The sequence below is a fragment of the Arvicanthis niloticus genome, chromosome 10 (genome assembly GCF_011762505.2).
Source record: "Arvicanthis niloticus isolate mArvNil1 chromosome 10, mArvNil1.pat.X, whole genome shotgun sequence".
In the NCBI taxonomy this organism is placed as follows: domain Eukaryota; kingdom Metazoa; phylum Chordata; class Mammalia; order Rodentia; family Muridae; genus Arvicanthis; species Arvicanthis niloticus.
This window is the reverse complement of record NC_047667.1, coordinates 24,968,824-25,039,901: the sequence shown is the minus strand read 5'-3', so window position 1 is coordinate 25,039,901 and position 71,078 is coordinate 24,968,824. Positions and strand designations below refer to the sequence as shown.

The 71,078-nt window shown below is 48.3% G+C and overlaps 1 protein-coding gene across 3 annotated transcripts; it reads left to right on the top strand.

Annotated features, from left to right (window-relative positions):
* The first annotated feature begins 22,270 nt into the window (after positions 1–22,270).
* Pkp1 (plakophilin 1) lies at positions 22,271–69,326 on the top strand. 3 transcript variants are annotated; one of them, XM_076941258.1, is made up of 14 exons: positions 22,271–22,740; positions 32,329–32,435; positions 50,854–51,251; positions 54,048–54,192; positions 55,941–56,148; positions 56,914–57,091; positions 58,360–58,474; positions 60,037–60,192; positions 60,854–61,030; positions 62,474–62,627; positions 62,881–63,067; positions 63,590–63,677; positions 65,037–65,143; positions 67,137–69,326. In XM_076941258.1, exons 1-13 carry the CDS (start codon positions 22,533–22,535, stop codon positions 65,109–65,111), a joined length of 2,196 nt encoding a protein of 731 aa, XP_076797373.1. In that variant the 5' UTR covers positions 22,271–22,532; the 3' UTR covers positions 65,112–65,143; positions 67,137–69,326. The 3 variants fall into 3 exon arrangements, with proteins under 3 accessions (XP_076797373.1, XP_034369296.1, XP_034369295.1); XM_034513405.2 differs by having other exon boundaries at positions 22,272–22,734; positions 67,150–69,326; XM_034513404.2 differs by having other exon boundaries at positions 22,272–22,740; positions 67,150–69,326.
* Positions 69,327–71,078: the final 1,752 nt, after the last annotated feature.

Genomic DNA, 71,078 nt, shown 5'->3' with positions numbered 1-71,078 from the left:
AAGAGAGTGACATATGAACACACAAAGATGGCTCCTGGAGGTCCAGCCTAGTCTCTCTCCTTTTATTATTGCGCTGTCCCTAGTGCCAGGAAAGGACTCTGACTTTGCTGAGATGACAATTTTCAGATTCCCACTGGGAACTGTGTTTGGCTTTTAGTGATGAAGGGTCTGGACCCCCTGCTCATCTTTGCAATATTGCTGGTCCTGCCCAAATCACCGAGCAACCCAGGAGCTGGGAACCCCTGTGAGTCCTTCTGCACCTTCCCTGGTGGGTCTTGATATGAAAGTGGGTAGTGTTGACCTCCATTTAGGAGCTGGGGACCCCATGAGCTCCTTCATCTCTTTGACAGTGGGCTATATCATGTAGGTGTATCATATAGGCTGTATCATGATGGCCTCCTTGCAGGAACTGGGTAGGCTGGGCTCCATACTGTTACAGGACAACTCACGGGGGGGGGGTGGCGGGGAGGGGAAGATGGCAGGGCCATCTATGCCTCATCACAGCATTTATGAGAGGTTGGGGGGGGAGCAGAAGATGGGCTTGGCCCAGGGAGAACAGAGTAGGGGCAATCTCACCTGTTCCAGATAACACAGGTGTGGTGTGCTTGTTTGCTATTGGCTGTATCTAATTAGACCTACCTGAAACCTGGCATCCCCCAGGGAGGTGTCACCCAAGAGGCCTCATATGACATGGCCAGGAAGGACTACCCCTTGCCCAGAAGGAGGCCAGACCAGGGTCTTACAGGACCTGGACTTCCCGGAAAAATGTACCAGATGTATGGCATATACACTGTTGGCCCTCCCCTCCCATGGCCTGGGGAGGTTCCATAATGGGGGCTGGTATGTATTCCCAGGTATGAGTTGCTGTTCCTCTGGCAGTAGCACCCACACTACCCCCCCACACACACACACACATACACATTGCCTGCGTCAGGGGAGCTGTCGGCGCTTGCACTGGGCTTCCCAAGCGATGAGACACGGCTCCCAGCCTGCCTCCCCAAGCCGCTGGTGGCTTCCATCCTGTCATCTGGGGTAGCTACAGCTCCCTTTGTGCTCCCAGATCCTTTCTCTGCAACTGGCACATGACAGCTCTCAACTTTCCCTGTGAGCAATGGATCCAGGACCTGTCCCTCTGTTGAAGGGCAGGGGTGCAGTGGTGGGGTCCTGAGAGATGAAGCTGCAGGCAAAGGAATTCTCTCTCTGTCTCCCTGAGAGCTCTAGAACGCAGACAAAAAGGGACAGGGGACAAGAATAAGATTAGATAGAACCAGCTAGGAGACAGTGATTTGTGAAGATTCTGTCGAAAATGTGAACATTCAGAAGGGTGTGACTTGGCTTCTGGACAGGACTTCCATCTTGTCCCTTCCAGGGCTCCCAGCTGGGGCAGGGAACCGCACCCATCTCTGCATACAGCTGCTATCCTCTCTCCTCAGGCTTTTATAGAGGAGGTATGTATGTGCCTGGTGGTCCCAATTATAACTTCCCTCCTTCTGAGTCTGCCTCCTTTCAACAAAGTTGTAAAGCCACAAAGATACTTCCTTCCTATAGCAAAGTGCACAGGCTGGTGAGTTTTGACAAATGTACAAAAACCAAAACAAGGCAGGTCCCCACCACATGTCTCTCTGGTATAGTAACTTGTAGCCAGGGCCTGTGTGGTAACCACCTTTGTGTCCTTCCAACATCTGATATGGGGTATCAGTATACAGAAAAGCTTTCCTCCTGGAGCATAGGCTAGACCACTCCCATGGCCGCGGTGCTTCTTTTTGGGTCTGTGCACTTTGCTAAGTGTACAGACTCCAGGGAGGCAAGGGGCTGAGTGTTCTGTCTTCTGCACTGGATGCTGACAGCCAAGGCTGAAGTCTGAGTCCTACATGGGGAGTGGGGAAGCTCCATCACCCGAGTGTGAGCAGTCCTCTATTCCTGGATTGCTAGTTAACAGCGAGCTAACCTCAGCTAACTTCCTCATTAGGTTCTGAATCTCAGTCTCACCAAGATTTGGAGCAAGAGATTCATTTCTCCAGTCAGAGGATAAGGAGGTTAAAAAAAGTGATATATATGAATACATTTATGAATATACATGTGAATATATGTAGAGAGAAACAAGCCTCGATTTTCATTCTTTTCAAAAACCTTCATGTTTATTTTGTGTTTCGATTCTATGCTTGTACCTTTGATAATTTCGCATATTTTCTTTTGATTCTCCATAAGGAAAGCCCATTGATCCTGTCACAGACATGTTAAATACATACACGGCCCTACCTTGAACCCTGCCGGTGGTATGACTCTTTTGTTTTAAATAATCTCATAAGGACTCTATGTCTCTGCAAGACTTTCACACGCATCCCAGCCTTCTTTGTCTAAAGGTAAACAATTCTCCTGCCATGGATCATGGGAAGCCTGGATTTGGAGGAGGCTGCAGTGTAGGGAAGTCGACAACCGTTTGTCAAATGCTGCACCATTCTGACCCTGAACACTGTCTTCAAAAAGGAAAAGGAAGTGGCTTTCATCTTCTGTTTTTTTTTTTTTTTCCTTTTCAAACAATATTCATACCTAAACAAAGCAGAAAAAGGTAGATCCACTCAGGTGGACTCCGGCTTGAGAAGCTCATAGTTCCGCTGTCCGGGAGCACCCTCCTCAGCTCCTGTAGCTCTAGATGGCTTCGGCGCCACCCTTGACACACACATTACAAACCACCCTTGCTGAAAGCATGAAACATGGTGGCTAGGCTCTTCCTTGAAGAGCAGTCAAGAGGGAGGAGACCAAGTCTTCAGTGATTGCCTACAAGGTGTCAGGAGTCTTTGGATTCATTAATCCTCATGACCGTCTGTGAGCACGCGTCCCCACAGAGTTTCATAGAGGGGGAGTTGTGCCTACAGGACAAGGAGGAATGCACCCTGAATGACATGGCTGCCAGTGACAGAAACCCAGGCCCCCAGGAATGTGTGCTCACTATGAGGAGTCTAACAGAGAGGAAAAGCCGATTCAGCTGGCCACGACTGTGGCGTCAGGAAACTGATGTCACTGAACAGTCACTCAGCAAGCATTCCAGACATGAAGTGGGATGGTGGTGTCATGGCAACATGGAGTAGACTACGACCAGTGACATCAGGAGGCCTAACTACTGCCCTTTCTCCTCCCCAGGACAACACCATGTGGGGACTTCCCATCCTTTAGGAAGGCTGTGGGAAGGCAGGCAGGTTTGCTGTCTAGGGGAGGGAAACTGGAGGCCCAACCTTATATCACTGTGGTGGGTGGCTAGATTCCTGAGTAGAATCCAATGGCCTCACAGAAGCCACCTGGAGATACCTGGGGCAAAGGGAGATGCTCGTGGCACTGGAGACTGGGTTTCACATGCCATATTCTATGTGGGTGGCTCTACTCTCATCTGTTTATATTTTAGGGTTCCTGGGCAAGGAAAGATAAAGAACTCCTTGGGCTCTCTGGGGTCTCTAGACCTCAGGCTCTTCCAGACTCATGTGAAGCCTCATGCACATCCACTAAGATGGTTCCCTCTGAACAGCAAGCTTGTAAAACCAGGGATTGTCCTCCACTATGACAAATGTCTACCTACCATGCCTTCTAGGGCCTTTCACCGGGCTACCATTCTCCATACATGTCAAGAGGAGTTGTGGGGAGAGTGATTGGCTTGTTTCTGTGTTCCTAGATCTTCCAGAGACAGAGTTGGGGGGGTGTTGCAATCTTGTCTCTGGCCTCCTTAGTCACTTCCCTGCCCAGGTAAGAGAGCCTGCTGAGAACGCAGCTGTTGTAAAGGAGACCTGAAACTGGCCTTCCTACCACTGTCTAGCCTAGAGCTGCACCTGAATGTGGCAAGCAGGAGCTGAGAGCAGAGGGCAGAGGTGAAAGTAAGAATGGCTCATCTGGGGGACCAGAGAGAAGTGGGGTGTTGACAGCAAGTGGCCTCCTGCCCTTGTGGAGGTGAGCAAGGAGAGCCCATAGTTATGAATGGACTAATTCATTAGTTAGTAATTAATTAATTTCCCATTGTGCTTCTTTGATTCGCACTGATCTCCCTTTGATTCCTTTGCATTAAAAATTTGTGCTGTGGGCTGGAGGGATGGCTCAGTGGGTTTTTTTTTTGTTTGTTTGTTTGTTTGTTTTGTTTTGTTTTGTTTTTTCGAGACAGGGTTTCTCTGTGTAGCTCTGGCTGTCCTGGAACTCACTCTGTAGACCAGGCTGGCTTTGAACTCAGAAATCCGCCACCACCACCCGGCGACTCAGTGGTTAAGAGCACTGGCTGCTCTTCCAGAGATTGTGAGTTCAATTCCCAGCAACCACAACCATATATAATGGGGTCTGATGCCCTCTTCTGGCACATGCAGATAGAGCACTCAAATATATATATATATATATATATATATGTATGTATGTGTACATATATGTGTGTGTATAATTTTCTTAATGTTTTTCTTAATCATATATATCATATATATATGATTTTTCTTAATGTTTAAAAAAATGTGCTATACAATACTAGACATAGCTAAAGGGCCTGTATTTCAAACACTTTATAGGATGAAAATGACATAAAAATGTTACAATAATTTTATATGAAGTATATATTGAAATATTATCAAATATTATTTTGATATATTGACTTAAATTAAAAAATTAATTAATTTTTGCATGGCATTACTGGAAAATTTCAAATTGCATGCATGGTCCACATTCTATTTCTTTTGGACTGCTTACAAGCACAGTCAGACAGCCAGAGACAAAGAAGTCGGGCTGAACTCACAGCTAGTCACAACCGGTCAAAGCCAGTGAAGAACTGAGCCCAGAGAAGAAGGTTGGCTATGCCAGCCCCTCGATGCACTCAGTCTGAGGAGCGTCAGGAATCAGAAGGAAATAGCAAATGCAATAATCAGAAAGGAGGCCTCTGGTGCACCTCACCGTAGCTCCACCTTGTCTCAACTCCATGACAGACATGTGGGAGACATAATCTTACTTCTATTTTATGTTGGAGAAAACTGAGGCTCTCGGAGATTGACACAACCACCTGGGTCACAGGAAGTAGTAAGTGGCAAAGCAATGCTGTAGATCACACCTCAATTCTTCACCCCCAGCTTATCCTATGAGGTCGGTTCAGAGCTTTTGGGGTGGAAGTGCGATTTGGGACTTCTGTCTCTGAAGAGAAAAGAGAGTAGCTTTGCTGCTCAAAGTAGATGGGAAGTCCCTCTGCCTGTCCTGGTATAGAATCCTGCCATTTGTGCTGGGAATTGCTGAATGGCTTTTCTACGATTGTGTAGGTAGGACTGGAGTTCAAAACAAAAGCCTTGGGTTGTGGGTCCTGAGGCCTTGGGCTCTGGGGAAGATGAGGAACACTGAGGCCATTTTATTGCCACTTGCTATGTAATTAATGACTTAATGACCTTTTGGAAGGCACAAGGAGCAGGAGAGACATTTATGACCTCGAGAGCATGACCCCAGTTGAGAGCTGAGTCTCCATGCCCTGCAGGTCCAGTGGGTAGAGTCATCCCATGGCCTCTGCCTGTTGCTGAAGCCTCAGTCCTTATCTCTCCTCTCTTAGTCCACGAAAGACTGCAGTCAAAACCAGGGGTGGCTCACGGTTGCTGGAAGCTGGTCCCCACTGCCCAGACCTATGGGAAGGGCCATGCAGTGTCACAGGGGAGAGTGGATACTACATGTTCTCACTGATCCTATCCCTCCCTGGTCTCCACACTATGGACTAGTTCTGAAGCTGTCCTCTGTTGTCCCCCCACACAGTTACAGGGTTCTACCTCTGAGGCTTTGCCATGTTCCCCTCTCCCTTTAGCTGGGGTTCACCTCTCCTCAGAGCTCTGGCTGATTATTGATTTAGACAGTAGGTCCACACACTGCCTGTTGCTTTCTCTGATGTATTCAAGTTCCCAAGATACTTTATGCTTCTATCTAGAAAGTTCTTTATCTTCTTTTTCTCTCTGGCATACACACACACACACACACACACACACACACACACACACACACACATATATATATATATATATCAATGAAATAGAATCCATGCTCCATCCATAGATCTAGAAAGGGTGAAGAGGAAACAAAAAAAAATAAGAAAACAGGTAGCATCTGGCAAAAGAGATATCCTCCACCAAACTGGTCTGTTCCACCAGGCCCAGTCCAAACCCCACATGCTCCAAAAGCCTCCCACCCATTCTGCCTTCAGAGGGTCAAGAGGGCTCAGTAGAGAGTCTGTATGTCTGCCCCACTCCTTAATTTCACCTAGTCTCTTTTTAGGCAGTGACTTTGGCAGTTTGTGTCAAAAAATGGTACATGTTTATTGTAATCATTCAAACAATTCCAATATCTTCCAGGAAAGTAATAAATCACCCCAAACCCCATAGGTCAGAATTAACAATATGAATATTAACTGAAGATCATTTCTCCAAATATTCAGGTAGAATGGTGGACATATAAATAATCTTATAATTTTGTGATAATATAATACACTTTAAACAACATGAAAGTATTATTTATTTGCACCCCTACATAAGGGCAGGAAAAAAATTGAAAGCATTCTTCAACCTTTGATAAATGCCTCATAACAACAAGAGATATTTGTTCCTGTAAGACATTTGACTAAAAAATTTTTATTCTAAGAAATTATATTTTTTAACATGCTTTTATTTTCAGTGGTCTGGCGGATGACCTAGGATAAAGAGGAAACAACTGTCTTCTCCCACTTCTTCCCAGCTCTCCTTCTCTCACGTCCTGATTTTCTTCTCAGAAGTTTCTCTCTCTTATACCCTCTGTAAAGCTGTGTGCTTACGTGGAGGTGAAACACGATGCCAGCCTTTTTTCTCTGACGTCTCTATTCTGGACATCCATGATCAAATCTTTTAGAACTCATGAACCAGCACCTTGTGCATGCTCCACCACTGAGACCCAACCCATCCCATCCGGTGTGTTTTAAGGTGGGCGCCTCACTCCTGAGGGTCTGTTGACTTCACATAGAAACACTACTGACCTGAAGTAGCTTTCTTCCATTCTGCTTTGGGGGACATTGTTGTCTTTTGGCATGGAATGAGGGTAAGTCTGGGTTGAACCTAGGTGTTTCCTCTTGTAACCATGTGGCTTTCTGGCTGGACACCTGAGAGATTCTTTATGCTTTAAAGTTCAAGAACTCAGATCAGGGCTGCTGGTGAGATGGCTCAGTGGTTGAGAGTACCAACTGCTCTTCAGGAGGTCATGAGTTCAAATCCCAGCAACAACAGTGTGCTCTGCTGTAACCTGTATGCCTGTCTCTGCACACTTGGCTCTTTGTTAACTACACCCTGAATACCTTTTCTGATTCATCTGCATGTCTTTAGGAATAGTAACTATTCTAATATCACCAGGTCTTCATTCACTTCTGTCCTCCAAACCTACTATGTTCTCTCCAGTTGGTTTTAGTGTCTGCCTCTTTTTCTCTGCAATGATAATGGCCCCAGGCTTTCTGTTATGTCATTCTGTTCTAGGCCTCGGGTGTCATTTCTAAACCTTGGTGGACATGTAACTTATATATCTAATTATTAGATTCATAATTACACTTGGTTCTTCATTTGTTTTCCTAAACCTGTAACCTGTCTTTGTCTCCTTCACTTTTGTGATGATCTAGTCTTCAAAGTCAAAACGCATGAACCCTCCTTGAAATACGAGATGCTGGGGAGAAAGCTGTCTCTGGCTTTGCTGGCTTCTGCTTGTGCCTCTCCCCCACCCGCAGTGGGTCCTTCTTCCCCGGCTCTTCACGCCATGCTCCGTCCTTGCTCCCTCCCCACCCCACCGTGTGTTTTTACAGTTGCTGTACCATTTCTTTTCATATTGCTTATGCTAACATGAGCAGCTCTGTCCACACCCTCCATTTGCTTTGATATAAAGCAGATGAATCACATCTGTCTTGTATTGTTCCCTGGATTGCCTCATGCCTGTAAACCTTGCCTCATGCCTGAGGCCTCCTCAGAAACAAGGCTGTGCTTTACTCTTGCCCAGCTTGAGTGCCTCTCCCTGGCACATGCTGGGGGCAGGCACATAAAACTGATGATGTCTGAGTGTGGATGGAGGTGGGTGGGAATTGGAGCAGTGCTAGCTCCTTCTTGGACCTTAAAGGCTTTTGTTTTGTTTAAATGTAAATACAGAGGACTCTGAACGGTTCTGAGATCTTACTGAGGAAAACTCAAATCGATTTAGAAAACAACTTTGTCAAGGGAAAAGGATGGTGTCTAGCACAGAGTAGGTCTACCATTTGTGGTGGAACAACCTAGAAAACATTCCACTGACAAAATATGGCACGCAGAGCTTTGCAGAGCAAGCTGCACCCAGAGAGGATGAATGGTCTCCACTGCCCCTGCCCTATGGCATGGCAGCATTAGTCTGTTAGGGACAGGCAGACTCTTGTAATTCAGTAAGTCATCAGCCTTGAAAGATAGAAATTGAGAAAGCATTGCCAGTATCACAGGGGGGGAAACGCCATTGCGAGGAATGCCAGAGGGATCTGGGAATATGCCCAAAAGAACTGAAATCAGAAACTTGACCAGTCATTTGTGTACCCAAGTTGACAGCAGCATTCTTTGCAGTAACCAAGGGATAGAAACAACCCAAGTGCCTGTGACAGATGAGTAGACAAGGTGTGGTGTATGCACTCAGTGGAATATTACTCCGAAAGGACAGAGATCCTGGCACATGATATAACATGAACAGAGTGTGACAGCATTTTATGTTAAGTGAAATAAGCCATGCTAAGGGAGCAGATGCTGTGCGAGTCTAATATTCCAGGTTCCTCGTGTAGCCAGATCTCAGTAACACAAAGCTGAGGGGATTGGACTGGAGAGATGGCTCTGCTGTTTAGAGCTCATGCAGAGGACTGGGGTTTGGTTCTCAGCACTCATTAGTGGCTTACAGCCACCTGTAACTCCATTTCCTATGAGGTCAGCACCCTCTTTGACCTCCATGGGCTCCTGCACTACAGGGTGCACATATATACACTCAGGCACATACACACATAAAACGAACAAATGAATAAAATTTAAATTAACAAAAGATATGTTAGGTTGCAGTTGCCAGGGGCTGAGGGAAGGGGACATGGATGTTCCAGTATGAGATGGACAAATAGTTCTGGAGATGAGGGATGGTTTGTGCAGTTATGGATGCATCCATGGTATTCTTCAAAATGGTTTGGGTGGAATATTTTGCCAAGGTAGGAAAGTATTCAAAACACTAAATGGACTTGAAATTTTTATGTTCTTGAGCCTCAGAGCAGACCGGGTAGGTAGACTCTTGAAATGTGTCCCCTTCAGGAGTGGGTTGCTGAGGACAGAACTTAGAGCCTTAAGCTTGTTCATCAAACACTGTAGGCCTGAGTTATAGCCCCTGAAATGTACCTCAGGGGAAAGGTCCTGATAGATTGTTTTTATGTTATCTAGCCTGGAACTTATGGAGAGATAACAACAATTGAAAAGTAACCATCAACTGGGGCGAAGACATTTGTGCAAACAATACGAAGCTATACCTAAGAGCCTTCTGGAAACTTGTACCATTATCACCTATGTGCTAGTCCCAGGATAAAAGTTTGGCAACTTGCCCTTTCTAGTAACCTAGATGACTGCCCCAGCAGCAGCAGCAGTAGCAGCAGCAGCAGCAGCAGCAGCAGCAGCAGCAGCAGCAGCAACAGCAACAGCAGCAGCAACAGCAGCAGCAGCAGCAGCAGAAGGGCAATAGAGGAAAGATTCTTCCACTCACCCTTGCCACTACCCAGAGCTGTTTTCAGAGTTAGAGGATCTCACGGTGGGAAATGCCAACCCTGCCTCTGACTCCTTTCATTGCCATAGAATTCCCTCATACCTGGGCCTCCCATGTCTGGGTCTCAACATGACTCACTGTCAACAGATATTTCAACCACAGGGAAGTGTCCATCGGAAGCACTGGGGAAAGGATGGGCACTGGCTGATGGCCAGAGGGACCATGCACCATCCTGAGAGCCAGATGGATGGAGTCATCCAGTAAATGGAGATACTGTCATTACTGGTTCCATTCCTCATAGACCAAGCTCCTCCTTTGCTAAAAAGGATAAGCTTGTGTTTTCTACCATGAGTCCTAAGCGGGAGGATGCTGCCAGCTCACCTGAGTGGCTAGTCCAGAATGGGGCTCGAAGTCTGGGAAATTCATTTCACCTTTCTCCTCATCCTCTCTCTCCTTCTCACTCTAAAATGGATTCATGAATCCTTGATGCAAGTCAACATGTCAAATGGGCTGCCATGTGCAGGTGAATAAGGGGGGTGGGGTGATCGAGGTGGGCTGGAAACCTAAAGAACCCAGGGCACTTTTGAGGCCTGGGTGCATGTTTCTCTGCATGGCACTTTACACACTCTGCCCATAATTCACTTCAAAATGCCCCATATCTATGCCTTTGTACCTATTCTTTCTGCCTAGGAAAGAAAGAACTAGAAAACAGAACAGCTGGGACAGGAACCAGTTCTCCTCACTCCAAGTCCTAGCGTGTCTCTCTCCCCAAGCTTGCTTTGAGTTTTCTGGACAATACATCTGATGGCTTTCAAATCTCTTCTGTGTCATCCAGAATTTTTTTCCTTCCTTTCTCTGAAGCTCTTCTGTGATTAGACTAAGCTGGGAGGTATATCCTCCAGGAAAGGGTGTTAAAGAAGGACGAGGAAGAGACTGGGAGCTGACAGAAAGAGTTAGATACAACTCAAGCATTCTGCGACCTAGAAACAGGCCAGGGAGGGTTAGAGACGAGGATGAAGCTGGCCCCCTCAAGGCTAGGAAGGATGGAGAGAGTTGGCCAGAGACCTCAGTACAGGAGCCCCGATCTTCACCTCTCACAGTGCAGAAAACCAAAAGCCCCTAGAAAGAAGAGGAGATAGCCACTGTCTCTAAGAACCACCACATCCCTCAGCAAAGTACTCTAAAAATAGGGCAAAAATACCCCTCCTCCCCCAACACCACTCTCCCATGAGTGTTCATCTGGGCAGAAGGAAGGAGGGCAGAGTACCCATCGGCTGGGCAGGAACAGTCCTGAACTGGTTACTCACACAGTGACTTAGAATGGTTCCAAACCAGACTGTTACAAATAATCCCTTACTTACTTTAAACAGGAAAGTTTGGTTTTTTTGCCCATCGTCATCATCAACAGAACTATGAATAATATGGTAATTTGCCCTTCCCTGCCCATTTAAGGATATTATATAAAATCTGCACATCAGCAAACCTGAACCTTCCTATCTGGAAACTAAGACATACTAATCACACCCAAAGTCTCCCAGCCTACTGTGGGGCATGGTGGATCTGGAGACTTGGACAGACCGTGCACTGGGGTCTACACACTGGCTTTACATCTCTAGAAGCTTGGGTCCTACAGCAGGCTGCTGTTCCATGGCCATGTAAATGAGTAATGCTATCCTACTGTCTGACCAATGATGACAGGATAATTAGCACAAACAACAATTAGGGTAATTGTTCTGTTTAGACATAACCAGACTTCACTGCTACGGGTTGGGAGAGAGTCGGTCCCTAAGTCCTTTCCACAGGGCTATGCACTGTGGCTTTTGGCTGTCCACAGAATCTTCCTGCAAATGGCTCGAGCTAGGGGAGATGGTTCAGAAGGGAGAAGCCACTGCTTGGAGGACAGCCTTAGATGCATCTCCCAGGCTAAGAGTGGGTGGGAGGCTGGGCCATGTGGGGAATCCCACAAGCTTATCATCACCATGGAAACTGTCAGTCATTTGTGCCAAACCTCAAACACTTCAAACAGCAGGTGGTTTCCCAGGGGAAAAGAAGAAGTGTAGATCCCCCAGACTCCCTGCCAGCCACACTCCTAACTGTGTTAGCAGCAGAGGCCACAGATTCTCCAGCAGCTGCAGAAGTATAGTCAAGGGGACTGGACAGAAAAACGGGAGGTCTAATCTCTAGGACTGTAGGAACATAGGAAATACTGGGGCCCCATGGGAGCTCCGCCTTAGGGCCCAAGTAGATGAAGTTCAGTTGTGGGGAGCAAGGGAAGATGCAGGTGGATGCTTCGGGTCCTGGAAACTGTTCCATCCTCCATCTTAGATAGTGGCTCTAGGGAGAACCTATGTTTGTTATCATACACAGAATCTCCTGCATCTAGAATTCAACGGTCTTATCTTACTCTCCCAAAAGGCCAGTGAGCTTGATATACTCCCCCATCCCCCACCCCATTCCACAGGCCTGTGGAGTGAAATGCTCACCGAGGAGTCCTTAGCTGGTGAGAGGTGTTATGGCTTGACCTTGAGGCGAGCCCTCTGGTTTCGAGCACAAAGTCTTAATCATATTATGGGAGCTCTTTTGTGTTTGTAAAAGGCCTTGAAGCTTATAAAGTCCTCTTGCACGTGTTAGCCTATTTGTTGTTTTCAGCTGGTATCCTGGGGACAGCAGTGACAATGAGTTGATGGCATTTTACAGATGTGATTAGCTAACTTGCTCTAAGTGTGCAACCCTCAGCATGCATGGCCTACCCCTGGGAGCTTGTTAGAAATGCAGAGCCTCAGGCCCCGCCCCATACCTGCTGCATCATAGTCTGTGTTTTAACAAGATTCCTCAGGGATTAGATGCACCTTAAGATCTAAGAACTACTGACTTAGGGCATCTACTCCCACCTGCTCCTTTTTATAAGCAAGCAAACCGAAACTCAGACAAGGCTATCGACTTGTCCAAAGACACACAGCAGATTGGTAGCCGAGCCAAGTCCAGAACTCTGCATCGTATAAGATCAAATGAAGACAAGTGGCTGTGTAGAGCAATGCTTCCTACCTCATTGAGTTGAACAGGCTGGCTGGACCCCATTCTGGTCATCTCTAAGAAGATACCAATCCAGAAAAAAAAAACACACACACACACAAACAAAAGATGCTTTCTGCTATATGCCGGACAAGCAGGAGGGGCAGACAGGCAGGCCTTCAGAACCACATGCACTAATGAATAACTGGATCAGGCCCTATGCTGGCTCTGTCCTTGGACAGGACCTCAGTCTCCCCATTATAAAGTAACAAGTGGTCTCCCCAGAGACTAACTGCGTCTGAGCTCTCAATAAAAGGCCCATAGAAAGACAAAGTCCTATTATGTTTTGTGTTGTGTTTAATTGTGGCTGTGTTGCTTTGACTGCCTGCAGACATCCCATTAAGTAGGAAAGTATGAAAATGATGGGCCGCCAGGCTGAGAGACTGGCAGTTATTAGAGGCTAGGCCCCTCTGACTTCCTGGCAGAGAGGTGTAACCGGCTTCATAAATTCCTCCTGGCAGAGAAGTGACGTCTCTATGGCAGCTTTGGTTTGCTGAGAGCCACTGGGCATCATTCTTCTCTCAGCACCAAGTGAAACCAAGCATCAAGGCCGGGGAGAGGAGGCAGGGAGTACGTGGTTGGCTTCCTGGTGCTGGGCAAGAGCTGGTCTCTATACTGTGCCATTGCTGAGGGATGGTGTCATTCTGGCACCTTCCATCCCTAGTCATGGGTCCCCATCCCCATCAAGATGCATGCCAAGTGAGTTTGTTGCTGAGAGAGGCTAGTAGCTTATGCTGTCCACGAGGGAGTTTCGGGTTCAACATCAGTATCAGTTCCTCGTGCTCCGGCTCCTGTGACCTCATATCTTAGGATAGTAGAAAATTATTCTCTCCCACTCCTGGATACCATAAGCCTGGAATCAAGGAGTTGGCCTTGCAGGCTCCATCTGCAGGTCTGTTTCATTTTTCCTACAGTCTCCAGTGGCTTTTGCATCCCTTCCATGTGGCAGCTGAGATCTTACCACTGCTTCCATCTGCATGCAGTCCCCTCTATGGCTCAGACCTCCATCCGCCTTTCTCTTAGGAAAACCCTTGATCTCGGCTGTGGCCCTGCAAAGAACCCTTTCCAAAACTCACCACGCCCACAAGCTCCAGTGGTAAGGATGTTGATATTTGTCAGGGACACTACTCCACCCACTAAAACATCCCCTGAAGACGATGCCCTTTGGCAGCATTTTCCTCCCAGAGATGTCTTAAGGTGTGTGTGGCATGGCATGGAGGGAAACAATTTGTCTGGGGATCATATCAAGCACCTTAGATCCAGCTCTGCCACTAAGTACTGTTAGCTTTGGGCAAGTCATAGTCTTTCTCCAAGACTTTGTTTCTCATCCTGGAGTGGGGGAAGGGAAGGGAAGGGGACGTGATAATGCGGCAACTTTTCAAGGAATTGGGGGGGGGGGGCGCAGATCCCAAGAGACACAGCACAGAAACCCGAGACCATAAAGTACTAAACAGAGGTGAGTGTTACCTAAACGATGTCCAGGCAAATTCACCTGAACCAACAAGTGGTCCTGAACATGCTGGCTCTTTGTGAGAATCCAAACGATCACCCCCTTGTAACAATAAAACCAAAACTCTCTGCCCTAAGCTTCAAGCCTGCCTTCTCCATTTCTGTGCTCTCCAGTATTCTCTGGATCCCAGGAGCCCTACAAATCCTGTCTCCCACATCACCAGCCATTCCTGGTGTTCTCCTTGCCCTCAGCCTGAGCTCCTCAGTCACGGAGCTCGGAGAGCCTCCTAGGCTGCCCCAGGACTCAGCAAGAGGGTCCTGGGCTCACACCTCTTGCCATTCAGCTCCATTTTAGTGAGCATCTTCCAAGAGAGTAGGAGAGGGGGTAAAACCCTCTTGTGATAAAGGCCACTTGGTCTTTGTTGGCACAGCAAAGGCCCTAAGAGCATGCCAGTCGAGCACAGTGTTGACTGGCAGGTGGATAGCACATCCAGATGCTGCTTTGAAAAGGAGTGAGAAGCCCTTTCCTCAGTTTCCCTGCCTTCTCTACTCTATTCCCTTACTAGCTATGAGGACAGTGGAGCCTAAGTCTGGAGAGGTTTAGAAAAATAGGGTGACAACGGACCCCCTCAAATCATCAAGGACGATTTGTCAAAATAGGTCCACACCCTACCTGTACCCCAGCAGGATCTAAGGTTAAGGCCATTGTGGGTGTTTTCCTGCATGGAGTCTGGTGACAGGGATGTCATAACAGACCATATGAATGGAACGCGGGTTGGCTAGCTAGGCAGTTATCAAGCCATTTAAATATTCAGAGTGTTGGAGTGGGTGTGCTGGTGACACAGAGAGCTTAGAGTGCACAAAGGGGGAGTGTGATATACCAAAGTGGGCACAGGAGTTGGCAATGTGCTGTCAGACTTGTGGGAGGGATGGAGGGAAGGGTTCTCCAGGAGATGGACCCCAACGGACAGAGCTGATTGGTAAGCTCTGGTGCAACAGTAGCTATGTCTGGCAGAGAGAGCCACAGTGACCAGGCATGGCTCCTACTCAGGGCCAGTGGGTGGGAGACTCTAGACCCTTAGTTGTGGCCCACAGCTTGGATGTTATTGAACATAGGTGGGGGAGGTGTTGTGACTTGTTACTGGTGATCTGAATAAGATGCCTGGCTTTCCACGGAAGCCCTGGCTGGCTGGATGGGGCAATACAGAGGCTTTGACACTCAGCAGATTCTTAGCCCGGCTTAAGGTGCTGGAGTGTCTTGGCTCCCACCAATGCCCAGCCATGTCCTGGCAGGCTGCCTGCCCGGCAGCCCAGAGCAGAAGCAATGTGGGGTGCCAGGTGCTTTGGGTGTGGCTGCCGTCTGCAGGCAAGGGCAGGTGACTCATCAAATCACCAGCAAGCTGTGCAGGCCTGGGGTTGGGACTGGGCAGGTGACTGTGAGACAGAAAGAAGAGCACAGGGCCCTGCTGGGCTCTCAGGCACACACCCCACGCTCCTACCACATGCAACTCCCACCATGGGCTGTGGCTCCACCTCCTGAATACTAGCAATTTTCCCAGCATAAGACATTATAAGAATATTATAAGAGTAGCACTCCCCAGCTCAGGCCTGTTCCAGGCACTTTACTCTCTCCCTTGCCTCTGAAACATCACATTCATCATCCTGTCCCCACCCCACCATCTACCAAACAGGGAGAAGGAGACCAGTGTCCCTGAGGTTGAAGGAGGCAGGGTCAGATACGGAAGATGACATCAGAAGCCTACCTTTCCAGACCTCCCCACACCAACTTGCCAATTTTTATAAGTCAAAGGGCTTGCTGGGTCTCAGAGGGCCCCTCCACCTCCCAAGTATCCATGGGTAATCGCAGGTTGCTGATGATAGAAAAAGAATTAATTCAAAGAGGGGAAAGAACAAGAGGCAGAGACAGTCAGAGAGAGGCCATGTAGTGGGCCCAGGAGATGGTATGGCCCTGCCCCAGGGAGGGAGAGAGGGAATGTTTGAGGGACCTGCCATCAAGAAGCAAGGACCCAAGCAGGGCACGTGGCCCTGGGTATTGTGGAAGACTGGCAGATAGATTGAAGGTGGATGCCACTGAAGGAAGAGGCAAGCCCTACTTAAACCCTTGTACTGTGTAGTATGCATGCGTGTTTGTGCATGTGTGTGCCTGTGCATGCGTGTGTGAGTGCATGAGTGTGTGCCTGCATGTGCGTGTGTGTGTGCATGTGCGTGTGCGTGTGCGTGAGTGTGTGTGGTATCTATTTATGGCTCTAAGAAACCTGTGAGGAATGTAACTAACGATGTTACCAGTGAAGAAACTGAGGTACCAAGAGGTCAAGTGGCTTTATCGAAGGCCACACAACTAGCAGTGGCAAAGCTGTGCTCCACACATTGTTCTATTGGCTCTAGAGCCCCATTCTTGTTTTCCCAGGGTCCTTCCTGGAGTCTATTCTGAAGTGAGCATCTGGGGGAGGGGTGAGGAATGACCCAACCCTGAGGTCCACCAGGGGATCACAGAGCAGGACTTTCTATAGGTTGAGGCAAGAAAGAAGGCGGGGCCTCAGGAAGATCATATTAGGAGGAACTAGTAAAATCTGGGTTGGCAGAAGGGCAGGGCACAGTACAAGTCTAATGCTGACAGCCGCTGTCAGTCAGCGCTGGACTGAATCCTTGTTACTATTCATCATCTTCCCTCCCTGCTGGCAACTGCCCCACCCACCCCACCCAGAGAGACCAGAAGGGCAGCTCTGAGACAGTCCTGGTGGCCCAGGAGCCCTTGGTGCACACCCTGGCCTCGCCTTTTAGCTGGCTAGCCCAGGATGCCCTAAATTCACCCAGGACCTCCTGCCCAACCCCTTGATGCCTGTCTCCTCCCTCTGTCAGCCCTGCCCCTCAGGCCCTTCGAGGACAGAGCTGGACTGTGTGCCTGCCTACAGGGACATGGCTAGTTTCTAGCCTTGGTCATGTGCTCTCTCCTTCCAACTGGAGGGCTTGCCAAAGGGATGTAGGCATGGCCTCTGCTCTTTCTGGGTTCTTTTCATTCCCCCATCTCCTAGACCATGGCTGGAGGGCTTCCTGTGCCTCTATGACTTCCAGGACCAGTGGTCCTGCAGCTTGTTGAAAAGTGGCCCCACCATGAATCAAGGTAGAGTCTGATCCACTTCTGGTCTGGTACCCTGAGAGAAGCCAAGGTCGAGGGTTCTAAAAGAGTCTCCTAGGGGTTTCTGTTGGGCATGATTTATTGGAGTCTTGGTGAAATGTCTTCTTAGGTGGTATTTTCTTGAAATATCCTGGACAAAGTAGGAGTTAAATAAACTGGGTTCCTGGAATACATCCCCCCTCCCCTGAGAACTGAGAAAGAGAGGTTCCTTGACTTCACATGGACACCCAGAGACACAGGCTGGGAGGTGTGCATGCTTTGTTGAAGCAAAGACTTGTGGTGCAGTGAGGTTGCCTGCCTCAAGAGTCCGGGAAGGGTCTGCATCTGGGCTTGTTTGTGCACAAGATGGAAGGTCATGCCAAACAAGCATAAGGCATTTGGACACAGCGGAAGCTGTGACAAACAGCAGTGTCCTTCCCTCAAGCTGCTCAATAGCATGAAGACCCAAGGGTCTCATAAAGTGGGGCAAGGCATATGGACAGGGAGGCACAATGGACTCCAGGAGGGAGACTGAATCTGGCTTGGGAGTTGCTCTTCACAGGTGACAGGAATGAACACAGCACCGAAGTCAGAGGTAGGATGGCTTGTCACCACCTTGATTAACACCTGCAAATGGCTCTCCCTTACTCTCAGAAAGTTCAGCTAGACAGGAGTTACAGAATCCTGCACTTGCCACAGTATAGTGCCCACCAGCGATGTGTGGCTACCAGGTGTTTGGAACTTGGCAGAGTTTTGCATTTCACGTAGTTTTAACTGATTAAAGCAACAGCCACCGCTGACAATCCGCTCACTGTTAGGAAGTTGCTCAGAGCGGTACTGCCTGCTTGCCCACCTCGAGCCTATTACCTCCCTGTCAGTGATGTACAGGTCCCAAGGGTATGCTAGACTTGGCTTGAAGCTCCACCAGAGACAAACAGCTACCTCGGTGCTGCAGGTCTCAGCCTGCTGGTATTCTCTGTCCCGGTGGCTACAGTTGTCTCTCTCTAGTCTATCACTGCTCATGTTTCCCACGCGGTACCTAATATAACTTGCAGTAATTTTGCTAGCTCATATAATAGTTTGCCCTCGTGCATCCCTTTAGAATGTAAGCCCTGTGAGATGCAAATGGGGTGTTTCTTATTGTGTAAGTTCCAGGGGGTGGTGTGGCCTCTAGCTCATCTTAGCTGGGACTCAAAACTCTTAAGTGGCTGCCTGAGCATACTCTGTGCAGGGAGAATAGCACACATGGCAGAAGGCATGGGAACAGGCATCAGCACGGAGATGGGGAAGCAACAGAGGGCAAGAAGAGGAGTGGAGACTAAGACAGGGCACACATTTAGGTTAGGGAAGAGGTGGTGTGGATGTCTCATGGAGGTTGAGACCGGAGTTGGACAGCGCTTGAGAAGCCTGCTATGTGGCTGAAAGACTTGAGCAAGAAAAGGCTTGAGAGTGGAGCCAGCCCCATGGCCACTGTTTTAGAACATAAGATAGATGCAGAGAGATGGGGGTAAATGAGGAGGGACTATCCTGATAAGCATAGGAGCCCAGAAAGCAAGAGTATCCCATCTTCCTTATCCCTGGGGATGCTGTATTAGTTTGGAGGTGGAGACAAAGATAGAGATGATTCACTCATCTAGTAGGGCTGAACCCAAGCAGGGAGAAGCTGCGCCCATCCCTGTTAGAAGTAGCAAGATCCCAAGAGACCTCTAAGCCTTCCCTGGGCCATTGCTGGGGCTTCCCCCATCACACAGTAAGTGGTTGCTCAGTAAACAATTGTTGACTAAATGAACTCAAATTCCACCAAGGCCACAAGATGTCCTGTTCTCATGAAGACCGGGGATGAGTCTTGAGTATTGAGGTTCACAATCTGGGTCAATTTAATGCTGTAGACAAGTGGCAAACAAAATTAGAGGTCCATTCTTACTCATTTCTTTCAATGACTTGAAGGATGCAATTTTGCTTGGACTGTTTAATACTTAGGTCAAAGTAAGTTTCTTCCAGGAACAGACCATTCAGTTTCCAAACTCAAACAGACCCATCAGGATTCTCTCACTGTTCAAATGTGTGGTCAACAGTCTCCTGGAAGCATGCCACAGAGCTCTGCTTGAGACACAGTGCCTCCTCAGCATCCTTCAGCACCTCAGCAGGGTTCCCTCCTTTTCTGTGTAATTTCTGAGCTAGGACCCCACACTGGAGAAAGAGAGATGGTGGGAACAGATGAATACCCCTCCTTCCTCTGGTCCTCTAGTGGCGACTAGAATGTTCCCTTCTCTTCTCATAGTTCACAAGGCTTTGGCTTCACCATTGGCTCAGCTTCTAAGTGTGTTTGCAGCATGAAGAGTGGTTTAAGGGTTTGGGGGTCGGATAAAGAATACATTCAAAAAAGAATGCGCTGTGGTGCACAGGGTCTGGGAAGGGCTGCCCAGCACTTCCTGTGAACGAGCTCACCTTGTTGGGAACATTGGTGAAAAGGGAAGCACTGAACAGAGGACCTGCAATCCCCCTTCTCTATAAACATCACAATGGGATCCAGGGCTACATGAAGATCCATCAGATCTGCCCCTTACTTTACAGATGTGGTGCAAGAGACGGTAAGGGACACCGTAAGGGAAGATGATGACAAGTTTGCCTGACTTTCCAGGTTGGAATCCTGTATATATAGAGAGACATTTCAGAGCCACTGCTTGATTAAAAAAAAATTGTGAGGAAGCAGCCAAGTACTGCCACATTCTGGATCCAGTTGCTTCTGCTTGACCTTGCTCTGCCAATTACTAACCTTACAGTTTCCTCATCTGAAAGGAAAGGTGATGGTGATGGCACCAAGTTCATAGGATCACTGTAAGGATGGCATGGGCCACATAAAGAAAACTCATAACTCCATCTGTAAGCACCAGGTGTGCAGGAGCACACTCTTAAATGCTGCCTCTTGCTATTGGTGCAATAAATAATGTCAGTATCATACAGCAGTCACTAGACAAATTGAAGTTTACACCCAGAAATGGTTTCTAAAGGTAACCAGTGTGGGCTTCCATTAACTTGATTTTCATAAGAATATGAGCTACCCCCATCATCGGCTTCAGGGCCCTGTGTATTACGGAAGATAGTAGAATTGTCATTACTTAAAGACTCAATTAAGGTTTATTATGGCTAACACGTTAGGTCTCCAGTAGTCCAAGTATATGATACAATGGAGTTGCATTTTTATAAGCTGTTGTGTGTACTTTATAGTACATTGGGCCCTTATGGAACCAATGTGTACAGCATTTAATGCCCATTTTATAGGACTTTTAAGAGAGGCTGGGTAGTAGGAAAGACAAGCAGTGGACCAGGAGCCATCAGACCTGGTTAGAAGATAGGCTTTGTCACTTACTAGGAACAGGCTGCCTCTCTTCTTACCATTGAAGTATGAAGCTGGGCTGTGATGCACACAACAGTCTGTGGCTGGATGCAGAGGCTCACAAAGTGGAGTGGTGACAACGGATTGAAGGTATTTCATTTTAGTGACTAACAATGGCATGTTTGGGCTGACATCTCTAAAGGTTTGTTTGTTTTCGTCTCGTTTGTTTGTTTTACTCATGTACACCACTGTTCCTAGAGGAAGCTATGGTCTGCTGTGCAGGTGGCTCCTGTGAGCGCCATCTGGGGAACAGCTGAGCTGCCTGTATGTGGCACCCACTTCTCTGGAAGAGGGGTGATGACCTTCATGACCTTCACATGGTAGCAGTCAGTCTTCTTGGCTATTCTTTGACACATAAGTAGCAACCAATCTTATTAGGTGATTTCCCCCTTCCTCTGCAGATCGAAGGAACAGCCCGAGAAGGACTCTTGTGAGCAGTGAGCTACAGCTCCACCTGAAGGCAAGACCACAGCATTCAGACACTGAAACCCTCAACCTAGGAAGACGAGATGTCACAGCTGCACACCTCAGTGGTGGATATCCAGAACCAGAAACCCGAGGCATCAAGAAGTGCATAGAATATTTCCAGTATCGCTTATCTTCGTGGGCAAGGCAGGGTGTGATGCTTTTAAGAAAGATTACCATCAAAGAGTTTTTGAGAGTACTCAGCTGCTGTCACACCAAATTCACTACTGTGGGCTCCCTCCATAGCTTGGGAGGGTGCCTCATGCTTGAAACATTCCCCACACACATCCCAAGGTTGTGTGTACATAGAGAATACACACAGTCTCTGGCACATAGTGGGGAGTTTTAGGTATGAGGCAGTTTCTGGTTTTTCAGTAAGAGTCTGAGTAGGTTTCAAATTAGTTTATCTTAACTTTTCATTGAATGTCTACCCATTGGATGCCAGGCATTGGTCTGGTGTAGTATATGTCATTTCAGAGAAGGCCCGCTGTTGACACGATTTCTGTGCTGGGTGTATCCACAAGTGATAGAGCAGTTACTTTGCAGGTTGTTTTGTTTTCTAAGTCTTGCCTTTCCTATACCCCAAACTTCACTCCCTTCAAGCTAAAGGCTGCCTTAGAGTGGAAAGCTCTCACTTTGGTCAGTGGCCCAAGAGCCATCAGCTATCAGCCTGAGAACCCTCAAGGGACAGGGCTGGTCTCTGCCACGACCTCAATGATTGAGGGGCACTCGTTTCCCAAGGGGAAAAAGGAGGAGCTGAGCTAGAAAAGTTCCCTTTTCCTCGACAGAGGTCCCCTGTCAGTCCTTAGCTGAGCCCACACTTTCTCCTGGAGCCAGCAGGAGCAGGACCCAGGGGCGTCTCCCCTGGACCTCACGTCATCACCGGGAGAAGAAGAACGAGCCTGGGAGCGTCGCACACCGGGCACTCCCCCCCCACCCCACCCCCACCCCGCCCTGCCCTACACACACACCCCAGCGCTCTCCTGGCAGCGGCAGTGCCCTGCAGCTCGCGTCTGATCGGCGGCCTGCGGAGTGGGTGGCGCAGGGCAGGGGTGGTATATCCTGTCTGACGGAGGGCGGGTCCGGCCAGTGCCTACTGAGGGACGAGCCGGGGCGGAGGCGCCAGGAGCAGCAGCCGGGAGCCCTCACGCGGACCAGCGCTCTATGGCCATAGGAAGCCGCTGAGAGGAGAACACGCGCTCGCACCCCGGCTTGCACTCTCGCTCCCCTGGCCTGCGCTTGCACTCTCGGCTTCCCTGGCCCGCGCCTCCCGCCACCATGAACCACTCGCCGCTCAAGACCGCGCTGGCGTACGAATGCTTCCAGGACCAGGACAACTCCACGCTCGCTTTGCCCTCTGATCAAAAGATGAAAACCGGCACGTCCGGCAGACAGCGTGTGCAGGAGCAGGTGATGATGACCGTCAAACGGCAGAAGTCCAAGTCTTCTCAGTCGTCCACCTTGAGTCACTCCAACAGAGGTAAAGGTGCGCGCACGGCGCCCTTGGGACAGTGCGTCTCTCTCGATGCGCTTCCGTTGGCCCGTGGGGACTGAGTGCCAGCCCGCGCCGGCAGGGTCTGTGAAGAGTATCCACATCTCAGCAATCAGGCCGTTGCCAAAGGGTGGACCCGGCCGCCTCCAACTAGCCTGCTGCTGGGGATTGATGGCACTGTGGGTCAGGATGGGTAGTTCACTGGGGGGACACTGCTGGGAGTAACTAAATCCAGATGGCTCTTTTTTTCCCAATCCTGCTTCAGGGGTCCCAACCTCCGATTATCTTCAAGTGTCTGTCCTGACGTTCCAGACTCGGGTGCTCTCCCCTACCTCTCCCCATATCCTCTCAGTCGCCTTCCCCGGGCTTTGCAATCATCAGTCTCTGGCTTGCACCCAGGCAGAGAGGGACAACTACCGTAGTGAAGGTGTTGTGTGAAGGGGGAAAGGGAGCAACTGAATTACTGTGATGGAGTTTGGGTTCAGGAGAGGCATTATGGGATGGGAAGGTAGTCAGGATCCTCCCATTCTACACACACTAGTCCCTGGGATCCCCTGCTATTTTACATGGAAGTCTCTAACCAAACCAAAGAAGCAAATCTGATTAGGAGGCTATCATGGGACCGGGCTGCCATAAGGAAGGTGCTTGCTCTCTCTAATCCTTAATGCAGAACCCCTTCCCCTGACCCAGCTTAAGTAGAAAATAGTGTCAAACCGGAAATGAATTCAGTGGGGGTGGGAACACTCCCAGTCTCAACTGAGCCCACTTCACCAGTTTGGGCTTTCAGGCCTGTCTCCGCCCCAGGTTGTGTGAGTGGCAAGCCCCAATTTGGGGGAGGCCAGGAGAAAGGAACCAGGTCCCTGAAGCTGAAGGTGGAAAGTGTACCTGACAAGGTGTTAAAAGTCATATAAAGGATTTCCACTAAGAAATATGCCAACCTTTGGTTAATCAAATATTGTTAGCAAGACTTGAACATGGTTATTTTTTTATTATTTAGCCAAATTGAGTAAAATGCTAATAAAAGGGGACTCTGTGAACCAGTCCAAGTCAAACAGGACACGTGGGGGAGGGTGGCAAGGGACAAGGAAAAAACAAAAGAAATAGACTTCTGCCAGTCCTCCGTGTCCACAGGCCCACAGGCCCACACTCTCTGCCCCAAGCATGTGCTCTCTTTCCTCTGTTCCCTAGTGACCCCTTGCTAGAACTAAGGAAGAGAAAATGGCTGTTGGCAGACTCTGCCACCTCCCACACCAGAAAGCTTTGCTGCTCTCTGTGCCCTTTGTCCCTGTCTGGGCGCCTGGCTCCTCTCCTAACAGATGTGCACTCCCTTGCCTAACTCCCCTTTTATTTCAGCCTTTGTCACTGCTTACTGGCTTCATTTGAAAGCAGGTTTGGAGTGACAAAGGGCTTCCTGGAGCCACAGCCCAAGGCACAGCTTAAGGCCACCCACTCCCCTCTGCTTAGTGCTTTAACCTTGTCCCTTTCCACTCCTGTTCTACCGGTCTCAGCTCCAGGCTCCTAGAGCCAGGAAAATCACAAATTGTGTTCAGGGCCCAAACAGCCCTTCTCCCTACCTATCAGGGTGTTCCCTGACATCTGTCATCTCAAACTGCTGCTTCTAGCTTGGGCTTTGTGGATAGCCGTCTGATGATGTCTCTACCAAAGGTTCCCCCAAGGGGATTCATCCAGGTGAAGGCTTGCAGCTGACCCTGATGCCTCCTAATGCATACTTGTCCAGGAGCTCCCCCTGGGACTGGCCCTGTAGGTGTGTCTGCTCTAACCTCAGCCTCTGGGGAGGTTCCCAAAGAGGGCCAGTTCTCCCAGCTGGAATAGGCGGTTGGGGCACTTGGAGCTGGTGCATCTGGTTTGTCTGGCTTTGTTTTCTTCAGATTTCTCTTGTCCTCCTCATCCGAAACGCCCAAGTGTTCTGTGTCTGCTGCACAGCCATTCCTCGCGCTCTTTCTCCCGGCGATTTCCATGCCAGGAGCCTGCTCTCCATACTGGCAGAGACCAGTTGGCAGCCTTGGGAGGTCTCTGCTCCCTGGACAGTTGAGTTTTCATATAATCTTCTCCTGGAGCAGAACACTGGTCTGGAGCTCCTTGCCTCATATCCAGAGCCTCTTTGTCAGAACCCACACTCTAAAGAAGGCTGGCCCCACCCAAAGGGTTGCTTGGCAAAATGGCCACTGTTCCTGGTAAACAGCCAGGCGCTTAGAAGAGGATTCTCAATTTTTTCCTCAGACCCTCATCCTTCAGGCCCACCCTTATCACCTTGTTCTCTTTAGGAAGGGGGATTTGGGCTGTTGAGGCCTGGATATGGAAGCTGGAACCATCTTACTGTACATATCAACCTCTTCCCTCCTTATTCATGATAGGCCAGATCCTTCACTATGGTCATCAAGTCCCCAGGAGGGCTGAAACCATGCAGAGGGAGGCTACTCTCTACTCAAGGTGTCTGTCCATGAAGTAGCTCTCCTGTGTTCTCAGGGTGTCCCTTTGTGTGTCGGGGGGGGGGGGGGGGTCAGGTCTTTGTCTTCCTGACTGTGTGGGGAAGTAAATGGTGGTGGTGTGAAATCTGTTCACCAAGAGATCTCTGCTCAGGAGTATTGATGTTTCTTAGGGTGGGAAAGATTCCCCTGGTTGTTGATAGCGATCTGTCCTATGAGAGTGAAGGGCTGACAAACAGTTACACCTTTCAGGTGTGTCCACCTCATTTGGACTCTCTTCCTACATCTTATCCCATATCTCTTTGATACCAAGCACGACAACGGCCACCACGACCCACAGATCACACACTAAGTTTTGTAAAAGGAGCTTTTACGAAGAAGAAGCTTCTATTGCTTCTTCCAAAAGTATCTAACATGATTAGCGTTTGAACTGCATGATGCTGGCTGCTCAACTGTCTGTGAGTCTCAATTCCCATCTTGGGGCAGAAGTTCTTCCTTCTCCCTTTAGCAGGTATTTCCCACTAGAGCACAGAAACCTTCAGTCCCCTATGATCAGAGACTGGGGTTTGGCTGGATTTGAGGAGGTGCCTGCTCACCCTCCAAGTTTCCCGCCTGTTCAGGCTCTGCAGTCTCATGCCCGCTACAGTGTGCTGAGAAAGGGCGGCCTTGGGCAGCCCTGCCTTTGGTGACTTGCGTGTTTGTATTTGTCTGGGTCTCAGCGGGAAGCCCTGCCAGAGGAAGGTTCTGCTCATTCCATCCTTGAAAGCTGCCCTTTCCTGCCACGGGCTGTGGTAGACATCACTGTGGGGTTGTTTTCTCAGGCACCGAGCTGAGATGGGAGATGCTAACGGGCATTTGTGTTTAAGCTTGTTCCAGAGGCAAAACATACTAATTAAACTTCAAGTGAACCAATTCTGTTTCTTTACCATGTATCTTGGCTTCAAGTTGGGGTTTTAGCCAATATTTCTGTTGACCTGTTATAACACATGCAAAAATGTGGAGTATCCCAGGGCGTTTTGTAGCAAATGTTGTTTGTTTTCCTGGATCCCATCCTCTGCTCAGCTCCCTGGCAGAGTTTGTAAAAATATATTGGAGGGTAGATTACGGGAGTGGTGGCCACACTGCCAGGTAACCCGTGTCAGGGGCTGCCCGCCCAAATTGCAAATAATAACATGCCATTTATTCTAGACTTAAAAATCTGAAAAGTACTTCTGTGATCAAGTATGGCTTCTAGAAGGTGTATGGTGTTTGACCATAGCAGAATGGAAGGATGTCAAACATTCTTATTTGATATTCTTTGTAAGTGTGTGTTATATACATGTATACATTCTTCACATGGATATATATGTTGTAGACATACAGTTACTCTATAGACATGGATATGCACAATTACATATATACACATGCTACAATGTACATGAATATACACATATATGCACACACATGTGTACATGAAACACATAATCATATACAATGCACATATATATACATACATATACATACAAATACCACACATGTGAACATACACTAGGATGCAAACGTTTAGCACATGCATATATGTACACACACAATATTTTACATTATGGTTATATCTCCACATATGAATTCATGCACTTGCTACACACATCTATTCATAGATACACACACAACACATCCCTCATGCATGCACATGTACTGATACACACTTAGCACATAGCAGAGGCATGCACACACACCACCCCTTGCAGCTCGCACTGTGGCAAGAGCCCATCTTGGCTGTGACTGCTCTCTGTTACCCCTGTTTCTGTTAGAAACTGGGTAAGGGCATATCAGAAGGGCTCTGTGCCCTTTGGAAATAGATTTATCATTCTCTCCCTCTGTAATGACCTTGCCCAAATCACCTGTGGCTGTCTTTCAAAAAGACTTAAGACTTCCTAGTTGCTACATCTCTCTAGTAAATAGCCTATCTAGCCTACAAAATTAAAGTTCTCATCACCTAATCTCAACCTTAGGTGCAGGGTATAAAAATCCTATTTTTAGAAAACAAGTACCTAGACCCTGCTGTCTGCGGTTCTGATTTAGTCCGTCTGAAAGCTGGCGCTCTAAAACCCTCATTCGCTGAGTCTGCCATGTAGCAAAGTTCAGAATTATGACCCCAGTCCCCACCCTTCACTCATGTCGGGCCAGCACAAGTAATCCCTGTACCTAACATGCCATTCGCTTGCTCTTGCTTCCCTAGAGGTGTGGTCCCTCCATGATGGGTTTTACTCCTGACCACAGCTGAGTTTCCCTGTAATCCTTTCCTACACTTACCCACCATGCTGCCTATACCGGGCCTGGTACACGGCGTGGGCCTCTGCTCTGCCCATGCTGTGGGTTCAGTTGAAGCCACACGGGTTCTGTCAGACAGAACAGGCACCATCAGAGCTGGCTTTAACCACTGCTGAGCAAAGCCTGCAGGAGCAGCCTTATGAGGCTGAGGAGAGGGTGCCTACGGAGGGCAGCATAGTATGTTTGGGCCTCTCTATTGTATGCATATGCCCAGGAAGAAGTCAAGAACCACGGCAGAGAGGGTTTGGTGGAGCTCTACTGAACTCTTTGCCCTCCCTGGGATCCTGGGAATGCCAGGGGAGGAGAAGCAGTGGTCGGGCTCCCTGTGGCCAGAAAGAGGCTCGGGGAGCAGACTAACGCATGTCTTCCTGAAATCCTTGATCATCTGTTAGCACAGTGAGAGTGGGATTCCTTCCCACTCTTGAATATCTTTTGGGGGTAGTGTCTCACATGTGTCTTTCACAAAGTTCTTTCTATTGCTTCATTTAAATTCCTCTTGCTGTGTGTCTACCTGTGGGTACCATAGATGAAGTGAGCTCTGGGACAGGGGTGGGTAAGGACATTTTCAAAGCCAGGCAGGCCTTGTCCTGGGGACCCTTGTGATATAGAAAGTTTATCCTGGGGATGGAAGTGAGGTGCATCTAGTTTAAGTACAAAATCCCTTGCTTAGATAGCCCCCAGCTTTCTGGAAGAAGGGTATGCATAGGTGCATGGATGGATGGTAACACATACACACACATACACGTACACAGTTGTACAGACCCTATACTCCAAGAAATGTACCAGCCAGCATAGATAGAGTAAGCACAGCCATCGGACCCAGGGCTCATGCTGTTGTGATGGAAGTTTGGAGCATGAAAAGATGAGTGGGATCATCTGTAGCTTATTTTTGTGCATAACATTAAATGCAGACAGGGGGTCAGCTCAAGAAGAGAAAGAATGCTTCAAGCACTGTGGGTGTGACCATTTGGAAGTGGAAAAGGATGAGTCTCCCCTCCCATGCTCACCTGCCTTTCAGAGATTTTTGTAGTTGGGAAAGCTTGGGTTGCCCATATGACACAAGAAAGCCAGCCAGTCTCATCTAAGGCACAGAACTGAAAACGAACACAGGACTGTCCTCAGGACAGTAGACTGTCTGACACGGTTCCACCCAGTGAAATTCTGCGTTGACATGGACTGAGACAAACAGTTCACGCTGCTTGTAGATCAGGGAAACTCTGTGATGTTCTAAGCCATTGGGTTCCATGTGTGGGCAGATGTGTTCTGATGATGATGCCCACGTGGAGATGGCTGCCAGCTTCTCTAAGAAGCCAACATGATTTTGTTCATGTCAGATAAACCCATGAAGAGAACGGTGAGAAGGCAGATGCTTGTCAGGAAGGACAGTATGGTTCTGAGGGTAACTGGATGCTCAGATATTCTCCCTTTACCTCCACACCCAGGATAAAGAATCCTTCTCAAGGACATGAACTTGGGCATTTGTAATTTCATACAGCCTCCTCTCTTGTTCCTGTTAACACTACCCTCAAAGAACATTTGGGGTAGAAGAACCCCTGGTTGATAGAATTCTAAGACTCTAATCTCATTTGGCATTAAATGGGGTTGTTGAGACTCTAAGGTACCAGAGTACCTTTCCCACAGAGCTGACTGGACAGGGGAGAAAAAGTGGCCCCAAAATGTCTAGCTCAGGGCAGTTCAGCCAAGCCACAACTAGAGCAGTGCTTTGTGTGTAGGATCCTAGGAGAGCAGAGCTATGTCCTTAGCCTTGTAAAGGTCCCTGGAGTGTCCAATGCTAGAAATAGTACAGGCAGGAGCTGTATATGCAGCAGACACAAGTATGGCCAGCCAAGAAAGGCTTCCCAGGAGCACTTTTTGTAGAAGCGGAGAGATCAGGAGGGGAGTGAGCGGTCATGGTTACACTCACAGAGGAGCACTGTGTTCTTGCTGTTGAACTGTTGTTTTTTTCTAGGGGACAGAGTTTACCATCCAGGCACTGCAGGGGGTGGGGGGAGGGTGTCAGGAGAGAGGATGGTGAGAGAATGGTGCTATTACAGAGAGAGCTCACCATCCCCCACTTACTCCTTGGCTTCTGTTAGGCATGATTCCGGATGGGTCACCTCTCTAGACTCCTCCCCACCTTTGCCACCCCTATAGCTGTGTGTCTGCCTTCTGCCAGGAGAGTTGTGCTGGCTGCCATAATGGCTGCCTCCCTCTCACAGGGATCCAGACAGCTCCCTAATTGCAGATAGGTTTGAAGGTTGCCTTCTGAGGTTGCCTGGGAAGGAACCAAGCAAGTGAGAATTATGGCTCAGAGGAGTTTTCGCCTGAGTCACTTGGAGGCATGGGGACTAGCTCTGGAGAGAATAGAGTATCGCACCCTCTGCTTCCATCTGTCTGTGTGTCCACATGTCCATTTTTGCCTCTGTGGCATGGCTTCTACTTGACCCGGAGGTTGTATAAGAGGACAGCCAGGCTGGTGAAGGGTATGGAAATGAAAGAAGCTTTATGACCTACAGAGATCAGGTCATGCTGGTAGATTCTCTCTCACTGGGGTGGAGGCCTGGGTGGGAGCCTCCAGGAGATGATTCTTAAAGTAGGAGGCATCCCCGGGGCTTTGTTGAAGTATCTGTCACCACCCCAGAGTTTCCATCTGGCAGGAGCTGGCTGACCCTTACCTGCCCTTTGGGGAGAAATGCCTGCTCAAGAGATGAGAGCCAAGCAGACACTGGCCTGCCAAGCTTTAGAAAAGATGACAGACACGAACTGGATCAAGTCGGGTGAGACCTGGACGTCACCTCCTTGGAGTCCTGATTGCACCTGTGCCTGGCTGGGACCCCTTTCTCTAGTGACCAAGTCCATAGGCTTTCTCCTGTTCCTTATGGCAGCAGTTTGTCCAGAGGAGCAGCTGCACTTTGGACTGGGTCAGGAGCAAACTTACCTGCAGAGGGCTGGGAGTAAGTCAGAGGCTTTGTGGATCAGTCTGAATCCCAGGACTTTATTTTTAGGGGAAGGAATGGACCTGGGTCCTATGGGGTAGGATTTCTGGGCTCTATGGATAGAAAGCCTCTGGGAAGACCCTAAGGCGGGAGGCAGGTGAAATGGGGGTCAGTCTTAGTTGTCAGCCCATGAAAGCTGAACCTTATCTTAGAGAAGTTCCTCTGGATACATCAGGCACATGTCACTATAATCCCATAGCATGGAGCTCTCATAGTGTATGGACCATTTAGGATACAGAAAAGGAGACTTTTACAGAAAAAAAGAAGCTGAGGCCCAGAGAGTGTTTATGAGGCAGGCCAGGACCAATTTTAACACATTTAGGCTTCTGGGGCAAATGATCACAGCCAATATTCCTATGCCCTGTCCACCCTCCAAGAAGAGGAATTGGAGTCAGGGGGATGCCCTTTGTTATGAGTCTTGCACTGGGACAGAGGAGGTGGCCCTAAGCAGGATGCTGGCCCAATTCTGAACTGTCTCTCTTGTTCTTGCCCAATTCAGACAATCTAGTTCCCAGAAAATGACCTAAAGTTGGGTGGCTGAGGCGAAGTGGAAGGGTTAATGGATTCAAGGGGGGGTCAAGGTTCAGCCCTCCTCTTTAGACAGGGTTTCTGATGGGGGATTCCAAATATCACCTTAGAGGAAAGGAATGTGCATCCCTCTCAGAAGGCTCTCACCGCCAGCTCACCTTACTCCCAGAGGCTACATGTAATGAGTGTGAGCAAGCCTTGCTATGGAAACAAAGGCCAGAGAACCATGGACTTGTCTTTCATGGGCTTCCAATGTAGCCAAGAAAGCAGGACACCAGGCAGCTCATGACTTGGGGTACAGCAGCTGAATATATCAAGAGACCAGAGAGATCACTGTGAGCAGAGCTACTCGGTGAGGGCTTCCTGAAGAAGATGAGGTGTTGACCCTGGCTTTGAGAGATGTGTAGAATATAAGGGGTATTGCTCAGGAAAGAAGACAGCTGCATCTCGAGGAATGATATGTCACTGTGACGGATATTTCATGACGTTAGGATCTTAAACAAACCAGCTTGCTTGAGGCTGATGCTGTGTTGTACACAGACACACACACACACACACACACACACACACACACACACACACCCTTCCTGCCATTCTGAGAAAAAGAGAAGGAAGATCGGTTGCTGCTCAAACCCCAAATCCAGCCTGCTTTCTGTGATTCAAAGCCACTTTGCCGCTAATAACCCTAATGACACTCTGTCCTCCCGCAGAGCCTGTCATTTGTGGGTCTCCAAGCACTGTGAAAACATTAATTAATCCTCACTGGCCCTTTGAGGTTGATCATTGTCCCCCCCCCCCCCCCCCCCCCGTTTACCAGCCAGAGGACCTCAGAGGAGAAGGAAGGGGCAGGTTACCCGATCATCTGTGGGGGCTGGGCTCAGGTTTGAATTCACAGTCCTGACAGAAGCAGACTCTAAATAGTTTGCACTGCTGTAAGGCTCTGACTTTAGCGCTCTGAACCTGGAATGTCGAGATCCTGCCTTCCTCCCCCAATTGGGCAGCTCCTTTTTCTGGATCGTGGACTTGTGATTCCCTGGGTGGGAACTGCTGTTCTTCAAGGCTCTCCAGGACAGCTCCTGACATGTAGGTACCAATGTCTCCCAAGGGGTCTAAGAGCTGGCTGGTGGTTCTTTGCTGGGCCCTGGCTATGGAGGATGAGGAAAGCCATTTTCCATTCTTCCAAAGGAATCCAGACTGTTTCTCTCCACAGAGGTGGTCTTGGCTGTGGGTGATACCACGGAAGCAGGGATGGGTGAAGACAATGGTCATCCCTGCCCTAACCTTCTTTCTCTGCCCTCCAGGCTCCATGTATGATGGGCTGGCTGACAATTACAACAACTACGGCACTACGAGCAGAAGCAGCTACTTCTCCAAGTTCCAGGCAGGCAATGGCTCGTGGGGATATCCGGTAAGGAACTGTTCCCAGCCTGAAAGATCTGGAACGTCTGTGGGCATGGTCTGGGGCTCCTGATGGAGAAAGCTTTCACTGGTTGCTCAAAAAGAGAAATACAGGCTTCAGTCAGCAAGTCAGGATTGCAGATCTGACCAGGACTGTTGGCTTGGCCACTGCCTCATAAGGGACTATGTGCAATCTCCTTTGATGCCGATTGGGTATTTCTGAGTATCTCATGAGAACATTTTAGAGAAAGCATTTTAAAGAATCTATTTCCAAGTTTTTCTGACTTGATCGGGATATGTGAGAAGTCTGAATTCTGGAGGTCCTTTGCAGACAGAGGTTTTCAGGGGAAATCATGAAGTATTTTTTTTTCATGTGTACTGGTAATCAAAGAAGTGCCCAGAAAGTCCCCTGAGACCAGGAAAACATGGTCTTCCAGCAGCTTCTGCAGAGGCGGCCTTCTAGGAGTGAAGCTGTGCTTGGGTTTCCTAGTCAGAGAAGTTTGGGTTCAGATTCAAGCTCTGCCACTCACCGAGCTTGTGTCTTTGGGTTTTGACCTCCAGGACTCAAGTTCCTCACAAGTCAAGCAGATATAACAAAGACTTCTTGGGTTTATTGGCAAGAGTAAATGAAGTAATAGACATAAAAGGCAGATAACAACTCGCTAGGTTTTAAAAAAAATTAATGTGGGTGGAGATAATTCTAGATCCTTTAATCCTGGTTCTGGCTCTGTCTTCCCCAACTCCCTCTACCCACCTGTCCGTTTCCTGAACAGATACCTACGGAGCTGAGCGCTATGCAAAACACTGTGCTGGGTGCTCTGGATACAGTCATGTGAAACAGTACATGTTTTGTTCTATTCCAGAACCAGGGATGTCGGGCTTCACAGCACCCAAGGTTCCCCAAAGTCTTCAAGTTCCATGATTTTTGTTTACTTTTGCTAATTTCAACATTAACCTACTTTTTGTTCTTCGGAATTCTTTTTGTGAGGGTCCTAAAACATTGAACAGACCAGGATAAAAGACACACCTCTAAGCAAAGGTGGGGGCTGCCTCTTCTAGGGGATACAGGAGCAGCAGCATTTGTTTAGAACAAATGACCATGGATGCCACTCCAAGTTGCTGAAGGTCCTGGGGTCCTGTGCAGGAAGAGTGGGCAGTTTGTGAATTTGCTGTTCTTTTGCTGTGACTTGATTTCCTTTCTGCATCTGTATCTCTCATGGATGTTACAGATTGCAGACGAACGAAAAGGATGAACTCGGTCTACTACAAATTCATCTCTTCTTCTTCTTCTTCTTCTTCTTCTTCTTCTTCTTCTTCTTCTTCTTCTTCTTCTTCTTCTTCTTCTTCTTCTTCTTCTTTTTGATCATTTATATTGGCTGTCACTCTCAGGATAACATAAACTTAGACCACCAAACCGAATAAACTTGAGGAGTACTCATAGATGCGAAAGGGCTTTAACACAAAGGGTGGTGTCCAGAGAGATTCAGAAACTGCCTTAGTGATGCAGAATAAAGGGACTGGGTAAATCCCCCAGAAGGCAAACAACTGGACCTATTGATCCAAGTGAATAATCATGCTAACCATATGCACTCTCCACATGCCCAGGCCAGAGCTTAAACTGTTTCTATTCTCTGCTGAGACTCTGGATAAAATCAGTAAAATCTGAGCATCAGTTTTCTGCTCCACAAAAATGAAACTGATGCTACCAGTTTTTTTACTTCATTCACGTGTAGATATCATGCTACACTAACCGGTGTTATCAAAGCGTGTAACCATGGAAATGTGGGAGGAGGTGTTTCTAAAATACCTCATATGGCCTGTGCCTTCCTAACACTTTCTTATAGATAATTAACTCAATCCTTAGCCGTCTCGCTGGCCTTTAATGTTCCCAAACAGTCCCCACACCTCCCTGTGCCCATTTTCTGACAACCACTGAAAATCCCTTTCCTTCCCCGAGTCCCAAGGCCCAACCCTCTTCACTCCTTTGCTGGCAACACTGCAGACATGACTCATGACAGGGTAGCTGCTGAGGCTTGTCCCGTCTCCTCTCAGTTCAGGAGAGGCTATGGGAACAGGGAAGAGCTGAGCACACACGAGGATTTAGCAGAGGGAGGGGGCTGAGTAGGGAGGAAGTAGAGTAATTGATATTGGAGCCAGACATATAATCAGCCGCGCACTGAGCAAAACCAAATGGGGGTCCAGATTTAGAGAGGAGGAGAGTGGGAAACACGGTAATAGTGATCTGTGGTGTGAGAAAACCATGTGCCTGTGGGATTTTTCCCATGGTTGGTACAACTGGCATGGGATGTTGTATGTCCCACCCTCTAGTGAAACCAATATGGCAGCCCAGAGCAGGGGATACAGGGAGGAGGGTGTGGTTCATCAGCACGAGCATCGTATCGTCGGCATGTTTTCAGGAGTTGTTGAGAGCTGGTGAAGGACCGTTTCCTACATTCCATTCATTTGGTGGGTCAGCCAGATAGCATGGAGCAACTGCTGGGCACAGACAGCATCATGTGACGCAGATGATGCTGCAAAGACTCCCTTTGCCCTCAGTGAGCTTCTAGTCAAGCTGGGAGAAGCAATGGTGAACAGAAATAGATAAAGACAATGGTTTCTGTACTGGAGAATTACACCAGCATCCTGCTCAAATGTTTGTAGAGCCTGTAGACGTTTTTAAATGGAACTGTTTTCAGTGCATCTTAGAAGCCATCTTGGTACCAGTATTACTTCCTTATGATCCTCTTAGGTCAGAAACAGTATTGCCTGCTCTGAGCTCTTCATTCTTTAGATTTGATTCTAGTTCCAAATATCTCACCATTCTCAAACAGTAAAGCTTTATAACTAGTGAGTAAATAGTTTCTTTAAATATAGAGTAGACAATGGAATAGAAAAATAGAATAGGCAAATTCTAAAAGAAAATTCTAACTATATTTTGAAATTAGTAGTGTTACTTTATAGTCTGTATCATCAACAGCCTTCTAGTAAAAAAAAGTCTTTTGCATTTTATCAATGGCCAATTATATTACAAGTTTTAGGAAACAGACTATAAAGAGTCTTATAATTAAGCTTAAAATGAAGTGAGTCTGACATACAAAAAGCATCCAGGGGCTTAAGGAAAAGACTGGTCCAAAGCATCGCCCTACTGACTATGGGTCACTCCCGCCTCCTTTTCCAGAGACAAAATATTACCTGCCAGACAGTACTAGAGCCCAAGAGTCCTACAGGCCTCTGGAAGAAGGAGAAATCTGTGACATGAGGCAAAGAGTGTCCCCACACCTGACACCTCAGATGAACTGACTCTGCACCCATCTCAGATCTCAGAGCCAGACCAGTAGACAGAGTGCCAGTGGGTTTTACAGACAGGAAACTCAGGTCCAGAGATGATAAAAGATTCACTGAAGCTCACACAGATGCCTAATAGTATGGCAGCCTAGATTCCTGACCTACTACTGGCTCACCTAGGAAGAGTCATTTGCCTTACTCTAGGTACTTACAGTTTTTGTGATGTTGATTGTAGCTGTCTCCATAGATTTCTATGTGTCAACCATGCAGCCGTGTTTGAGAGACTCTCAAGAGGTCTACAAATGTAAATCATTTCATCCCTCTCTTCCCTAGCCTTGCAGCCAGTTCTTCTCTCCTTGGGGGAGTCTAATGCCAACAGGAGAAGAAAGGGAATGGTCATAGTTTCTCTTCCTAAAATCAATTTCTGTTCACTTGGCAATAATCACTAATGGGAGAGTCATAGTAAACTTATGAGGTAAAATACAACAAAATAAACTATTTGGGATGTAATTAAAATAATTTTTAAAAGATTTATATGTTTATTTATTTATTTATTTATTTAATGTACATTGGTGTTTTGCCTTTATGTATGTCCATGTGATGGTGTCAGATCCCCAGAACTGGTGTTACAGGTAGTTGTGAGCTGCCATGTGGGTGCCGGGAATAGAACCAGGGTCCTCTGGAAGAGCAGCCAGTGCTCTTAACTGCTGAGCTATCTCTCCAGCCCCAATTTTTGTTGTTGTTTTGTTTTTTGAGACAGGGTCTCTCTCTGTAGCCTTGGCTGTCTTGGAACTCACTCTGTAGATCAAGCAGGCCTCAAACTCAGAGATCCCCCTGCTTCTGCCTCTGCCTCTGCCTCTACCTCTGAGTGCTGGGATTAAAGGTGTGTACCACCACCAAGTGTCTCTGAAAAAAATATTTTTTAATCTCAGATTGAAACACAGTTCTATGTCCTGTATCCTATGTTCTGTCATCCCAGACCATTTCTATAAGTTAAACAAGTCTCCATATTAACTCCTCTATGGGGCTAGGAACCCAAGCAGGGTTACCTCAGACTGCCTCTGTTTCTAGCTAGAGAATAGAAGCTTTTGGTCCCTCTTAGTTGTCTGCATAACGGGTCACTTAAATGCCTTCCTCTGGTTCAGGTAGACTGGGATGAAAAGGTAGGGACCTGAGGCCATTTGGAAAACACAGGTATTCTATTCTAAAGCTGTAGATAGTCACTATCACATGGTCGGTCTCAGATGAAGCTGAGGGAGGGCAGCATCAATCCTCACTCATGTGCACATCAGAACTAGAGTTTTCCTATTTTTTAAGGCAAGAAACACATCCTGAGCATTGAATTATTTTGAGAGTTTATCAAGTAAAGTGTCCTTTGGATGTGGATTGAACTTGACCATCCTTCCCAGGACATGATCCATAGAGGAGAGAAGTTATGTGGACAATACCATCCAGTTCTGAAATAGGATAAGCCAGGGTGGCTGCCATATTGAATCACAGGTATGCTCAGTTAAATCCATCTTGGCATTCCTGACGCTAGACTCTCTAGGAAGATAAGGAGAGAGAATCCTTAGTCCTGGATCTTTCTCCTAGCTGCTAACCTAATTGATGTATCTGTGCTTGATGTTCTCTTAACAACAGTCTTTTGGACTCTGCACTAGAGACCTTTACTCTGAAGCTAACCAAGCCTGTTTACTCTGGACTCAAGGCAACCTGTGGGAGTTCCTGGTACAGGCAGCAGAACAACAATCCTGTTTCAGGATTCGGTGGGAAATAGTAATTCCATGCACAGTGCTCTCTGGGTTGATGGTTCACCTCTGCCAGAGTCACAGTGTTGGTTATGCAAAGCGCTGGGTTGTGGACCACGCAGTGTAGAGAGGTTGCCAGAGAAACATAGCAGGACCCTTTGTCCTAGGAGTAAAAAGAGACTGCCCTCTCTAGTCCACGTTAACAGAGGCTGGGTCTCAAGATGGCATGATTTAGAAGAAACAAGCGAGGCTTGGCTCAGGACCTTCAGTCCAAATCCTGGCTCTCCCCCTTCATTATCTGTGTGACTCCAAGCTTGTTCTTAATCTACCTGAGCCTCCATTTCTGAAATGTGGGAAACCTTTCTCAGTGCAGTAGAAGGACTATTTGGCATATTTGGTTAGCAGTGCAAGGCCTGGACTGTAGTCTCAACATCCTGTAGTCTGCTACAAGATGGAGTGGCATTTGTTCTTTCTACATAGACTACGGATCTTTTATTAGCTCCTTGCCAAAGCTTAACACTCTATAGGCCTTGAGAGCTCACTTGTGACTCAGAGCTGCAGGGCTGAAGCCAACCAAACCCAGGTGGCTCTATGGTTGGCGTTGGCGCTGTTCCTTCAGCCCAGAGGCTCTGCTTCAGTCATCCGGGTGAGGAAAGGCTCTGTGCCTCCTTCCTGCTCTCATCTGAGCATCTCTTACCACCAAGAAAAGGAAGTTAGCTGGACGACGTGGTAGGATTTCATTAACTTTAGCCATGCAGAGGGGTAACGGAGGCAGAGCATGTAGCTGTGTTAAGTAACTATCCTGACTTAAAGTTCAGGCTCACCGCCTTCCCAGCCCCTCTTCCCATTCCTGAGTGCCACTCCAGGTGTGCAAGCTGGGATCCTTTGGCGGAGCCTGCTGGCTTTCGCCTTTTCTTGCAAAGTCCAGGTGAGGGAAAACAGACTCTGACATGGATCCTGCTCTAGCAGCGAGCGATTGATGGATTTGCCAACTCTGTGTCTCTGTTGCCAGCTCATGACTCACTCCCACCAAGCCTTGAGAGATAGGAGGGTCCTACAAGGGCCCCGGGCTACCACCCGACAAGAAGAGACAACGATCCTACTTGCCAAAGGACAGAATGTGCCTCAGAAAGTTAAAGGAGGTATATGAGAGAGTTGGCGGTGACTGGAGAGGGGAGATGTGGCTTGTCTCTCACAACTAATCACTGATACAGGCATGCTCCCTGTACTTCAACCGTGGAACTTCAGCTGTGACAAATGTTCATACACAGGCCCTCCTAACAAGCCACGGTCTATCAGAGTGCCTCTGCTAGGTTGAGCAGCTTCCATTTTATGCTTCCCCCTCCACATCTGACTTAGCTTACCTGAGTAGTACACACCTAGCTGAGGACCTCTTAGCTCTAACATCCATAGCCTGAATCCTTCCCTGGGGAAAAGAAGTGGAGGATGCTCACTATGCCGGCCCTATGATGCCACAGAGAGAGGAGGACATGGTTATGATATATACATGCAGATGGCATCAGGGAGTATGAGCTTTGGATGGGGGACCAGAGAGGCCTCTAAGAGATGCTAAATGCTGCACTGTGTGAAAAGAGAGGAGAGGGTGGGGAACACAGCAAAGGCCCCAAGCTGGGACTGAGGGGTAGGAGTATTGCTCAGGCTATCCCAAAAGAACAGACACCACCACACCGGGTAGCAGCTTGTGAGTTGCCAGCTCCAGGGGTCTCACAAGCCCCAATGGCTTTCTGCAGCCAATATCTTGGGACTAGAACTCACACTGCCCCTCAAAGTGGATTGAGCGTGCCTACTCGCTCTCCTCCCTGATCCTCTTGTTCTCATAAGGGACTGAAGGATAGGTGAGTGGCATTTTGTTAGGGAAGGAAGGGAAGACTGGGTGTAGCTAGCCTAGGGCATGGCCAGCAGTCCAGGACACTGTCACCAGCCCAGGACACTGTCAGCAGTAGGCCCTTTCCAAAAAGTCCCCAAGTCCCCAGAAAAGAATGTTACCATCTCCTGAGACAGCAAAAGCTAGTTTCAGCTTGATGCATCAGCCAAGGTTTCTACACAATTAATGCAGAGCTCCAAGTTGGTGGTCAAACTGGAAGAACCAAGGCTAAGGTTGATTCACCAGGGCTCAGTCCCTTCCTTCCTGACTAGGGATTAGGAGGTACATAATGAAGCGGTAGCCACTGAGCATGGGGTAGGGTTTGTCTTCTAAAATGGAAGCTTCCAGAAGACGTAGCCATTGCTTTCTTCCCTGCCTTCACACATTCTAAGTGCAGCCCCTGAATCTTTAGAGGAATGATGTGAAGAATCAAGTAGAATCAAGAATAATAAAATAAATGGTTTTAGTTTTTCCATTAGTGATTAATGGAGTTTTGTTTGGGGCCCTTTGGGTGGGGGTGGGGGGAGCTGACAAAAGGTAATGTACTTAACCAGCATGCTAGTCTTTAAAGTCCTTACACTGTGGTTAAAGACAAAGAACAGATGAAACAGCAGCCTAAGAGAGGATATAATTAAAAGCTAAATTCTACAGTACATGCTGACTTCAACCTCAGTAGGCCTCAGTTTCCTGGTCTGTAAATGAAAGATGCCAGGGGTAGGTGATTGCCAAGCCTTCTCAGCTGGGGTTGTAGAGTTTGGAGATGTGGGCGTTAGTCTCTGGATTATAACACGTAGGGGCTTGTAAGACTGTCTCACCCCTCTGCCTTCTCTGTCAGCTCCTATAACGTGATAATCCCTGGGATTAGGGCTGTATTTTGAATTTACACAGAACATTCATGTTCTCGTTCCCTGACTCGATCCTTGGGTATCCGTGAGATGGGTGGGTAACCAAGCACTCTGATTCTGATTTGATTTGCAGGGGAGTGAAATGGCAGAAAAGTGCAGGACTTGCTCATTACCTCACAGGTAGAGTTGGCAGAATTGAGTCTGAAGCCCAGTGGCCATGAAGGCGGGTGGCCAGCCTGAATCGTGAGGAGAGACAGGAGCTGGGAGGGGCAGGAGATGGGGTAGTTTCTTTCCCCTGTCAGGGAGCTCTAAGCCAAAGATTGGGGACTAGAAGGGCCATAGATCTGAAGCCATTGAGGGATCTTCTGGTGCCTTTACTGGTGAGAATTTTCCTTTTGTCACTGAGCCCAGAGAGACAGATGCAGTAGCATTTCCCAGGTGGGTGGAAGAACCACCCCACCCTTTGCTAGGGTGAGGCTCAGCTTTCTCCCCCAGGGCCCTGGCAAGTCTCTGCGAGGCCTGCCTGCCTACTTGCCCCAAGAGCGCAAACTCAGCTGAAAAACAAAATCAAATCTGGTTGTGGAGAGGCAGGGCGGGGAGGGGATGCAGAGAGACACAGGTGGGGAAAGGAGCAGCTTGGGGGCCCCCACCCCCACCCTGTGTACCAGGGAGTGGCCTTGAAGGGGAGGAAGACAGGGCTGAGCCAGGTTGGCCAGGACACTGTGACTTCAGCAAGGGCTGAACAGCCTGCCCCAAATCAAGAGCCTTCTAGGGCAGTGATTGGAGAAACTGAGGCTGGGGAAGTAGGCTGATTGCCCAGCATACTCAGCCAGGCAGTGGGGAAAGAGTACTGAAGCCAGCTCTCCTGACAGGAGTTCTTGTCACTTGGCTGCGTTAAGTCTCTCTTTGCCACCCTAACATTTCCAAAACCCCAGTCGTGAGCACTTAGTATTATAGTTCATTAAAACCATCATTTCAACTATTGCTTATTTTTCAAGGAATCACTTTTAAATTTCAGTATGTTTCCTTTGAAAAGAAACTATAGTCCCCTAATGTCAGATGACAAAAAACAGCATTCTTTGCTATTAAAGGAAGGCTAGCCATGACCTTAATAACCAGTATCAACACTGTGAAACAGAACTCTTTTTAATGTTAGTGAGGTGTGTTTACTCCACTGGAAATTTTGAGTTATTTTGCTCCGAAAGAGATGTGGGTGAGTGACAAAGAAGCATAGGGACTCACCCCTAGGCTTTGTCCTCATGGCCATCAGACTAGAAATGCAAGCATTTCTCCGTGCTTCAGTGATGGTTACTGCCTGTGTCCTTGAGATCTCTAAAGTCCTCTCACAGCCATGGTGCATGGCAAAAATATGTGAAGATTCTGAGTCATAAGATAATCATGTGGAATGGTTTTCCCACAATGACTCCCACCCAGGTCATGTAGAGATCTGAGAGCCAAGGAAAAAAAGCACCCAGGTGGAGCCCTGCCACTCAGGAAGGCCACCATTCCCATGCCTAGCTGAATACATTTTGCTACTGGAGTATGGGGAGATGAAGTCTCTGACTCAGTGCCTGCCAAGGACCAAGCTCTGTGGAATAACACCTCCTTTGCCGCCAATCTTAAGAGTGTTCAGGAACAATCCCCCCAACTTCTTTCACCTAAAATCCTAACCACTTCTCTGGAGTCCCCACAGTGTTAGGGACAAAATGGGAGTACTTGGGGAGCAGCCAATGACCCATATTTCCCTCTTAACTACATAGTCTTGAGGCAGAGTGGCCCAAGACACCCAAATCCATAGAAACCCAGCAATAGTTGGCTAACTACAAGAGACTCCAGGGTCTAGCTCCCACTACCAACGTTAGCAGTGGCGGCCCCTCTATCCTCCACATAATTTATGTGACCCAGCAGTGTATTTTGAGCAAGGTGTGGCATAAGGGAACCAGTTCCTCCTCTCAGCTGCTACACTCATGTTCCAGCACAGAACACACCAGCTATAGCCATCGCCAAGGCCTCCTTTGTCATTGGTGTCCCTTGGGCCAGAGGGTCTTCTCAGCCCTGGTCATTGGGCTGTAGACTTGCATGACACCGATGAGCAGCTAAGTTCATTGCTTCTTTTTCCTTTTCTTCTACACCCCACAGTGCTGAAGATCAACTGAGCCCTCACACATAAGAAGCAAGGGCTCTCCCGCTGAGTTTTCCCCTCCCCGAGCTCTATTCTCTTTTTAAATATATTCAAGAATCTGTCAAAATCTGTCACAAGAGGAGAGGCAGGTACCTCCTAGGCCTGGAGCCTAAGTTTCTGGCTAGCCAATGGCTAGAGACACTTTTGATGTCTCAACAGAGGGCCACCTAGGACAGAAGCTATCTGCTTTTTCTGTTTGTTTGTTTGTTTGTTTGTTTTATTTTTGTTTTGTTGAGATTGTTCTCACTATGAAGCCTAGGATGGCCTGGAATTCATGATTCTCCTTGTACACTATCTGAAACATTGGGATTCGAGGCATACACCACCATACCCAGTGGGTTTCGCCACTTAAATTTGTTCCCATCACCAGACTTTAGTGGCTGGTGGCTGGGGGAACAAATACTAAGAGAGAGACCACATATATGAGAGAGAGAGAGAGAGAGAGAGAGAGAGAGAGAGAGAGAGAGAGAGAGCCAAGAGGCCTCAGATAAGATCAAGGAATTTTCAAAGATTTTTCTTACCTAAGTCTACCTCTAGAAAAATGTATTTCTTAAGCAGGCAGTTGGGAGGTGTACAGGCTGGGTGTGTGCTTGTACATACATGTATACAAGTGGATATTTGTGTGTGTGCATGTGCAATACACACGCTCATTTTCCAAAGGGGTGATCTTTTACCCCTGAGTCAGGGTAAGGACGGCCACTTATTTTCATATGAGGTTCTTCATGATCTAATCAGGAAAGGATTCGGGTCTTTCGGGGTCTTTAGGGCCAGGAGAGCTGATTCCCTAGGATGTGTCTCCTGTCCAAAGTCTTTGGCCTCTTCTAGCCCTGAGAAATATACACAATCTCAGGGCTCACAGTGGTTCTGGGGCTACTCAGACTCCCCAACATTCCAGGACAGGCTGGAGGTACTGGGTGTGAGAGATCTATCTGTATTCTGCCGGGCAGCTGGTTCACACTGCAGTGCTCCCCTTACTTCTCCCTCTCTGAGTTGACCCATCACTGGGACAGCTGAGTTGGCCTCTGAGTTCAAAACCCAGAACCCATGACACTGCTGTGTAGAATGACTGAGGCTCCACCTTGTCTGAGTCCATGGAACAGAGACAGCCGAGGGCCGGACTTCCCTTCTAGAGGGAAACATGGGCGACTGGAGAGATGGTTTTGCTATTAAGAAAACTCGCTGCTCTTCCAGAGGACAGAAGTTTGACTTCCAGCACTCACGTCGCTCAGCTTACAATTCTCAGTGACTCCAGTTCCAGGGGATCTGGCACCTCTGTCCAAGGGAGCACCTGCTGCACTCACATGCACCTATCCACATGCACGCACACACACACACACACACACATACACACACACACACATACACTCTTGCACATAGTCAACAATATATTTTTTAATCTTTAAAAAGAAACATGCATATAAACTCTCACATTCTTGTCCCCAAACTCACTCTAACAGTGGCACTATCTACAAGAACCCTACTTCTCCAGTGTGTTGGAGAAGGAAGAGGACTCAGTAAAGCAGGGAGCAGGGTGTAGAGATGCGGGGCATTGTAGCTGCTGTGGCCGTTGGTTCTGATAGCAGTTGATAATGAATGCCAGCTCAGTTTGATGCCTCACACTGTATAAGAGGAGACCCTATGGGCTTCTCACCCCCTAAAGGAGGACTTGGGACATACAGCCAAGGAGGCCAGGTCACAGGGACACTGGGTGTCTCTAGAGAGAAAGTCACCTTCCAAAAGCCTCTCAGGCTACTGACTAGAGTTCTGTAGTGCCCTTAGACCTGGGCTGCAGTCAGTCGTCTTGATGCTTTGGAAAATCAGTCTTCAGTTATCTGCAAATGTTTCTTAATACCGACAGATTGGTGAGTGCTCACAGTATCTGCTCTTCAAAGGTCATGAGAGACACTGACTATCATTGACCAGCTTTCTCACAAAATCTACATATGCTTTCGAGATGGGCACCCAAACTTTTGTTTTTTTACATTTCAATGTTTTTTTTTTTTTTTAAGCGACAGCCCAGGTATGGTGGCTCATCTATAATCCTAACACTTAGGAGGCTGAGGAAGGGTAATTATAACTGGACTATGAGTTAAGACTATTTCAAGCAGACAGACAGACAGACAGACAGACAGACAGACAAAAATCAGTAACAAAACGTATCTGAGCCCTGGAGCTGGACTATGTTGGAGTCTGCTGTTGTCCTGCTTCTCAGTAGATAGAAATCGGCTGTCAGCCGGGCAGTGGTGGTGCACACCTTTAATTCCAGCACTCAGGAGGCAGACACAGGCTGATCTCTGTGAGTTCTAGGCCAGCCTGGTCTACAGAGCAAGTCCCAGGACAGCCAATGATATACAGAAAAATCCTGTCTTGAAAAACAAAGAAACCAAAACTGTTAACCAGACAGTACCCTTTAGATCACAGGCATCTTTCGGGTGTTTCTGGGGTGCCCCTGGGTTTCAGGCTATTGATGATGGAATTGTGGGTGTGTCTCTTCTCTGCCTTTGAGGACTCCACAAAGAGGCACTCCCCCATCCCCACCCTGGCCTCCTTTAAGGCCAAGTGGCACCACTCTCTGCCTGGATGGACATCAGGGATTCCCACCAGTGGGGTTGTTCTCATAACTGTGTGCCAGGAAGTAAGAAGCCCAGCCCAGGTTGGGCCCTCTGCTTCTCAGGACAAGTCAGGAACCGACACTCCTCCTGATGAAGTCCCATCTTTGGTGACTCAGGCTTCAGTGGCTCCCTCACTGGCTCAGACTGGTAAATAGGCAGCACCCTATACCTTTCAGAGAACTCTCTATGCCTTGGGTCTTATGTGGCCCTCTTCAGTGCCTTGTTGGTAGAGGACCAGAGTTCAAAAGCCCCCAGGAAAGCTCAGCAAAGTAATCTGCATATCAGATGTACCTTGCTATTCAGGAGTGGACAAAACACTACTAAGATGCAAGACAGCTTATTGTCATTACTGTGTAAGGGTCCTCAGTGGGCACAGGCAGGCAATGGTAGTTGCTAGACACACAACCATGGAGCCTGTCCTGGAGGGGCTTTCTGTTAAGTTTCTTTCTCTAGAAAGTTCTTTCCGGGCCCACAAGGGATGAGGACTCTGTGAAGTTGTATTCGTACTGGCTTTCATGAGAAGGGCGTGGGGGAGATTGCCTTGCTGAACATGGCCCTGTTGGACACTCCACTGGGTGTGTGACTTGCCAGGCAGAGAAGGGTGTGTCCTGTGGCAGAGCCAGTTTGGCCAGCCCCACCTTGTTGGCAGAAGCGTGGTTTCAAAATGGGCTAATAGCTGGGGACACGGACACTCTTTTCATCTTGGCCTGCCTAGCACATACAATGCTCCCAAAGTGGTAGGCAGTTTCTGTCTGGTTATGATGTAGAATTGAAATAGAGCTTTCTGAGATCATCCAGGTATCAGCTATGTCCCAGGTCAGGGTAAAGGGGCGTGCCATGAACCTCAGCTGAGCTCAGGCTGTGCCACCTGTCTTGCCCAGCTCAGAGCCCCTTCTATCCTCTACTGTTTCACTTCATCTGTGGCAGAGCCCTGGGCAAGGAGGCCATAGGGAACCCGGTACTTATCAGCAACTGGAGTCTCCATTCCCAGGAGAAATTCTCTAGAGCAGCGGTTCCTCTCCTTTCCACCAGTGCATGCTGGGAACCCAGGCCTGGGCACAGTAAAATGCCTTTGGTTTGAAAAGCTTGGAGGAATAATAGAACCCTACTGTGGTAACCAGAGAACAAACAAGACCAGAGGAGACTGAGTGTGCAGCTGAAGGAGGACTCCAGCTGTGGGCATCCAGGGCCAGGAAGGGGCAGAACAGTCTTTATGGAGATGACAGGTTGGAGCAGATACTTGAGAGAAATGTGGAGTTCGAAAGGTGGGCAGAGAGTAGGTGAAGCAGGGGACAGGGTGTGTCTGCTGTTGTGGGACTGTGAGAGGGAGTGTTAGGACGGAAGAGATGGCTGGCTAGAGGGGATAGGAGGCTAGAGGGGTAGAGTCAATTTGATGTGCTTGCCTGGTAAGAGATAGAGTAAGCTCCGTAGCAAGATTGGGATTGATGGAAGCTTTGCCTGAGAAAGAGGCAGGTGAGAGGGTGTGAGGATGTGAGGAGGCGGGGCCAGGGGGATCCTGGGGGCTGGTGGGAGGAGTTAGGAGGTGCCCAGGAGTAAACTGAGGAAAGCTAGGGCCACAGTGCAATCTGTAGCAATACAAAAGAAGGAAGCAGAGAGAACAGTGGTCAGGTAGGTACCACCGTGTCCAGAATGGCTGCTTACTTTCCTGCCCAATGAAGCTTAAGAACTATATTGATTTGCTTTGATCCAGCTCACTCTAGAACTCAAGTTCGTTGTCTACACAGTGGACTAGTGGGCTCCTGAGAGCTTCCTACTTAAGGAGGAGCCGGAAGAGAGGGACTATCAATGTGGGTTGAAATGCCTCGCTGCTTCAGGAAAAGGAAAGAGAAGGAAAGAAAGCATTTGGGGGCCAGGGGGTCTTAAAGGCAAAGCCACTAAGCAGCCTGGGGGCTTCATTAGCATAATGGAGAAGTGTCTTCCTTGGATGCAGGAACAGCCACACAAGGAAACAAACACCTCCCTGCACAAAGCCTGGCTTCCCTTTTTGAGGAGGCGGCTCTCCCCTAACGACTTCTCCTGCGTCATTAGGAAGTGGTAGGGCAGAATATGGGCTAACTATGGGGAGGCTTCTGGCCAATGCAGTCTTATCTGGCTTGCCTTGGACTGTGGTCACAAGAGTCTCCTCCCTAGAACTCCCCACGTGTTACAAGTGGAGAAAGGACGTTTCTGTGCCCACATTCTGGCTTCAACTTACTGGCCTAGCCCAGACTATTGATTAAATGGTCAGTTCTGCCCCTAGGAAGTTAAGTTTCTAGTCTGGAATGTTTTGATTCATGGACTATCCCACCTGAAGTTTGAGTTTCCCAAGAAAGCATGGGATAGTCCTAATGCGAACTCATGTGTGTGTGTGTGTGTGTGCGCGTGCGTGCGTGCGTGCGTGCGTGCGTGTGTGTGTGTGTGTGTGTGTGTGTGTGTGTGTGTGTATGCCCCCTTTGTATTCAAAGAGGAGGAGGCTGCCAGCAGATTCCTCCCTGAGTGTGGGGGTGTGGCTGGAGAGGCATTGGCAGCAAAGCTCTCCCACCTGCTGTGGGCACAGGTGTCCATTCATTCTCCTCTGGCTGCAGCTGTTTGCTTACGACTTAGAGACAGTGTTTGGAAATGGGGGTGGGATTGCTATCATTTGGAGCCCGGGGGCAGGGCCGCCACAAACATCCTGTGATGTTTGGGCATCCAGACAATGAAGATGTGTCCTGCCGCAGATGCTAGGAGCACCCATGTAAGGAAAGACTCCTCCATCTTGGCAGAAAGCCAGCTGAATTCACTCTGAGCTCAACATGGGGCTCTAAATACTGGGTGCCTCCTTCCTGGGCCTGTCCCCCTTATGAATTATTTAGAACCTTCTTTAGAAATGGTGTGAGTTATTAAAACCCCTCAGCTAAGGGCTGAGGAGATGGCTCAACTGGTACCAGTGCCTGCTGTACAAGCACGGGGACCTGAGGTTAGACCCACTTGAAAACCAGGGACAGCAGTTCACATCTGTAAGGCCAGTGCTGGGGGAACGGAGGTGAGCAGACTGCTGAAATTCATCAGCCAATGAGGCTAGCTCATGAATGCTCCATGCTCTGTGACAGAACTTGTCTTAAGAAATTAAGATGGGGGGGGGGAAGGGGACAGAGGGGACTGGAGAAATAGCTCAGTCAGCAAATTTATTGTCATGTCAGTATGCAGACCTGCATTTGAATCCCCAATGCCCATGTAAAAGGACTGGCATGATGTCATGGAAGCATAATCCCAGCGTTAGGGAGGCAGACACAGGATCCTTGAAGTGCACATGTGTGTATGTGCACCTCAGCCAGCTCCTGAAGGCAGCCCGTGTGAGAGTCAGAGGGATGCAGATGGTCCAAGTTCTTGTGTCATGTCCAGTTCTAATTTACAAACATTAGTCTAATGATGTCTAATGACCCTCTATGTCATGAACAATTAGGATCTTGGTTATGCAGCTGGAGAAACTCAGATATACTGGCTTTAAGCCCCTTGCCTAAGGTTGCACCCAAGGAGTCACCTGACACCACCAAGGCAGTGTGACTCCAGTGCTGCCACACATCCTTCTCAGGCATATGCTCAAGGAAAAAGTTTGGATTCCCACGAAGCCACTGCCAATTCAGCATCATGGGCCACCTGTGCAGGCAGGGCTAGAGGCAGTAAGTATGCTTTATCTGAACCTTGGAGAGTATCCAGACCTGTGTAGAGTTAGGAGAGGACAGTGTCCAGCTGAGTTTTTCTCCTGCTTGCCAAAGTGACAGCAAAAGATACGAGAGAGCCATTCCCAGCTGTCACATTCATACAATCCAGCGCCGTGACTTTAAAAAAAAACTAAGGTGGGGCTCCCAGGAATGGATGACACGACTGGGGTGTGGCAGTTGAGAGGGGTCCTCGCCCATTCCCTGGGGGCAGCCCACCTCGCTGAGACTTGCCAGAGCCGCCCGCTGCTCCTTTTCCCAGCACGGGTTGCAGAGACCAGAACTTCTCTCAGGCTTAATCAGCAGGATGGCGTCTTTGCTGGGTCTGAGCCAGGAGGGCATATGCACTCCTCATCAGGTGTCTGAGATGACGTCCAGGTGTGTCACTTACTGAGAACAAGGGAACTCCTGTTGCCTTCCCCTTGGAAGCCCAGCCTGCCATGGAGAGTGTTCCGCCCTCCCAACCCCCCAAAGCACCATCTGCCACCTTCCTGCCTGATCTGGAGTCCTCTGTACATTTGGCATGTGATCATCAAAGAGTTCGGTTCACCTCCAAATGCCAAGAAAACCACCAGCTCCTCCAGCCTCTGCCTTATCATTGTTTGTGTCTCTCCCAACTCCCACAGACCAGCTCACTGTGTGGCAGGGTGGTTTGACCCAGTTGGAGGAAGAAAATTGTGCCTGCTTGGGGTGGGTGAAGGGAGTGTACCTGCCACCCCCAAGGTTAACAGTATACAGCTTCCGGGTTTTGGACACCACTTTCCAACTGATAGCTTGGCACCGTTCTTTGGGGGAACTGGGATATCAGCCCCTCCTTAGTCCCGTGTGGCTAGATCAGGGGTAGATGGTAATTGCTGGTCACACAGGAGCCTCCTCTGCAGACACATGGTTTGGTCCCATTTTCTCCGCTCTCTTTATCCTCCCTTTAGGGTTGGGTGGGCAGCCTCTGGGCTGGACTTGGCCATTGCTCATCCCAGCAAAGGTGACTCCCAAGTCAGCACCTGTATGGGGAGGTTTTATCAGGCTCACTGTTGATCCTGGTGTCTGAAAGCAAGTTCCAGCAGGCCAGACCCGCCAGCTTACGGGTCTGGGAAAGTCTTCTGTGGACAGTTCAGTACCAGAGCTGATCCCCACCAAGCCTCTGGCTTTGCAGGCTCCTCCCAAAGAAACACATTCTTACAAGGGGCTTACAAGACCCTTAGGGACGTCTCATTGTTCACGGTCCATTTTCCCTTTGACTGAGTTTCTGCTCTGCTTCTCTCTCAGCCAGTCTGATGACACAGCCCAGAGGTCTCCCTGCATCCACCCTGTACCCTGTACCACCTCTGTGTTCACAGGGGCTCCCTAGCTAGCAGCTCAACTAGATTAGGCATTTCCAAACATGTGCAAGTGCTGACGCCGGCTGGATGGGTCAGAAGCTGCTTTGTCGGTGACCTGAGTAACAAGGCAAGGGCTTGAGACAAAAGCCTGTGGGAGCTGCTCATGCTGAGTGACTATTGGAGGACCCCGCCTCTCTGGCTTGCGGTCGCCATCTTAATAGACTTTGCCCATGTGGTTGGATCAGTGGTATAGAACTTCCTTTAATACAATCCCACAATAAGAAATCTATTTGAAGGACTGGAAAGATGGCTCAACAGTTAGAGGCAGTGACTGCTCTTCTGGAGGACCCGGGTTCAATCTCCAGCACCCACACAATGACTCACAACCATCTGTAACTAGAGTTCCAGGGAATCCGACGATCTCTTCTGGTGCCCTCTTTGGCACTAGACACACATGCGGTGTACATACAATAAATTATTTTTTAGAATTTAAAAGCAAAATACATTTTACATTGCAATTTAGAATGTACTCAGTGTAGCACAAAACAGGTTATATTTCTATTGTATTGCACTCTGTATTGTATGTTTTCCAATTATTTTTCCCTGTTCTATACTTTTAATAAAGGTGGGCATATCTGCTAAAATGATCTCATATTCCACAAAGGACCACAGCCTACATTTGGAAAAAATAATAATAATGATAATAATAACGTCCAAGATTCCTTTCTCTGCAAATTTTTCCAAATCCTCTGAACACTGTAATGGGGCAAGAGAGGGCTACCTTTGTGGACAGCTAGGTCCAGGCTCCCAGTCAAGAGCTACGCTAAACCTCTCACCCCTTTCCTGTCTAGATCTACAATGGGACCCTCAAGCGGGAGCCGGACAACAGGCGCTTCAGCTCCTATAGTCAGATGGAGAACTGGAGCCGGCACTATCCCCGAGGGAGCTGTGCCACCACGGGCGCCGCCGGCAGTGACATCTGCTTCATGCAGAAAATCAAGGCGAGCCGCAGTGAGCCTGACCTCTACTGTGACCCAAGGGGCACACTGCGCAAGGGCACCCTGGGCAGCAAGGGCCAAAAGACCACCCAGAACCGGTACAGCTTTTACAGTACGTGCAGCGGCCAGAAGGCGGTCAAGAAGTGTCCCGTGCGGCCGCCCTCCTGCACCTCCAAGCAAGACCCGGTGTGTGTGCCGCCTATCTCCTGCAACAAGGACCTGTCCTTTGGCCACTCAAGGGCCAGTTCCAAGTGAGTGTTCCAGGGCTGTGGTGGGGCCAGGTGGGAGGGAGGTAGTCTACTAGGCTGGCTCACTCCCAAGGAGGAGGGGAGAGTGTTCTGACTTTGCTATTGCCACCTTGAGGAGTCTCTGGTCTGATGCACCATGGACCTAGAGGAGCCCTCTGGGTGAAAAGGCTACAGAAGCCAGATATTGTGGAAACGGGTCTTCAGGGTCACAAGCTATGAACAGAGGGAGGCAACAGAGAGATTAGCAGGGTAATGGCTACCACACTGTGTCTCTCTGATCAGCAGTACCTGGAAATGTCTCAGAAATATTTATTCTTGAGGATGAAGAGATGGCTCAGCACTTAACAGCACTGGCCACTCTTCCAGATGGAGCCAGGTTCAATTCCCAGCACTCACATTTGTGACTCATAACCATCTATGAGACACTAGTTCCAGGAAAGCCAATGCCCCTTTCTGGCCTCCAGTTATGCAAGTGGTACACAGTGGTACACAGATATTCATGCAGGCAAAATGCCCACGCATATAAAGAATAAAATAAGTTTTGAAACTAAATATTCATTCTTGGGCCCAACACAGACACCTGGAGGTCCTAGCAATGTGTGTTCCAACAAGCCTTCCAGATAATTCTAATTCTCTAATATTCTCTCTCTCTCTCTCTCTCTCTCTCTCTGCTTCTCTCTATCTCTGTCTCTCTGTCTGACTGTGTGTGTGTTTACCTCTCTGTCTCTGTCTCTTTCTGTGTATCTGTCTCTCTCTGTCTCTGTCTCTCTCTCTCTCTCTCTCTCTCTCTCTCTCTCTCTCTCTCTGTCTCTCTCTCGTATGCACACACACACACACCCCACTATGAAGAGAGCCATAGGCAGAGGGTACCTTGGGGCCACAGTAACATTGACCCTACCTTTTGAGGCTCAGAGCAGCCGAGCCTTCCACCGTTTCTAATCACCTAATAACAGCTACTCTTATTTGGTGGCTCTTTAGGGAGCATCTATTCCGTGCAGGCCCTGTGTGGAGCACAGGAGGTACAGCCATGCTGGCAGCCAAGAGCAGCTCTGGAACACATTCTTGGTGATCAAGGAGCTGTGTTCTTCCTATTCAACCCCTTTCCAGGCAGACCCTGGTGAAGGGCAAAGCCCAGAGACGGCAGCAAGCTTGCCCAAGGCCACACAACTGGTTCTCTACCCTGTACTCTTTCCTACTAATCCCACACTGTTCTGAAAGGAAGCATAATCCAGTTTAAAGCAGACCCCTTGAAGTACATGAGGCTGTATTTAGAATAACTTGTGAAAGGACTCAGGATCCCTCCCTTTGGGAGACTAATCATGACACCATCCTGCCCCCAACTGGAGGTCTAGGATTGAGTGACAAGCCATGCAGAAGAGATATTTGACTGATAAAGATAAAGCAATGTTTCTTCAATAGAGAACAGGTGTGCAACTAGCCCAGGGCCAGAAAACTCTGCCCGGTGAGTGATGGTTTTCAGAAATGAAGTTGGATCACTAAAACTGTGACTATTCCTTGAGAACCAGCTATGGCACAGCATCAGTCTAGTACAAGTGAAGAGAGGGTTCCCACTGCAGATGCTGAGGACATCTGTGGGATGGCGCTGGGTACCACAGAGGGTCTGTCTCTGCCCTCTGGGACCTTTTTTTTTTTTCTCTGCTTGGAAGGAAGGCACACTCAGGTGGAAAGGCTGCCTGTGGCTCCACATCATGGGAGCTCAGGGAGTTCCCAGTCGAGGATTCCCTTCCTTGGAAAGGCTTCCTGGATGGGAGACTCAGCAGGCCTGGGCTAGGCCTTCATGTCTGGAACTGAGGATGTCTTGCTACAACCAACAGACTCTTGCCAGAGTCTAGGGAACGTGCCAGAGGTTGCAGGCAAGCCAAACATTCAGTTAAAACGGTGAACTAATAGCCATTTGCTGTGGTTCAACCTAATGCATGCTCTTCAATGACTGTCTAAGCAGTGGATTTGAACCTAATGTATGGAGAAGCTGTGAACCGTTTCTCAGCTGTAGAACGATCAGGTGGATAGGATTTTAGGACATAGTCAAAGACTGTACTATGTTGGGTGGAGTGGCTCTTTAGCAACTAGCCCCATAAAAGTGATCCTAGCATAGACAAATATGGTGTCAGGATGAGAAAGACAGACTGTAAGAATGTGTGTGTGTGTGTGTGTGTGTGTGTGTGTGTGTGTGTGTGTGTGTGTGTAAGAAGCTAACTGAAAGTCAGGCAGTGATGGCACACACCTTTAATTCCCACACTTGGGAGGCAGAGACAGGAGAATCTCTGTTGAATTTGAGTGTTTGAGGCCAGCCTGGTTTACAAATCGAGTTCCAGGACAAGCCAGGGTTCTGTTACACAGAGAAACTCTGTCTTGAAAAGACAAAAAGCAAAAGCCAACCAACCAGACAAGCATCTAGCTCGACTTGGGGAGGGAAAGAGAGACAGAATAGACAGGCCACTCTCTTTTACTTTCCCAAGACCAGGGACGAACACAACCACAGGATAGATGGGGCATTTCATCTCAGGAAATAGGGCCAAGTTTGTGCACAGTATGAAAGTAACTGTCTTGCTTTGGCCTTAAGGGATCTCATACCAAGAGAAGGAAACTCAGCACACAGTCTTTTTCCTTCCTTGTAGGGAACTGTTCACAAGACTTTCTCCAAGACAGCCTGCCTTTTTCTGTTTCCATAGAGGGCAGCTAGAAGCTGTGATATTTGAGTGTACAAGGAAGAACTTAGAGCCTGCTCATGGGGGTTCCCATGCTCGCCCTGTAACACCCTGCACCCCACTTTTCCAGAATCTGCAGTGAGGACATTGAATGTAGTGGGCTGACCATCCCCAAGGCTGTGCAGTACCTGTGCTCCCAGGATGAGAAGTACCAGGCCATCGGGGCTTATTACATCCAGCACACCTGCTTCCAGGATGAATCGGCCAAGCAACAGGTAACAGGCCACATACCTTCCTCACTGGTAGGTCCTAGGGTGTCAGCCTGGGCCCCACATTTGGAGAGGAAAGGAAGCACGTGCAATTGGTTCCCAGACACTGGCATAAGGAGTATTCTTGTCCTTGCAAGGTCAAAGCTTCATCTTTACCTGCCAAGGAATGCCTTCTGAGTGGGCTTCCCATGGGTGCATCTCCCCCACTTGCCATTGCTACATGAACTTTTCCTAGAGAGATATAAAATAAGCAGCCGATATAAAACACCCCTGACAGTGTACCAGTGACAGACCAGAATACCGATCCCACCAAAGCACAAGCTGACATACGGATGAGTGTATTGGGCTTATTTACAAAGCATAGTTGGTAACTTAGAAATGTGCAAGTGACCCTCAAGAAAGTCTCGCCCCAACATAGACGTATAGATGGAGTCCCCCAGTCTTCATCTAACCTTTCACATTTTATACACTCTATTACCTCTGAGACCTGTGCAGTTTGGGAAGAATTACGTATCTCTGGGAGGGGGTGTGGGAAGAAGTAGCTGGACTCTCAAGTAAAGATTTAATGATACTCAGCCAGGCGGTGGTGGTGCATGCCTTTAATCCCAGCACTTGGGAGGCAGAGGCAGGTGAATTTCTGATTTCGAGGCCAGCCTGGTCTACACAGTGAGTTCCAGGACAGCCAGGGCTATACAGAGAAACCTTGTCAAAAAAAAAAAAAAAAAAAAAAGAAGAAGAAAGATTTAATGATTCTCTCTGTCCCCACCTTCTAGATCTTTACGTTTATTTATTTATTTATTTATTTATTTATTTATTTATTTATTTTACTGTGTGTATGTGTGTGTTTATGATACAGAGAACAACTGTCAGGATTCAGTCCCCCTACTGTGTGAGTTCTCCTACCTACTGTGTGCATCCTAGAAGCTGAACTCAGATCATCAGGATCTGTGACAAGCACTTCTACCCTACCCACTGACCCATCGCCCCAGCCCTCAGGAAACACAATCTCGGGGGTCTCTAACAAGCAGCTGTAGCTGCTGCAATGAAGATAATAATAATGGCTGTTCTAGCGGGAGGATTGTGTTCTACAGCAACCATGGAAGAGTCCCAGGGCTCAGTGAGCTTCACAGGCACCCACTTTCTCAGATTCCACTAGAAGATATGACTATTCCCCAGCCCTCAACTCCCTCCCTCCCTCCCAGGCCCTTCCCTCAATGAAAACAGGGCTCATTTATAACCCTTCCCTCAATGTTGACCAGCTAGGAAAAACTCCTACAAGACATAGTACAGTTATGTGTACCACAAGTGGCTTTCTAGAAGTCTGGGGTGGTTTTCATCGAAATTTCTACCACAAGAGAGTTTCTGTGGTACCTTGTGTGTGGTGCACCTCACGTTGGGATTCTGAAGTGCATGCAGGTACAACTTCGCATCTGGCCTTCACTATGCTCCAGAAGAGGAAAAGGTAACTGTAAACAGAGGAGAGACTTGCTCAGGGGCCTAAATAGAATAGGAGGGAGCTGGGCTCTGAATTCAGGTCTTTGGGTTTCATGTCTGGGTCAATTACCATAACCTCATTGCTGTATTTGTTTGTGGTTGACTTGTGTGCTTCTGAACTGATTTTTTTTCTTTCTTTCTTTTTTCTTTTCTTTTCTTTCTTTCTTTCTTTTTTGTCTTAGAATAAGTTACTTTGAGCATAGAAAATTTGTCTCACCCTCCCTTCTTTTAAACAATCAATATGACAACTCTCTTGGCAGGTCTATCAGCTGGGGGGCATCTGCAAGCTGGTGGACCTTCTCCGCAGCCCCAATCAGAATGTCCAGCAGGCTGCTGCCGGGGCCCTGCGAAACCTGGTATTCAGAAGCACCACCAACAAGCTGGAGACCAGGAGGCAGAATGGGATCCGTGAGGCTGTCAGCCTCCTGAGGAGAAGCGGGAGCACGGAGATCCAGAAACAGTTAACTGGTAGGGTATTCCAGAAGGGAAACCGGGGTAGGGAATGAGCAAGGTGGCAGGGTGTGACTCTAACCTGTCCTTCTAAGCTAGGTCAAGGCACAGCTGTGTGGGTTTCACTGAGCTACAATTCAGGAGCTCAGTGGCACTGGCTTCAGTTGAAGTGGTGGCACCCTTCAGAAGGCATCTTCAAGGCTGGGGTGCGAGCCTTATGTAGTGGGCACTGAGATTTGCAGATGATAGAAGGAGAGCAAAGCCAATGGGTCAGGGTTAGTGGATCCCAAAGGATGGCTGTTTATATTACACTTACTCTGCCTTCATGAAGTACATGAAGCACTCAAGGTAAGATACAGGATGGAGAAGCCACCGTGAAGACCTTGAAGTGGACTGAAGAAGACAAGAATGTTCAGAGTCACAAACCCACCGCTATGGTTGATATTCTCCATGTATTGTTTCAAATGGAAAACAGAGACCATCAAGCTGTTTTAAGTTCCAAAACGTGTGGTTAAAACCAATTGACTGTATTTTAGGAGCTGTCCATGTGCATAAGTCTTACCTAGACAGAACTCTGAGATGTTCTCAGACCTCAGAGAACCTGCAGTCAACGTAGGCATTGAGAACAGGATCATGAGGAAGTCAGACAATGGGTCTGATGGGCCGAGCCTACCTGGAAGGTAGCCATTTGCTGGAGCAGATTTGCCAGACTCAGAGCAGTGCCACTCAGGTACCTCAGGTTTTCAGAGCCTGCCATGTTGAGCTAACCATGTCTGTATCCAGGGCTACTCTGGAACCTGTCTTCCACTGACGAGCTGAAGGAGGAGCTGGTGGCCGATGCCCTGCCCGTCCTGACTGACCGGGTCATCATTCCTTTCTCTGGCTGGTGTGATGGTAACAGCAACATGTCCCGGGAAGTAGTGGACCCTGAGGTCTTCTTCAATGCCACAGGCTGCTTGAGGTGAGAGAAGAGGGCACGCAAGTTCTTTCCACTCAGGCTTTTCCGCAGTCAGCCTCCATTTCGGCCAACATTAGAGAACATACCACTCAGTCTGGCCCTGCCTTCTGTGGGCTGGCTCCAGGACAAAGAGTCAGGTATTACCAATGTCTGTGAGTCTGGCTATGCCTTGCAACAACACCCTGAAAGGATCTAGAGGATAGCATTGGGAATCTAAGAGTGGAAATGCCCTGCATTTGAATATTCAAACTGGTTCAACTAAAATCCCCTCCTCCACCCACAGAAAAATGTACTTCTTGTGCTATCTTGAAGAACATTCTTTTATACAAAAAGTCTCCTGATTGGCTGCTCGTGAGTCACCTCCTGCCGAGTGCTGAAACCATTTGCCATGTTCATTGGCATGGAGATGGTGCCGCTTTGCCCAATGTTGTTTGAGTTCCACAGCAGGGTGTGGCAAAGCCGTGGTGGGATCTGGATGTGCCTGCTCTCAGAGCTCCCGGGGTGGGTACCTGCATGGAGTGTGGAAACCATGGAACAAAGCCCCCTTTAGGGTCTCACTTTGTCACAATGGAAGTTAGTATATGCTTTGTGTCTCCCATTGTGCGTCTCCCAACCAGCCTCCAGCCACACCCTCCAGAGGGCAAAGAGGCTGGGTACATGAAATGGCAGAGTAAGTGAGGACTTTATGGGACCACATATCTGTTGGGTGTGACAGTACATACACACACACACACACACACATCCTATGCATGCACGATACACAACACCTAGGGCAAGAGGATCCATAGTTCTTAGGAATGAACACACCTTTATAAAAGATAACTACATCTAGACCCCAGGTTAACCCCTGGTTAGTTCTGGTCCAGCACCTCCTCAGATCTACTTTGTTTCCACAAAAAGACAGCAAGCAGCAGCTTCTAACGCTTGTGCCTCAAATGGCCACTAGAGAGCAGGAGCTGGGCTGCCAGGTGCAGTGGAGCCCTTGAGAGGCTTGTGCCTGGGGACTACGTGTGACAGAAACAATTGAGTTCAGAGGAGGCCCCTTTCAGCTAGGGCCAGACAGACGTGGCTGGATCTTTCCCTTCTTAATTTTTTCATCATTTATCTTTCTCTCTTTGTATCTTCTTCGGGCCACAACTTTCATATTCTGCCCTGTGCTTTCTGCTGCTCTTCGATGCGCATGCCCACTGCACTCTGCCCACCCCTGCCCTGCCCTCTCATCACCCCATTCATCTACATGCTCCTCCTCCCCGGTTCTTTTTCTACCACAGGAACCTAAGTTCAGCTGATGCTGGCCGCCAGACTATGAGGAACTACTCTGGGCTCATTGACTCCCTCATGGCCTATGTCCAGAACTGTGTGGCTGCCAGCCGTTGTGATGACAAGGTGAGGGTGCAGGCCCCTGGTGACACCTCCATCCCCAACCCTGCAGTCTCTGCCCATAGCTACAAATCACCGGGCCACACAATGAAGTCGGGGACTCTCCTAGTCCTGACATTTCTCTCCCCTAACCCATGAGTCCGAGTGCTTGTGGAATCCGTCTAAGGACACAAGCAGAGGCAGGAACGGTGGAGGAGACATCTGGAACATGCAAATGCTCCCTGCTTGGGCTCTGGAGCCATATTGTTTTTGTGGTGGTTAGCCCACAAGAGTGCTCCCAGAGGCCCCTTTCCTTTCCAAGATGAAACTTGTACCAGCACCTCCAGAAACACCGTTGGAAGGCCTCCCTCTGCCTTCTCTAGACTTCTGGATGCAGGGGCATGCATAGATTGAAAGGCAGTTTGTGGAGAAAAGATAAATGGAGACTGGATACTTCCACCATAGCTGGGCACAGCTCAGGACACAGAGGTCTAGTTTGTCACCACACCCAGGACTCCAGGGAGATCAATGGAGGGAGATGTCAATCTCCTGCTTCCTTTACCGGAAGTGATAACAGGCCCTCCACAAACAGCCTTGTCGTTAAGCTGCAGGACAAAGTGCTCTTCTTCCTCCTGCTCGTGCACACCTCCTTTACCCAGATAACCCCCAGAGCAGTAGAAGTCAGGTTCAGTCTGACCCTAACAGGGACCAAGTGCTGATCAAAGTGTAACTCTGCCACCCCAGCCCTAGCCTGGAGGCTCACCAAAAGCAAATGCAGCTGGGAACCCAAATGCTGCTGTGGAGGCCTGAGCCAGGTCTCATTGTGCACGGCATCTTTGATGTTAGAGGCTGAGGGGGTGACCATGGGAAGAGGGGACAGCAAAGACTGGAGTGACTAGATGCTTTGAAAACCAGAAGGAACAGGGACTGGAGAAGATGCTTTCAGTCTTCTGCCCCACATGTGGTCTGTAGCAATGCAAGTGATCACCACTTTTTGCTGTGCGTGCTATGTGCAAGGCTCCGTGGTTGGTATTTTTCATGTGCAGTTGCCCCTAAGTAACCACAGACGTTGGTCCAAATTCCCATGCACACCTAAATTCACAGTCTCAAGCCCTTCTAAAAAAAAGAACATATCGCGGTTATATTTCCATATAACCTATACACACTCCTTTGTGTACTTTAAATCATCTACAAGTTATTTACAAAACTTAATATAGGTGCCAAATAGTTACTAATAGTGCCAAGTAAGAAATCTATAAGTGTTCAGGAATACTTTAAAAAAAAAAAAACTAGTTTCAATTTGTGGTTGGTTGATTCTGTGGGATGCAGAACTAAGGACCTAGTACATAATCTAGCCCACTAGCCAAGAAAGGTAAGGCTAGCCCATTTTACAGTTGAGGAAACTGAGGCCCATAAAAGTGAAGCAAGTCATACAGCCAGGAAGTTACAGAGGCTGGAATTACGTCCAGTTCCCAGGGTGTACCTGTGAGATCTTTCCAGACTGACAGTGGTACAGGCCATTCTGAACGCTCAGGGTAGGTCCGGAAGTCTGTTGGGACAGTACTCAGGCATTCTCTCCTTGCCCCCAGTCTGTGGAGAACTGCATGTGTATCCTGCATAACCTCTCCTACCGCCTGGACGCCGAGGTGCCCACCCGTTACCGCCAGCTGGAGTACAATACCCGCAATGCCTACACCGAGAAGTCCTCCACTGGCTGCTTCAGCAACAGGGCTGACAAGATGATGGTGAGCAATCTCCATCGCCAAGCCAGGGCCCCCTCCCCAAGCACCCACCAGATCTACCGCCTCCATAGCCGTCTTCCCTTGGAGCCAGAAAACAACCCTAAGGATGGAGCCTTGTCAAAGCCTTGTTCTTGGAAGGACATTACAGTCCTGTAGCTGGGGTAGGGTGTGCCACCTAGAGGGCACAGGGGACACACATGGGCTGTAGCAGCCCAGACCACCCAAGGACAAACTCTCCAGGCCTCTATTCTCTTACTGTATAGTGGGGGAACCGTCCTTATCTTCCCCTGATCTCTGAGCATTAGGCAAACAATAGAAAGAACTCTTACTATCCTGGAAATGGTTCCCAGCACCTCATGAGCCTTGTAAGAAAGATGCTGTAGACAAGAGCCAGGATATAGAAGTCAGGCTCCAAAGTAGCTGAAATTCTCAGCATCTTGCTGCCAGACCCTAGTGTGACCTTACACAATTGGAGGCTCAGGGGTGAAGTGGCCCAGAGGGAACCATGGTCCATTCCCTCACTTTGGAGGTTCTGGGATGTACAGAAGAAAGAGATACAGAGGGGCAGTCTTCTCCCATCCTTCCCAAAAGAAGCCACAAACTAAAATTAGAGGGGAGGCAGTTATATCATCAGACTCTTCACTGGAATGCTGTCTGTCTACAGAACAATAACTATGACTGCCCACTTCCTGAGGAAGAGACCAACCCCAAGGGGAGCAGCTGGCTGTACCACTCAGATGCCATCCGCACCTACCTGAACCTCATGGGCAAGAGCAAGAAAGATGCTACCTTGGAGGCCTGTGCTGGGGCCCTGCAGAACCTGACAGCCAGCAAGGGACTGGTAAGGAACCCCACTCTCCCATTTCTCCAGCCTACCCCCTGCATCTTCCACCAGACTCTCTGTTCCCAGGCTGAGTCTCTCAAACACATCCGGCTCTTAGTAAGCTTCGAGCTACAGATGTGAACATGTTGGGCCTTAGGCTGATCACCACAGCAGTGACAGGGGCAGATGCATTTCTGCCCTCTGAGAACTTCTGGGTCATGCCCACATTGTAATCTCTTGCCCTGTGGTGCTGACCATTTGGGCTCTGCATGCAGTCGGAGACAGGGATGAGGAGTGTCTTTGTCAAGAGAAATCCCCATTTGATGAACTTACAGATAAATCAAGTTTGAGGAACGGGCAGATTCAGAGAAAGTTGGGATAGAATCAGCCTGGAAGTTTAAGGACCGAATGGTGTAGGGTAAAGCCAGAGGGTATTTGGTAGATATCCAGCTGTTGTCCCCCAGATATACTTAGGACAAAAGAGACTTGGGCAGCAGTAGGTATCCTGAGGGTCAAGGTAACTTCCCTAGTTGTAAGAAGGAGGAGTCTGGAGTTTCAAAGGACCCCAAACTGGCCTACATTAGGTCATACCAGGCTGTCGGTTTGAGATCCAGATGAGCTGGCTTATTTGCAAGGGATCCCAGTTCTGCCTCCGTATGGACCCAGAACCTTTTCAATCCATCTTGGTCTCTGACAAGCTGCCGGTAACTGTAGGAATGGATTCTGCAGAGAGTGGGGAGTTTGAAGAAGATAATCAGATTTTCTTTAACTCATTTGCCCTTGGCCATGTGGTTTCATGTAAACAGATACAGAGAGAGGTGTCTGAGATGGAAGAGCTGAGAGTGAGTGGGGATGGAACACTCGTGGTCTAGACACCAATCCTGGGTCACCATGACAGAGACAAATGACATTTTCTCTGCCCACTCACATGAGTTTCAGATTGACCCCACCAGGCACAGGGACACATAGGGTCAGGTAAAGCCTGACCCTTCATAGTCACTTAGGCTTGGGCAATTTTGTCTCCTCCCAACTTTAAGATGAAAGAGAAAAGGCTCAGTGTTTTTGGCTAGTTGGTTGGTTGGCTGGTTGGGGTGTTTGTTGGCTGGTTTGTTGGTTGTTTGGTTGTTTGGTTGTTTGGTTGGTTGTTTGGTTGGTTGGTTGGTTGGTTGGTTGGTTGGCTGGTTGGGGTGTTTGTTGGCTGGTTGGTTGGTTGGTTGGCTGGTTGGTTGGCTGGCTGGCTGGCTGGTTGGCTGGTTGGTTGGTTGGTTGGTTGGTTGGCTGGTTGGGGTGTTTGTTGGCTGGTTGGTTGGTTGGTTAGTTGGCTGGCTGGGGTGTTTATTGGCTGGTTGGTTGGTTGGTTGGTTGGCTGGTTGGTTGGTTTTGTTTGGGATTATCTGCCTCTCTACCAACTATGGTGCCTGGAGGCCACAGACCAGCTCCTCCCTGGATCTTCTCTCTTAGATGTCCAATGGCATGAGTCAGTTGATTGGAATAAAGGAGAAGGGCTTGCCACAAATCGCTCGTCTACTGCAATCTGGCAATTCAGATGTGGTGAGGTCCGGGGCCTCTCTGCTGAGCAACATGTCTCGCCACCCTGTGCTGCACAGAGTGATGGGTAAGAGCCTCTGTCCTCTCCTCCATCCACACAGGACATGCAGGCCTATGCTTTCTAGAGCCTTCTAGAAGGTCCTCCTCAAATTGTTCCATAGTGTAAGTATTATGAGGGGAAGTTGGCCCAAGAGAGGTGTGGGAATAGGAGAGAAATCTTATATAGATAAAGCTACAGAAATCCATCTGAATTAGAGTCCCTATAGGTCCTTGAGTGGCTGTGTATTGCTGACCCTATTCCTCAACTCCTTTCCCTATAGGAAACCAGGTGTTCCCAGAGGTAACCAGACTCCTCACTAGCCACACCGGCAATACCAGCAACTCTGAAGATATCTTGTCGTCAGCCTGCTACACTGTGAGGAACCTGATGACCTCACAGCCTCAGATGGCCAAGCAGTACTTCTCCAACAGCATGCTCAACAATGTCTTCAACCTGTGCCGCAACAGGTGGGTAGAGAAGGGACCTAACCCCCACCACACACCACACCACACCACACACACACACACACGGTAGCACTTAAGGAGCAGAGAAGATGCCTAAGGAAGGCAGGGGACAGGATGAGGGAGAGGTTCTCGAAGCTGAATCCTAAAGGACTGTGGCTTTTGCCTCCAGGTCCTAGAAATGCATAGAGGGAACAGTATACTTCTTAGCTGAGGGACTTGTGGGACTGGGGACTGTCCAAGGATCAGCAGAGTAAAGGCCAATTACATGAGAATGTTTTCTTTGTTTCATATGGCTCTTTCTTCATTCAGGGGTAGGAGACCAGCCTCAGAGGGGTCTTCAGATCGGTGGGGGTTGTGAGATGGTCCCACTGTGTAATGGCTCAGGCTCACTGTCTCTCTTGGAGTTCCTCTTTCATATACTCAGGACCACCCCACATCTCTGGACCCTAAAGAGGCGGGTGGCAAGGGAAGGGTGTTCCTGTGTCACATGGACTCTCATCTCACACTCACTTCCCGCCTGTATAGTGCCTCCTCACCTAAGGCTGCAGAGGCTGCCCGGCTACTCCTGTCTGACATGTGGGCAAGCAAGGAGCTGCAGAGTGTCCTCAGGCAGGTAAGAGCATAGCCAAGCATCCCTCCTGGCCAGACGCTTCCCACGCTTGCCCTGCACTGAAGTACCAGTAGATTGGGAAGGGAGCGAAAGACTTGTGCACCTCACAAAGCAAGGGAAGGCTGACTCAAGGGGAGAGTCAGGAGCAGATCTGAGCATCAGTGAGTGTGAGCAGGGCTCTGACCAGAAGATCTACCTCAAGTGTCTCATGTATGTGGGCTGTGAGAGAGGCCCAGCATGAGAACGCTTAGACCAGTGGTTCTCAACCTTCCCAATGCTGCGACCCTTTTATGCAGTTCCTCATGTTGTAGTGACTCCCAACCATAAAATTATTTACATTGCTACTTCATAACTGTAATTTTGCTACTGTCATGGATTGTAATGTCAATATCTTTGGAGATAAAAGTTTGCCAGAGGGTTTGTGGCCCATAGGTTGCCAACTGTTGAGTTAGAACAACATAGCAAGAAGTTTGGACAAAGGGAACACCAGCCATTTGGGAACATAGTATGTCCTAGGAAGGTTCAGGGTTTAGTTACAGAGCTCGTTCAATTTCAACTCAAGAGTGTACTCATATGCCTTTGGCGTTGAAGAACCACTAGGTCTGTCCTCAGCCACCTAAGACCCAGAAAAGCCAACTGTGGTGGCACACAGGAGAATCTCCAGGAGATTTAGGGATTCAAAACCATCTTTGGTGTCTTTGTTAAGGCTGCAATAATACAGCATGGCCCAAAAGCAAGCTGGGGAGGAAACACACACAGGGCAGGAACCTCGAGGCAGGAGCTGATGCAGAGACCATGGAGGGATGCTGCTTACTGATTTACTTCCCGTGGTTTGTTCAGCCTGCTTTCTTATAGAACCCAGGACCACCAGGCCAGGGATGACACCACCCATAATGATCTGGGCCCTCCCTCATACATTACTAATTAAGAAAATGCCCTACAGCCAAATCTTATAGAGACATTTTCTCAGTTGAGGTTTTCTCCTTTCAGATAACTTGAGTTATGTCAAGCTGATATACAACTAGACAGGATGCTCAGTTATGTAGAGTGGACTACATGAGATCCTTTCTCAAAAATAAAAAAAATCCCTTGTTTCTTGCTTGATTTCTGCAAACACAAGTAGGAAGCTCAAATGTGCAAGAGAAATTCCAAATACAATTTACTAATTCACTGATATTCATTGCATTATGATTTGTTAATCAGATTCCTGTAGCCCAGGCATATATACATAGTAGTCAGAGAATACTGATATGTCCAGAGTCTAGATAAACCCAAGGATGTTACCAAAAGTCTCCTGACCATGCATCAGGCTCCATGCTCCTTGTCTGATGGTGCATCACATGTCTGTTTCTCCCCTTGCAGCAAGGTTTCGATAGGAACATGATGGGAAATATAGCTGGGGCCAACAGCCTCAGAAACTTCACCTCTCGGTTCTAAGAAGAGACTATCCAAGCAAGTTCAACTTGCAGGTGAGAACTGGCCTGCCCCATGGCAAAGGATGCATCCAGATCACCACTACGGCCACTCGGAGGCTAGGCCTGTGCAGTTAGGAAGAAGCATCATTTGGCTTGGCAGGCAGTTGGGCTCTGACTGACAGGGTGAGGAGGACAGCCATGTAGAACCCTAGCTGAGAACATGGGTTATCCATCACAGGACATTAGGGATATGTAATGTTTTATTAACACTGGAAGGGCTGGAAGTCTGTGTAGGCCTACTAAGTAAAAGTAGGCCTACTGTGTAGGTTGCCCGCTGTACACGCCAGATGGTGCCATTCACAGGTGGGTTACATGAGATAGCAGTTATGTGTCATTCTGGGTTTTGTCAGCTACAGCACACTTTCCATTCTTATTTCTTTTAACTCTTTTATTATTTTTATGTGTATGTGCATCTTGCTTACACATGCATCTGTGTACCATATGTGTGCCACATGTATTTGCAACTTTTAGTTTCCTGTAATAATTGTTGTCTCCAAGCTTTACTTCCTCCATTTGCTAACATAGGCCTAGTCCTGGAAGCTTCTATTTTTGGTACAATCTTATCTAGACCTAGAATCTTTTCAGCCTCTGAGACTTACAGCTAAACACGCTCACCCTTTCTAGTTCTTTCTGAACTCTGGCTGGCTGGTTCAACTCAGCTGTTCTGGCTCAGACTCCTCTCTAAGCTGACTGATTCAATCTGACTTCTCTCAGCTTCTTGCTGAATTGCTCTGCTTGGCCTCAAACTAACTCTAGCAATATGTTCTGGTCTTCTGACTACTTCTCATTCTCTGGCTCATTCTGTCTTCACCTGTGTCTAGCTTGTTCTCTCTCTCTCTCTCTCTCTCTCTCTCTCTCTCTCTCTCTCTCTCTCTCTGTAACCTGCCTCTGCAACAACTGTCCCAGTAAAACTGCCTTCTGCACTGCCCCTTAACTAGCTTCCCTTTCCTCTGTCTTCTCATGAGAGTTGGACGTCTCCTGTTCTGTAAAAATCTTTCTCTGATCTGTCACTTTGTCTGCCACTCAATCAGATATCACTTCCAATCATAGTTGTTTCCTTCTTCAAACTAATTTTACCTTCATTGTTTTTGATTAAAGGTATTTACTAAGAGCATATCTGTATTTCAGCCAGATAGATTAAAGGTGTGTTCTAAGACTGAGCCACACCACATTAGAAACAGCTTTTTTTTTTTTTCAGTAACTAACACAATCTCAGGGTTCACAGTGTAATCAAATAGCCTGTAACAGCCAGATGACCAAGGAGACCAAAGAGAGCATTGAATCCTCTAGAACTGGAGTTACAGACATCTGTAAGACACCACATGGGTGCTGGGAATCAAACCCTAGTTCTCTGGAAGAGCAGCATATGTGCTTAAGCACTAAGCCATCTCTCTAGCCCCTCCATCCTTCTTAAAACCCATTCTCATTCTGTGTATACTTAGTGTGGACAAGCTTTGTTTCCAGGTGATGATCCTAGAGACAGGAAACTCAAATCCAATACTCTGTCAAAGCTTTGCAAGCTGAGCATTCACTAGAATTGACTGGGATGCTGGCCTTCTGTCTTAGCAATTATGATTCGATAGCCCTTAAGTGAAGTACAGGAAATTTTATTTTAAATGGATATCCAAAGACTTTCTCATATAGAGAAGCCAAGAACCACAGTTAAATATTGAGGCAGACACCTTTGAGAAAATGTGAGAGGCAGTTTGCAGATTGTCTGGTGTAGCAATGTCTCACTACCTGTAACCCTGCATGTTGTGGTTGTTAGGGCTTTAACCTACAGCCTAATACATTCTAGGCAAATATTCTACCACTGACTTCTAACCTCTAGCCTCCTTTGCTTATATTTTTGTCTTGAGATAGGGTCCTCCTATGTCTCCCAGGCTAGCGTTGGCCTTGAACATGTGATTCCATTGCCCCAGTCAAGTAACTAGTATTACAGGCTTACACTGCAATGCCCGGCTTACACTACACTCTAAAGTGACAGTTTCTCTTTCTAGAAAGACACAACCCAGCTGAGAAGACCTCGGACCTTAAGGATGGGTTACCTGCTCCATCCTGCGCAGTGTTTGGAGACATTCAGATGCAACCAAGAGCATCCTGAAAACTGTGGATGATGGAAATAATTTTTGATTCTTTTTTTTTCTTTAGGGGAACTGGCAGGCTATAGGGTTGGGGAGGTTGGGTGGGGGGGGGACTTTCCTGAGTTAAAGGGGCTTACATCTGATGTCAATACTTTCTTCTCTGAGAAACAGTATATATATATAATGTGTATAATGTAAGTATGTGTGCGTGGTGTACCTGTGTGTGTTCATGAGTGTGTTTGTGTGTGTGTGTGTGTGTGTGTGTGTGTGTGTGTGTGTGTGCCTAAAAGCATAACCAACAAGTGAAACAGGCTAGGTGTGCTGATCCTTGCAGTTCACAGGCAGCACAGGGGAGTCTTCGTGTCTCCCTTTATAGACTTATGGGCCACACCCACCTGAAAGCTTTAGCCAGCAGAGCCCCAGACTTGAGAGAGCCTGCAAGCAGCTATTTCTGGAGAAAGGAGGTAAGAAGAGCACCTGAGGCCAGAGCTGTGGGGATGATTGCTTATGCTGTCTCATCTCTTCAAGGGAACGCTTCTCACAGAACAGGAGAGGAAAACTGGAAATTATTTGTAATGTTCCTCAGATCCAGCTTACTGGGTGTCAGGTGAGGGAGTGCTTTGGCGGTCCCAGAGGCTGAAGGAAGGGAATCTGGATGGATAGACAGACAAGAAAAGGAAGTGTCCTGTTAGGGCATTAGCTAGCCCACATCCCAGCCATCAGCCTCTTTCTGTAAAACAAAAATGCCTAGTGGGGTGGAGGCAGCCAACCATAGGACCCCAGACTTCACAACTGCAGACAATAGTACCAAAAGAATGTCTGAGAACCTCATGAGTGAGCCCCCTAGGACAGATGACTGATGGGACAGAGCTGAGCCTCCCCCCAGAGACTCTCACATCTAGGCTAGCGCTTCTCGGCTGGGTGGACAAGAATGATCAGGGCCGTACCTCTCTCAAGGAGGATATGGAATGCTCCCTGGCCCAGCCCCCTTCTTACCTGAGCAGTAAGACTGAAAAAACCCTCTGTGGCTCAGGGTGGCCTAGTAAAAGGTCTGTCCATTGAAGGTGGAGGAGATCAGATACATGAGGACGTTGTCCCCGGGAGGTGTCCTAAGCCAGTGTGTTCCGGCACTGTGAGTCTGCAGCATCCTTCCCTGTTTGGCTCATGTGGGAATCTGCCTCTTACCTCACCTCTTCTCCAATACCAGCGTGGGATGTTGTCCCAACACACTATCCTTGCATATGCTTCTTGTGATCTCCCTTGCCAGTCACTGGAATCCAAAACAATCTATTTCTTAAAACATGTCATTGTCACACTACTCCGTACAGACAGCGTTTGAAGGAAGCACTTAAGGTACAATAGTAATAAAACCTACCAAATCCCTGCCCCCATATAGTGTATGTCCACCCGATAAAGGATACCCAGGTCCTGGGCTTTAGAGACTATCCACTTACTCAGTAAGTTTGAGAGAATCATGCAGAAAGTTCAAGTCAACAAGTGAAACTGTTGCAGGCCCTGAACAATGGCGTTCCCACCCAATCCCCCAGCAAAGTCCTCACTTCCTGCAGCCCAGGGGCTCAGTTTTCCTTTCCCTGGGAGGAAGATTTGGTAGGCTCACCCTTTGCTTTGCTTTGGTGATGAAGCAGGTCTTAGACACCCAGGGGTCAGGCTCAATTATAGTAACTTTTTTCATGATCTCAAGCTGGCCAGGTGGGCTCAGCCCAATGTATGCCTGTTGTTGAGGGGCAAAATTACAGGAACTTATGAATACATTCCTAGAAGCAGGGAGTAAGGGGCTGGCTGGACTTTATGTATCCCAGACCTATCTTCAGATTTTAAATCAAATTTGCCTCCTTCTCCATGCCTAAAGCAAATTACAATTTAAGACGAAATGAGAAAGGACAGAGGCCCTGTGTCTCCCTTGACTTTCAGGCTTGCTGCAGCATCCAGGACCCTCTGTCCAGCCCTCACTGTCCTTGCTCCATCTTGTATGAGAATCTTGTGCTGAACAAGTCCAGTTTCCTTGTATGATACACCATGTATTTGCTTTGTCAAAATATAGGAAATCAATAAACTGCTAGTGTTTCTTTGAAGTTTTTCAAGCCTTGTGTTATTTGGGATACTAGTAAGGGATGACATGTTTTCTCTTCAACATCTCAGCTTACTGACTATGTATTGGGCAAGGGCTGAAAATGTCACCCAAGAGTATTCATAAATACCTGTTCCCCTGTAGTTCATGTGAACACTATGCTCCAGGATTCGGGATTTGCTGTCCTAATTTACAAATAGGGAGTGCTTAGAAGGGAACCAATGTGACTAATGTCAACCTGGTTACAAGGGGAAAAATTATTGTGAGCACAGTCCCAGTCATCCAGGCTATAGGAAAGAAAATTTCAAGGGGGAAGACTTAGAAGTTCACGTTTCCAGAATGCTTATGCTGCATGAGTTTTATGTCAGCTGCTGAAGATTGTGAACAGAAGGATATGGAAGACCCCAGGCATGGGATGGGCTAAGGGCCATCATCATCTGAGAGAACCAGGGGTGCCTGAGTTGAAAGGGATATGCAAAGGAAATCCATGGAGGGGAGCTTTCCCCATCCTGGAGGAGTCACGACTAACAAGGCCTCCATTATAGCATCCTGGGATCTCATGGTGTTTGGTAATGGCCAGGGAGAAGGTGCTGAGGACCACCCAGGAGAGACCTGTGGTTCTCTGTGACCAACACTATTAGATCACAAGGCTGGGGGAAGTGCTTTGGAGACCTGTGGACTTGTACTGGCTGCAACAAGCAAATCAAATGCAAAATCAATAAGAGTCATCTTTATATTTTCCTCAAAATACAATTGGAGATCAAAATCATACAACTTAAAATGTACACAGCTCTGACCCAAACTGAATAGTACCCAGACCAAGAAATGATACAGGACCAGGCTGTGAGCCTTCCCCATGCCTGTCCTGCTTCTATCCCACAAGGAGAACGTGGCACTGCCTGGACTTCTAAGACTATATTTTAACTTGGTCATTTTGAACTTCTTATAACAGGCGCCAGTGCTAAGTCCTGTTTCACTCTAGCTTTAGCTTAATAGCACATGGGTAAGGCTCACCCATTGCTGTTGCGTGCCTGGTGGTTGCTGTCCCTACCCAACTATGCCACACCGCAGAATGCACACATGGCATTGCCGTCATTTGACATCTTTATAGATTCATTGACTCTGCTCACTTTCTCAGAACTATTACATATGATTACTGGGAAAATCATAGCAGTGTAGAAATTCAGTGTTATACTGGATGTGGGCACAGAAACGTCAAATGACTACAAAAGTCCTCATTCAGCTGCCCTTAGCCAAGGAAGTGGCAGGTCCTTTGGGGGACATCCTGAGGAGCATGGGAGGGCCTTGGGTCCAGGATTGGATAGATAAGAACAAAAGAGACAGAAAGGACACAGGACATCCAGAGAGTGGGAAGGAAAAGACTTCAAAGACCCAGAGGCCAAGCGTCACAAAGCCCGTGTCCACAAAGGTCCACATGCCTGACCTTGAAGCCACTTCCGCTTGTTCTTCTTCCAACTTACCTGGGGTGGGGCCAGAAACAACCCCCCCAACCAGGTTTCAGAGAGCTAAAGCATCAGTCTCTAAAAGGCAATATGTTCTGCTGCCAGCACCGCTGGAGAAGATATGGACAGATATTGGGCAACAGCCTTCCTCTTTGAAGAGCCACACAATGGCCCTTTCACTTTCAGAACCCTGGGGCATTGTTTTCTATTTGGATCTGGGCTTCACCTTAGTAACCCAGGCAGAGCACAGAGCATCAAATTCCAATCAAAAGATTTAAAAAAAAAAAAAAGCC

What these genes read in the sequence shown, in the direction of transcription:
- Pkp1 (XM_076941258.1), top strand. Translation starts at nt 22,533, where the DNA reads ATGAACCACTCGCCGCTCAAGACCGCGCTGGCGTACGAATGCTTCCAG. An exon ending in TCACTCCAACAGAGGTAAAG is followed by an intron (nt 22,741 to 32,328) that starts GTGCGCGCACGG and finishes TCTGCCCTCCAG; the next exon opens with GCTCCATGTATGATGGGCTG. An exon ending in TGCAGAGTGTCCTCAGGCAG is followed by an intron (nt 63,678 to 65,036) that starts GTAAGAGCATAG and finishes CTCCCCTTGCAG; the next exon opens with CAAGGTTTCGATAGGAACAT.